Raw genomic sequence first — 72,089 nt, forward strand, 5'->3', positions numbered from 1 at the left:
GGACTTGAATAACCACAAGAGCATGGGGTGGGTAATAGTAAAAGGTAGTAAAATAATTAGGAAGTTTTTTTTTTTTTGAGACAGAATCTCGCTCTTGTCACCCAGGCTATAGTGCAATGGTGTGATCTTAGCTCACTGCAACCTCCGCATCCCAGGTTCAAGCGATTCTCCTGCCTCAGCTTCTCCAGTAGCTGGGATTAGAGGCACCCACCACCATGCCTAGCTACTTTTTTGTTGTTTCAATAGATGGGGTTTCACCATTTTGGCCAGGCTGGTCTCAAACTCCTGACCTCAAGTGATCCACCCGCGTCAGCCTCCCACAGTACTGGGATTACAGGCATGAGCCACTGCGCCTGGCCAGGGACTTTTAAATATTTGTATGTTTCTTTTTATAAAATTTAAAGTTTATGTAATTTAAATTTTAGTGATGATCGTGTGCATACCATTGGCCACTTCTCTGATAATCCTATATAAATTAAATGTCCTCTTTTAATTTCTCTTCATTCCTTCTATCCTGATATATTTTCTCCATTAATATTTAATACATTATATACATATATATATATATTTTTCCATACTAGATTTTAAGCTAAGTGAGGCTAGGTATTTTACTTATTTTGTTTATCTCTGTACTGTCAATGCTTAGAACATGACTTGCACATTATTTATTGAAGGAATGAATGAGTTGATTAATATTTTGTTCAAAATAGTTATTAGCCTGTAATAGAAAAAGCAAACAATTGGGAATCAGAAAAATACTCCATGCAATTGCTGCATGCAACAGTTACATGCAATAGGTCATCTAATTCTCACAACTTCCCTATGAGGGAGGGATTGTTATTACCATTTTATAGATGAGGAAACTGGGCACAGGCCTGCCCAATGACACATGATAAAGAACACAGCCAAGATTCATAGTCTCACATTTTTTCTTTAAACTTATTTTTTTTTAATTAGGGAAAGTTTCAAAAATGGACTAAGGTAGACAGAATAGAAAAATGGAACACAAATATCCATAATCCACCTTCAGTAATGATCAGTTCATTGTCAATTTTTTTTCGTCTATGCTCCCTTCCCTAACTAGATTATTTTGAAGGAAATTCAAATTATCATTTATCTGTAAAAGATAAGATAAGGGCACACTCTTATTGGAAATTTGGTACTGTCCATTTTTGGCTTAGTGTTTGTTGGTCCCTTACTAATAGTTCTGAGACAAAGTTTTTTCATCTGCAAAATTGATATATTAGGTTTGTTCAAGTATTAAATTAGATGATATATCCAAAACACTTTGTTATACTACAAAGCACTATTAAAGTTCAGGTTTTCAACATATATGTCATTACCTAAATTGTGCTATTTACACAATTAAAGACTCTACATCAAAGCCTAGTTTGGTTGAGTACCTACAAGCACGACCTGCTTTTTCCCAGCATCGTGGTTTCCCAAATGATATCATGCCTTATAAATATGCCAGAGTTCTTGCAGAGAGTCAGCAGTCACACATAACATACAAGGCCTTGCAAGACCATAAAGTATTAAAAGTAAACAAATAAAGTATCCCTTTTATATTGTAGTAAAGAGGAACTTGAACATCATATGTATTTATAACAATCTAGAGGAATTTGCTTCTCAAATACGAGTATCTTAGCATTCCTAGATATATGTAGCAATGTACAAGAGTGACAGATGAGACAAAATGAGGTGACCTTACTGGAGCCTCAGTTATATTCTGCCATAAATATAAAACATTCTTTTAAATAATAATAATAAATAACGATAATAATATCAGCTTATACTTAGATAGTTCTTTATACGTGTCAGGTACTATCCTAGATGTTTAACATATATTCACTCATTTAATCCTCACAACAACTCTATGAGGTAGGCACAATTGTTATGTTCCTCTGAAAGATGGGAAAACAGAGATACAGAGAGGTTGAGATATTTGCCAATGTTACACAACTAGCAGTGGAGGAGCCATAATTTAAACTCAAGTGTCTAGCTTCAGTCTGTGCTTCTACCACTCATGCTGTCTCTCCTATCAGAAGAGAAAGAAATCATTACAGTAATGTTTTCCAAATATCTAGCTATTCAAGTTTTCCCTTTATAATTCTTATTTGTGAAAAAATATCCATGAAATCAATAGTTTGGTCAACTGGTCATATTTTCTCCTAAGACACACCTGAACATAAATCCATATTTACTAAAACAAGAAATGTATTTATCAGCATTCTTTTCTAGTTTATCCTATCTACCATGATCTTGGACACATTGGATTATGTAGACAGAAGCAAAATTGAGATAAATAATTAAGATATCAAATTTGAACTTATGGCAAGTATGTGTAGAGGTAGGCTTTGTGACACTCTGGAAACACTCCTTGGTTGTTAGAGACATGTGAGTGAAAAGTTTGAAATAAACTACTTAGGCAATAAGGCTTAGAGAACAAAAACCAAAATCTAGGAATATATTTGTTTGTGCAGTGGCGCGATCTCAGCTCACTGCAACCTCCATCTCAGTTTCAAGTGATTCTCCTGCCTCAGCCTCCCAAGTAGCTGGGACTATAGGCATGCATCACCATGCCCAACTGACTTTTTTTGTATTTTTAGTAGAGATGGCGTTTCACCATGTTGCCCAGGCTGGTCTCGAACTCCTGACTTCCAGTGATACACCTGCCTCGGCCTCCCAAAGTGCTGGGATTACAGGTGTGAGCCACCACACCCAGCCATATGCTTGTAAACAGTGAGTATTAGTCATGGGTTTTCCTAGCAGTTCTTAGTATTTCCTGACACTAGGTATATGACCCGAATCAGATACAATCCTTGTTCTCAAGTACGTCACAGCCCACTGGGCAGGACAGGCCTGTAATATTCTAAAGCAGTGTCATATGTGGGTTGAGAGAAGTTTTTATAAGATGATAAGTTTATAGACTAAGAGAGTTCAGGCTTTGCCTCAGAGAATCAGAGAACGCTTATTTATGACTTTTGGAAAAGACCGGGAAGAGAAAGAATTCCAAAGCTTGCAGAAGAAAGGAAGGAAAAATCCTAGTAGTACCAGATTATTTTCCACCCTAGAAAATAATTATTAGCCAATTGCATACATGAGAAAAAAAATGAAGCTCAGGGGACTACTAGTATGTGCAGAATCTATGTTCATTCTTAGATGATAAGAATTAGAGTTGGAGCCAGAACTGTGTTTATACTAGAATTCAAAAAGGTCTGGGCATGTCTTTTAGAGCAAGCTTCTAGTTTCCTGACATTGATGCAGTATAATATGATGTTCAGGAAGCAACACATTTGGAATACAAATTAATAGAAAGTAGAGAAGCTATAATTCAGGGCCGTGGGGTCTGAAGACCAGATTGATTTGTGATCTGTCCTTTGCCAACTGTCCAATGTAGAGTAGTTAATATAATTTCTTGATGCCTTTGTTTTTTCATCTGTAAAATCGCAGCATATCTCTTCTGGGGGTGGTCATCAGAATTAAATTAGATCATGTAAATGTAGAACACACTCTGGAAACAAGAAACTTCACAGGAAATAACTTGTCATGTGGGAAGAAAAAGTTCACAATGTTGATGTGCAAGGGCTTGGTCTGAAGACAGTCAGCCAGTGTTTGAGGGAGAAATTATCCTTTAGCTCAGGCTCCTTGGATTCAGGACTAAATCTCAGGATGAGGGAGTATAAATGGAGAGCAAAAGGAAACCAAAAGAGCACAGACAAGACTGGGCACGATGGCTCATGCCTGTAATCCCAGCACCGTGGAAGGCTGAGGTGGGTGGATCACTTGAGATCAGGAGTTCGAGACCAGCATGGCCAACACGGTGAAACCCCCATCTCTCCTAATAATACAAAAATTAGCCCAGTATGGTAATGCACACTTGTAATCCCAGCTACTCGGGAGGCTTGAACCCCGGGAGGTGGAGGTTGCAGTGAGCCGAGCTTGCGCCACTGTACCACTGTACTCCAGCCCGGGCGACAGAGTGAGACTCCATCTTGGGGGGAAGAAAAAACAACCCAGCAGCAGAGACATTTACGATACAAGATGACATGGCAGTGGCCCCAGTAGCTACAGAAGATTGAAGCCCTCCTGACGGACGCTTGGCACCCTCATGCCAGACATTCAGTGTAGACTTTGATGCCTGTGGTACTGTACACATTTTGATATGTGGGAGACTTCCTCAGTAGATGTTGTCTGTTGGCTACTGCGTTGGGTGTCAAGGGCAACAGGAGTCATCACCTTAGTGAACTAGAACAGAAGAGAACAGCCAAAAGCATATTCAGAAGAACACACTCCTAATTTTTGGGAGGTTCAGTTTTCCACCGGGCATGCTGGGGCAGAACAGGAAAAATCTGCAAGCCTGATTGTCATTGTGATTATTATTTTTTTCCCCTTGGGCTAGTTTGTTCTGGGAAACACAGTTTTCACTTAAGTAATAGTAGGAGGGAAGGAACTAAGAAAATTCCTCCTAATAATAGAAATGAACAAGGAAGTGGCAAATAATATTCAGCACGGGCAAATGCAGTGGTCAGCATCCAGTTATGAATGATAGAAAGTATGATTTCAAGGTAAAGGAGTAAAGGATATCAATTTAAATTCAAAGATAGAAATTTTCTTATAGTTTTTCAATGTATTAATTTAGTACAAGACAACTGAAATGTTGGCTACTGTTAGGAAAGTTATTAGACTCATGAAAGAAAGCATAGTTTCTTTCACTCAGAAAACTATGGCGTGTTTTTGGGCATCACACTCAAGGAAGACAATAAAGCTAAAAATAAGTGAATGAAGGTCAGAAGTAGAAGGGTAATAAAAGCTAGGGAATGGGGCCGGGTGTGGTGGCTCATGCCTGTAATCCCAGGACTTTGGGAGGCTGAGGCAGATGAATCACGAGGTCAGGAGTTTGAGACCAGGCTGGCCAGCATGTTGAAACCCCGTCTCTACTAAAAATACAAAAAAAAAAAAAAAAAAGGGAATGGAAATCTTCCATTTAAGGCAGATTTGAAAGACTAGGATTTTGATGTGGAAAAGGCCCAGAAGGAGATATGATCAAAGTTTGTTGCACAATGAAGAGTGTGGACATGGAGCACATGAAGTTGGTCATCAAATTCCTAAACTTTAGCACTATTCGGTGATCAGAAAAGCTTCTTTCTTAAATTTATTTTTATTTTTTGAGATGGAGCTTTGCTCTTGTCACCCAGGCTGGAGTGTAATGGCACGATGAGCCTCCTGGGTTCAAGCGATTCTCCTGCCTCAGCCTCCTGAGTAGCTGGGATTACAGGAACCCACAACCGCACCTGGCTAATGTTTGTATTTTTAGTAGAGACAGGGTTTCATCATGTTGGCCAGGCTGTTCTCGAACTCCTGACCTCCAGTGATCTGCCTGCCAAGGCCTCCAGTAAAGCTTCAAAAAGATTATTACTGAATAAGTGAAAGGAAGATCTACTTCAAAACACAGGCAATATACATATAGACTTCATCCTGAAAGAATGAATAGATTTGTGGGGGGCGGCAGGGGGTATGGTGGCTCACACCTTTAATTCTAGCACTTTGGGAGGCCAAGGTGGGAGGATTGCTTGAAGGCAGGAGTTCAAGACCAACTTAGTCAACATAGTGAGATCCTATAATGAATAGATTGAAAATTTAAATAGAAAATTTAAAATTCAAAAAAGTACAATAATTAATTTATAATATATTTCAGTAAACATGTAAACATGTGATGTATTTTCCAAAGCTTTTTGTATTAATGCATGGAAAACAATTAATATGGTCTTTCCTAGTTCATAGACACAATTGGGGTATTCAGTTAAAGAACCAAAATGGTTTGACATTTTACTGTCTTATAAGTTAGTGTCTGAGTTAAGAATATGAGCCCTGATTTCTGACTTCCATTTTAGGCCAGCTTTAAGGAACAATGCCTATAATTAATGGAAATATTGTTCACATTTTGAATTACAATTGTTAATAATACAACAATAGACTTGGCCTTTCAGGTAAAATCTTATGTAAAGGAAAACGCTCTAAAGCAAGTCATAAGCATCTTAGTCTGAGAGCAACTTGCCGAATAATTCTTGACGTGGTATTTTCATCTATGAATAAACAGAGGGTTTCACATAGCATTATTACAAACTTTACATAATGGTAACAAAAAACTGAGCCTAATTAGTCTCTTCCAGTAAAAGTATTTGAGAAATTTTCCATTGCCCAATACCTTCCCATGATGGAAAATACACTGCATGGAAGGTATGTGTAAATATTTGATTCGTGTTTTACTGATTTCAGTGTCACAACCTAGCAATCATTAACACTTCGAAAAACATATACCTGGTTAGTTGTTTCCAAAGTACATTCTCTCTCTGAAGGCTTTTTAGACTCCTAGAATTAGAGAGGTCCCTAGCGAGAACCCAGTCTAATCTTTTAATGTCATAGGCAGTGAAACCAAGACCAAGAATATCTGGGCAACTTTCACACAGTCCTCCAACCTTAGCTGGGTCCTAGGACGGAGATCTTCAGGCTTTCAACTCAGTTCTTTTTTTAACATACAGTGGAGAATTACTGTTTACCCTTTGTTCTGAAGGAAGGTATATATAAACACAGTAACAAATGTCATAGTTGTAGAAACCGAAGTGAAAAAAATCTAGAAAATTATAGGCACAGCATGTTTCCAACACTAATATATATGGTCACTTTATAAAATGAAAGGATAGCCGGGCGCGGTGGCTTACGCCTGCAATTCCAGCACTTTGGGAGGCCGAGGTGGGTGGATCACCTGAGGTCGGGAATTCGAGACCAGCCTGACTAACATGGAGAAACCCCGTCTCTACTAAAAATACAAAATTAGCCGGGCGTGGGGACACATGCCTGTAATCACAGCTACTTGGGAGGCTGAGGCAGGAGAATCGCTTGAACCCCAGAGGTGGAGGTTGCAGCGAGCTGAGATCATGCCATTGCACTCCAGCCAGGGTAACAAGAGGGAAATTCTGTCTCAATAAATAAATAAATAAATAAATAAATAAATAAAAAATAAATGAAATGATAATCACTGGAGAAAGAATTGTGAAAATAATAGCTTGACCTTGTGCTACTATGACATTAAATAAAGGTTGCCAACCTAGTGCCTTGTAGATGGTAAATATGTGAAAGTATTAGTTAAATCTGATTTGAATTTATTTTAATTAATTAATTAATTTATTTATTTGAAATGCAGTCGCGCTTTGTCGCCCAGGCTGGAGTGCAGTGGTGCAGTCTTAGCTCACTGCAACCTGTGTCTCCTGGCTTCAAGCGATTCTCCTGCCTCAGCCTCCTCAGTAACTGGGATTACAGGTACCCACTACCATGCGTGGCTAATTTTTTGTATTTTTAGGAGAGATGGGGTTTCACCACATTGGCCAGGCTGGTCTTGGACTCCTGACTTCAAGTAATCTGCCTGCCTCAGCCTTCCAAAGTTCTGGGATTACAGGCATAAACCACCATGCCCGGCCTGATTTGACTTTAAAAACCTAAATTCCAGATAGAAAAATACCTGGATTATTGGATTGCCAGACTATATTTTAATTTAATTTATTATTTTTTGAGACAGGCTCTGGTTTTTTTGCCCAGGCTGGAGTGCAGTGCTGCAATCTCAGTTCACTGCAGCCTCCACCTCCTGGGTTCAAGTGATTCTTGTGCCTCAGCCTCCCGAGTAGCTGGGACTACAGGCATGTGCCACCACGACTGGCTAAGTTTTGTATTTGTATCAGAGATGGCGTTTTACCATGTTGGCCAGGCTGGTCTCGAACTCCTGACCTCAAGTGATCCACCCACCTCGGACTCCCAAAGTGGTGGGATTACGGGTGTAAGCCACCATGCCCGGTCCAGACTATATTTTTAGAAAGCAGAAATATATATACAAGATGACAAAATAACTTAGCATGAAAGAAAATCAGTCAAACCAATATTTGGTGTAGTGTGGACTAAGCAACCACTTGTTAGGCATTTAAAATATCAATGGTCTCTAAATGATGAGGGTGAGAATGAGGGGAATGCTCCAGGTGAGCAGCATTCCTTAATGAGGTCAGGCATTTTGACTTTTGAATAAGGTTGTTTTCTCCATATTAAGGTGGAGAAGCAGTATGATGAAATGGGTAGAGGTTCAGGAACTCTCAATTGTTTTGTTGGAAACTTTTGCTCAGGGTAAAGCCTACAGAATTCCTTGAGTAACTCATTCAGAGAAGCCTGCAACCATGTGCTTGGAGCCTGATCTAGTGGCCAAGAATTTCTCCCCTTCTCTGCTTTCCTCTCTTCTCTGCTTTGATGAAGGTGATGCTACAAAATAGCTCCTAAGTCTCTTGTTCTTTGGCCAGTGCCAGAATTTTCAGTCTGTTAGGAACAGAGGCTGTGTCTGGTGACAGACCCGTAGCCCAAGCTCTAAGGAGCTGCTGCAGAATGAGGGGGCTCTATTGAGTATGAGGGGCAGTGTGGTATATTCCAGGGAGCACAACTTACAGGTTTACTCTCTTCTGTGCCATGAACTAATAACTGTCAACCTGAAGAAAAAACTGAGGCAAATAAGAAGATCGTTTGTGTGGTGGCTCATGGCTGTAATCCCAGTACTTTGGGAGGCTGAGGGGCGCTTGAGCCTAGGAGTTTGAGACCAGTGTGGGCAACATAGGGAGACCCTCATCTCTACCAAAAATACATATATATATATATATATATATATATATATATTTCTGCCAAGTTTGAGGTCAGCAACCTGGGAGTATAGACTCAAGTTGCCTTGAAGATATGCTGCAATTAGCAGAAGTTACAAGTGTGTTTTAATTTTTTAACTTTTACTTTTTTTTTTAGATAGTCTCGCACTGTCCCCAGGTCTGGAGTACAGTGGCATGATCTTGGCTTACTGCAACCTCTACCTCCCGGATTCAAGAGATTCTCCTGCCTCAGCCTCCCGAGTAGCTGGGATTACAGACGCCTGCCATCACACCTGGCTAATTTTTTTGTATTTTTAGTAGAGACGGGGTTTCACTATGTTGGCCAGGCTGGTCCTGAACTCCTGATCTCGTGATCCACCTACCTTAGCCTCCCAAAGTGCTGGGATTACAGGCACGAGCTACCGTGCCTGGCCCTTGTTTTTAATAATCTAAAGTTAATTTTTTTCTTTTTGAGACAGGGTCTAGCTGTGTTGCCCAGTGTGGTCTTGAACTCCTGGGCTCAAGTGATCCTCCTGCCTCAGCCTCCCAAAGTGCTGGGATTATAATCCTGAGCCACTGTGCCTCTGGGCCACAGATGAGTTTTTATTTACTTTCATTTTTATTTTGAGATGGAGTTTCACTCTTGTTGCCCAGGCTGGAGTGCAATGACGTGATCTTGGCTCACTGCAACCTCTGCCTCCCGGGTTCAAGTGATTCTCCTGACTCAGCCTCCCAAGTAGCTGGGATTACAGGCACATGCCACTGTGCCCTGCTAATTTTGTATTTATAGTAGAGACAGGGTTTCATCATGTTGGTCAGGCTGGTCTCGATCTCCTGACCCCAGGTGATCCACCTGCCTTGGCCTCCCAAAGTGCTGGGATTACAGGAGTGAGCCACCTCGCCCCACTCACAAATGAGTTTTTAAATGAAAAAAGAAGAGGTGATTTCTAAGTTGTTTTACAAGAATTTACATTAAAATAGCTTAAGCTATTGATTGGCCATACATTGTTCTTTATATCACAAATCCCAGGTACCTGAAGATAATGGGTGAGGCAGTTTGGTCAGAAACAAAATCCCTTTCAGAAATTGCCCTTGGGCATGGGTGCTGGTGTGGGAGGATAGGGAGAGTGAAGCCCCATATTCCTGTCTTTCTGAACAGGATAAATTTTGAATGTCTCACATAGCTCAGAATGCGCTGAGCTATTTTTTTTCCTTGTAACTGAGATCCAGTTGGTGCTGTTGGTGGGATGTTGTGGCTAACTTCCTTACAGAAAATGTAAAAACTTGGCCAGGCATGGTGGCTCACGCCTGTAATCCCAGCACTTTGGGAGGCCAAGGTGGGTGGATCACCTGAGGTCACGAGTTCAAGACCAGCCTGGCCAACGTGGTGAAACGCTGTCTCTACCAAAAAATATAAAAATTAGCCGGGCGTGGTGGCGGGTGCCTGTAATCCCAGCTACTTGGGAGGCTGAGGCAGGAGAATCACTTGAACCCAGGACGTGGAGGTTGCAGCCAGCAGAGATCGCCATTACACTCCAGCCTGGGTGACAGAGCAAGACTCCATCTCAAAAAAAAAAAAAAAAAGAAAGAAAAGAAAAAGAAAAAAGAAAAGAAAAAGAAAAAAAGAAAATGTAGGGCCTGGCGTGGTGGCTCACGCCTGTAATCCCAGCACTTCGGGAGGCTGAGGCAGATGGATCACGAGGTCAAGAGTTCAAGACCAGCTCAGCTAAGATGGTGAAACCCCATCTCTACTGAAAATACAAAAATTAGCTGGGCGTGGTGGCGGGTGCCTGTAATCTCAGCTACTCGGGAAGCTGAGGCAGACAACTGCTTGAACCCGGGAGGCGGAGGTTGCAGTGAGCTGAGATCGCGCCACTGCACTCCAGCCCTTGCGACAGAACGAGACTCTGTCTCAAAAAAAAAAAAAAAAAAGAAATGTAAAAACTTCTAGTATAGAGCTGGCCTCAAGCCTCTTATCTGTCAATAACTAAATTACCAGTTCCCTTAAGCTAAAATTAGTCTACTGGGAATCAAAAAAGAACTGGGGTTTAATATTGGTGTCCATAGAAATGTGGTAAGAATTTATTTTTTCTCCAGTACCTATCCAAGGAAATTAAAAATGTTTCAATTTGTCTTTATACTTCCCTTATGCAAAATGCTAATAGCCTTACTGTGGTCCCATAACGGTGATAGGAAAAAACACACATTATTTTGAGTATTTAATTTACATTAGATGGTAAATGAAAAAAAAAGACACTGAAAATATTAAAATCTGAACATATTTGAGAAGTAGCATCAGGAGAACACTAAAAGCTTTGGAGACAGGCTGAATGGAGAGGCAGCAAGGGGCAGTACTGAATGCTCTGTATCAGTTTTCTTACATGTAAATTGAGGATAATAACATTACCTAGTGTATTGAATTGTTTTGAGGATTAATTATAATAACGGCCGGGCGAGGTGGCTCACGCCTGTAATCCCAGCACTTTGGGAGGCCGAGGCAGGCAGATCACAAGGTCAGGAGATTGAGACCATCCTGGCTAACATGGTGAAAACCTGTCTCTACTAAACAAAACACAAAAAATTAGCTGGGCATGGTGGTGGGCACCTGTAGTCCCAGCTACTCAGGAAGCTGAGGCAGGAGAATGGCGTGAACCCGGGAGGCGGAGCTTGCAGTGAGCCGAGATCGCACCACTGCACTCCAGCCTGGGCGACAGAGCGAGACTCTGTCTCAAAAAAAAAAAAAAAAAATTATAATGACATATGTTTGTTCAAAGTAAAAGAACAGAGAACAATATACCATGCAAACAAACAAAAAAGCGCAGGGTGGTTCTATTAAAATCAGAGTTGACATTATGATAAAAAATATTACCAGGGATAATGAAGAACATTACATTACAATAAAGGGGTCAATTGAAGAAGACCTAGCAATCCTAAATGTATATGCACTAAATGTATATGCACTAAATCCTAAATGTATATGCACTAAAAACAGAGCTTGAAGTAAAACACTTATAGAACTGAAAGGAGAAATATATAAATCTACAGTTGTAGTTGTATATATCAACTCTTTTTTTTTTTTGGTAACTAATAGAACACATAGAAAATTAGAAAGGACATAGAAGACAACCAACATGATCTATTTATTTATAGAGAACTCCATGTAACAGCAGCAGAGTACATATTCTTTTCAAGTGCAAATGGAATGTGCAAATGGAACATTCACCAAGATAGACCATATTCCAGGCCATACAAATCTCCTTAAACTTAACCGAATTGAGATAAAATAATACAATGTATGTTCTCTGGCCAAAAGAAAATAGAAATAGAAATTAATTACAGAAAGATATATTAAAAATCTCCAAATATTAAAAAACTAAACACTATGCTTTTAATAAAATATGAGTCAAAGAAGATACCATAGTTAAAAATTATAAAATGTTTTGAATGAAACCAAATGAAAACAAAACCTATGAGGATTTGTGAGTGTGACCCAAACAGCACTTGGTTGGAAAGTTATAACATTAAATGCATATATTCAAAAAGAAGAAAGATCTCACATTAAGGATCCAAGCTTCAATCTTAACATACTAGAAAAAAAAAGTGCAAATTAAGGCTAAAGTAGGCATAAAGAAGAAAGTAATAAAAATAAGAGATGAAATCAATAAGATAGCAGAAAAAAAAGAAAAAAATGGAATGCAACACTACTTCTTTGCAAAGATCAATACAACTGATAAACTTGTAGCCAGACTGACAGAAAAGAGAGAGACAGAGAGAAAGATAACATACGAATATTAGGAATAAAATCAGGGACATCATTACATTTCCTACAAATACTTAAAAAAAAGAAATATTATGAATTTTTTTCAATATATTTGAAAACAGATGAACTTTGCAAATTCCTTTGAAGTCACAAACTACCAGAGTTTACTCAAGAAGAGATAGAAAATCTGAATAGCCTAATAAAATCCATAAAAGTCACAGTGAAAAATTTTTCTGCAAAGAAACCCCAGGTTGCTGGGTGTGGTGGCTCATGCCTGTAATCCCAGCAACTCCAGAGGCTGAGGTGGGAGTATTGCTTCAGCCCAGGAGCTCGAGGTTGCAGTGAGCTACGATTGCGTCACTGTACTCCAGTCTAGGTGACAGAGGACGATCCTGTCTCTAAAATAAAGAATAATAAACAAACAAATGAAAAACCAACAAAGAAAACTCCAGGCCCAGACAGTTTGGTGAAACCTACCAAACATTTGATTTAAAGAAAAAATGCTAATTCTCCACAAACTCTTGCACTCTTCCAGAAAATAAAAAAGGAGAGATCATGTCCCAACTCACTTTATGGGACCAGCATTACTCTAATGAAGACCTTAAAAAAAAAAAAGACAAGAAAACAAAATTCTAATATTTCTCATAAACAAAGATGCAAAAATTCTTAACAGAGTATTTTTTTTCCTTCTAATCAATGGAATCCGAAGTATTACAGAATTAAATTCAGTGATATATAAAAAGTAATAGATCATGTCCAAGTGAGTTTATTCTAGGAATTTACATTTAGTTTAAAAATTTTAAATCCATCAAAATAATACACCACATCAACAGATGAAAAATTGACCATCTCAATTGGTGCATAAGATATATGTATGCATTTTTTTCATGTTACTTTTTGCTTTTTTTTTTTTTTTTTTTTTTTTTGAGACGGAGTCTTTCTCTGTTCCCTAGGCTGGAGTGCAGTGGCGCGATCTCGGCTCACTGCAACCTCCGCCTCCCGGGTTCACGCCATTCTCCCGCCTCAGCCTCCCAAGTAGCTGGGACTACAGGCACCCGCCAACACGCCCGGCTAATTTTTTGTATTTTTAGTAGAGACGAGGTTTCACTGTGTTAGCCAGGATGGTCTCGATCTCCTGACCTCGTGATCCGCCCGCCTCGGCCTCCCAAAGTGCTGGGATTACAGGCTTGAGCCACCGCGCCCGGCCCGCTTTTTTTTTTTAAATTAACTTTTATTTTACATTCAGGGGTACACGTGCAGGTTTGTTACATAGGTAAACTTGTGTCATGGCGGTTTGTTGTACAGATTATTTCATCACCCAGTTATTAAGCCTTGTACCCATTAGTTATTTTTCCCGATCCTCTCCCTCCTCCTACCCTCCACCCTCTAACAGGCCCCAGTTTGTGTTTTGCCCCTCTATGTTTCCATGTGTTCTCATCATTTAGCTCCCACTTACAAGTGAGAGCTACAACTGTATTTGGTTTTCTGTTCCTGCGTTAGTTTGCTAAGGATAATAGCCTCTAGCTCCACCCATGTCCCTGCAAAGGACATGATCTCATTCTTTTATATGGCTGCATAGTGTTCCATGGTGTATATGTACCACATTTTCTCTACCCAGTCTATCTTTGATGGGCATTTAGGTTGATATAATGTCTTCTTTGCTATTGTGAATAGTGCTGCAATGAATATACACATGTATGTGTCTTTATAATAGAATGATTTATATTCCTTTGAGTGTATGTCCAGTAATGGGATTGCTGGGTCCAATGGTATTTCTGTTTTTAGATCTTTGAGGAATCATCACACTGTCTTCCACAATGGTTGAACTAATTTACACTCCCACCAACAGCGTATGCTTTTTTCATTTAGCTGTTTTTTAATTTTAAATTTATTTTAATCAATGAAAACATTTAAAATAGTATTACTAGACATAAAAAGGCGGTGCCCTGTCCCTTTTAATTTTTGCTTTCTTGAAAATCATTACAGCCGGGCACAGTTACTCACACCTGTAATCCTAGTACTTTGGGAGGCCAAGGCCGGGGGGATTGTCTGAGCTCAGGAGTTCAAGACCAGCCTGGGCAACGTGGCAAAACCTCATCTCTACTAAAAATACAAAAAATTAGCCAGGTGTGATGGCATGCGCCTGCAGTCCCAGCTACTCGGGTGGCTGAGGCACGAGAATCACTTGAACCCAGAAGGTGGAGGTTGCAGTGAGCGAAGACTGCCCCGCTACACTCCAGTCTGGGCCACAGAGCAAGACTCAGTCTAAAAAAAGACAAAAAAACCATTACAATCGTTTTCAATTTTTAGCTGTTTTGTTGTTGTTTTTGCTTTTGCTTTTTTATTTACCTTTATGTTCATAGATAACATGTTTACTAACGTTTTTTAAAAAATTATTTTTCTTTTCTTTTTTTGTTTTGCAGTGGAGTTTAGTTTTGCTCTTGTTGCCCAGGCTTGAGTGCAGTGGCGCAGTCTTGGCTCACTGCAACCTCTGCCTCCGGATTCAAGGGATTCTCTCCTGACTCAGCCTCCTGAGTAGCTGGGATTACGGGGCCTGCCACCACACCCAGCTTATTTTAAAATTTTATCTATTTATTTATTATTTATTTTTGAGATGGAGTCTCACTCCGTTGCCCAGGCTAGGGTGCAGTGGTGCAATCTCTGCTCACTGCAACATTTGCCTCCCAGGTTCAAGCGATTCTTCTGCCTCAGCCTCCTGAGTAGCTGGGATTACAGGTGCTCACCACCATGCCTGGCTAATTTTTTTTTATTTTTTATTTTTTAGTAGAGATGGGGTTTCACCACCTTGGCCAGGCTGGTCTAGAACTCCTGACCTCATGTGATCCACCCGCCTCAGCCTCCCCAAGTGCTGGGGTTACAGGCGTGAGCCACCATGCACTGCCATTTTTTAATTTTAGACATTATTAATTGGTTTTCTACTAAGGAAGATGAGGATTTTGTTCTTTTCCTCAAACTCTCTCTCTCACACACACATTCAGATACATGCTTCTCCATGTCTCACACGTTCCCTAAAAAGGGTATGTTTTCATGTGATAAATAATTGTGTTTATGTTATTATGTGACAGCTCATTATTTTCAGCTAAGCCACATAGTGGCTTACATTACTTGTTCAACTAGTTGTATATTCTATTTAGTATTGTTCAGTGTTAGTGTTTTGCTTCTGTTGTTTCTTAGGATCCAACCACTAATTTATCCTCAAATTGTACCTATGACTGAAAAATCTTTTCTGAATAGCCTCACACATCAGATATTCATTTTTGTTTTCTTTCTCTGGGGGGGATACCCTTTCTTTTATCTTCTTGATCCAGTTTGGACTGGTTGTTTTCTAGGAATTTTGAACAATTGCCATTTTGAATTTCTATTCACCATTATCCCAGATTATTTCTTTCTTTTCTCTCTCTCTTTTTTTTTTTTTTTTTTCTGACGGAGTCTTGCTCTGTTGCCAGGCTGGAGTGCAGTGGTGTGATCTCGGCTCACTGCAACCTCCGCCTCTAGGTTCAAGTGATTCTCCTGCCTCAGCCTCCCAAGTAAGTGGGACTACAGGCGCCCACCACCATGCTAGGCTAATTTTTGTATTTTTAGTAGAGACAGGGTTTCACCATGTTGGCCAGGATGGTCTTGATCTCTTGACCTTTTAATCCGCCCTCCTCGGCCTCCCAAACTGCAGGAGCCACCGTGCGCAGCCTCTCTTTTTCTTTTCTTTTATGCTTTTCCTCCTTTGCTTTTATGTTGGCTCTCTCTTTCTCTGCTGTCCTGGTGGGTTTATTTATTTAAAATTTCATAACTGTCATTTTATAGGTACAGTCGTCTCTCTGTGTCTGCAGGGCATTGGTTCCAGGACCTAACTGCAGTCCTGCCTCTGGCAGATACCAAAATCCCTAGAACTCAAGTTCCTTTTTTTTTTTTTTTTTTTGGAGACGGAGTCTCGCTCTGTCTCCCAGGCTGGAGTGCAGTGGCGCAATCTCGGCTCACTGCAAGCTCCGCCTCCCGGGTTCATGCCATTCTCCCGCCTCAGCCTCTCCGAGTAGCTGGGACTACAGGCGCCCGCCACCACGCCTGGCTAATTTTTTTGTATTTTTAGTAGAGATGGGGTTTCACCGTGGTCTCGATCTCCTGAACTCGTGATCCGCCCGCCTCGGCCTCCCAAAGTGCTGGGATTACAAGCGTGAGCCACCGTGCCCGGCCTCAAGTTCCTTATATAAAATGGCATAGTATTTGCATATAACCCAGTTACGTCCTTCCAATATACTTTAACTCATCTCTAGATTACTTATAATATCAAATACAGTGTAAAATGCTGTACAAATAGTTGTTCTACTGTACTTAAAAATTTGTATTTTTTATTGTTATATTGTTATTCTTTTTTTCTATTTTCTCTTGTTAAACACACTTTTAACCTCTGAGTTATTTATTTATTTTTTTCTGAGTATTTTTCGTCCATGGTTGGTTGAATCTGCAAATGTGAAATCCATGACACAGAAGGCAGACTGTATTTGGGGTAGAAGTCGAGATAAAAATGTGAATTTTAACAAAAATGAAAAAAAAGAAGAAAAAAGAAACAAAACAAAAAGAATAAGAAAAAACAAACAACAAAAACAACAACAAAAAAATAAAAATATGTGGATTTAATATGCCATGTAACTGGACCAAATTTGTTAACTTTTCTTGTTTTTTTAATGATCGAGGGTGTATAATACTTAGGGGTTGGGCCTGCCTGTCTTCTCTCCCTCCCTCCCTTTCCAGAGAGATGGAGGGGCAGAGTAGGATCCCTGAGACACCCTCCATGATAGCTTGTTAATTTTTCATAGATTTCGTTTGAAATGCCCTAGAAAGTTGTCCCTATGACTCATGCTTAAAATACTTAATCTTTCATATGACGTTTGGTAAATAAGGATGAGCTCATGGGAGATTTAGGTATAAGGTAAATTTTGCTTTTCAAATCAATCTGAATAGCTGATTCTCTGATATAAAAGTATAAGATGTCCAGTTGTCCTCTTTGTACACGGTGAGCCTTTTTTGTTTTATATTTTCCTTGTATCACAAAAATTTACTTAGGACATTGTAAAATAACGTAGTGAGATAGTAATGTTCTATGTTAGCATGGTGTCTTTTATCCAGAAGGTTTGCCAAGTACTTTGTAACTTGAAGGAGAGATTGTTTTGTTCTTAATTTAAAAGCACCTCATTCTGAGATGAAATATTATTATTTTATGAGGCACAGCTGTACCAAATAATATTTTAATGAAAGAAGCATTCTTTTATGGAACTATGAGAATCAGATGAGTATTGCTGGCAAATATAATTCACTATGCTCTTTGAGTTTCTTGTAGGATGGCATCTAAATTTTGTCGGACAACTTATTGGATTTCCTACTTTGAGTTATGGAGAAGTGCCATCATTTAATTATCAATAACATGTTTCATAGCATTCCATACCTGAAATTAGCATCTACAAACTAACTCAAATAGGGAGTTTCATGAAGACTGCCCAAAAGTTAGAGGCACAAATAAATGAAAGATTTTGACATAAAAGTTATTGTAATATTTATTATATTTATAGTTTCCAAAGTAATAGGAATTCCAAGATTGTGCCAAGAATATTCTGAAAAATGAATAGGATGCTAACAGGTATTTTCACTCCTCATAGTCATTCATATAGATTAACAGGGAAATAGATTTAAGAACACTGTAAAGATTGTATTTACCTGGACAGTAAATCTTGGTAGACATAACTTTTCATCTTTAGTAAGATATTCAAAATAGTTATTTCATATACATATTACAAACTTTTACAAATCCCAAGTTAATCCCAGTAACACAGAGCCAAGTAAGGTAGCAACACCAGATATTCTATTTTGTAGACTACTATTTCATTTCTAAATATAGCAACACTGCTTATTTGGCAGTCAGACTTCGGGCAACCCAACCTAACCATGCAGCTGAGACTCTAAACATAAATTAGAAAGGCCCCTGAGTGGTCACAATCGATGTCAAAAAAGCCAGAACTTTATTGAGGTAGAGACATGCCAGCCCTCACATTTAGCAGATATTCCATTCCACAACTGTTTATAAAAACGGAAAGGCTGCTATCATTAAGCACATTAACAGCAGAGTCTGCCTTAGTTTAGCAAGATTTCCAAAAACGAACAAACAAACTTGTTTTGCTGTTAACTGCTATCCAATGCGAAAGTGATTCTTGTTGAACTTAACTTTTTTATTTTTTATTTTTTTGAGACGGAGTTTCACTCCTTTCGCCCAGGCTGGAGTGCAATGGCACGATCTCGGCTCACTGCAACCTCCGCCTCCTGGATTCAAGTGATTCTCCTGCCTCAGCCTCCCGAATAGCTGGGATTACACGCTCCCGCTGCCATGCCTGGCTAATTTTGTATTTTTAGTAGAGACAGGATTTCTCTAAGTTGGGCAGGCTGGTCTCGAACTCCCAACCTCAGGTGATCCACCTTCCTCAGCCTCCCAAAGTGCTGGGATTACAGGCATGAGCCACTGCTCCCGGCCGTACTTAACTTTTTTCAACTATACTGAATTTTTCTTGGGTCAAATAAGACCGCCAACTCACATCAACTTAACAGCCAGCATGAATTGAAAAGCTCAAGGTCATGTTAGAAATCTTTCAAAACTCATAGGTTAGGAAATAGAATGATAATGCCTTACATAATTGATGGCAAATTTATTCACTCAACAAACGTTGTATTGGGTGCATACTATGTGCTCGGTGCTGTTCTACTGAAGAGGTTACATTTTAAACAAAATCCTTGACCTCGTGAAACTTATATTCTAGCAGAAGGAGGCAGAAAATAAGCATAATAAATTAATAAATGATATCGGGTGTGAAGTTCTTAAGTATTATGGCAGGGTAGAGGGAGATAGATTAAGCTCTGGGGGTGGGAATGTGCTTGGTATGTTTGAGAAACTGTGAGAAGGCCCATTTCCTGGGCAGAGTGATGGGGAGGCAATCCAGTCAGTGAGGTGAGAGGGCATGCCGTCGTGTACACCGTTTGTTTGTTTGTTTTTGAGACAGAGTCTCTGTCACCTAGGCTGAAGTGCAGTGGCCGATCTCTGCTCACTGCAAACTCTGTCTCCCAGGTTCAAATGATTCTCCTGCCTCAGCCTCCTGAGTAGTTGGGACTACAGGAATGTGCTACCACGGCCCGGCTAATTTTTGTATTTTTAGTAGAGATGAGGTTTCACCATATTGGCTGGGCTGGTCTCGAACTCCTGACCTCGAGTGATCTGCCTGCCTTGGCCTTCCAAAGTGCTGGGATTACGGGCGTGAGCCACCACACCTGGCTGATCATGTACACTTTGTAGGCCATTGTCAAGATGCTTTTACTTGGAGTGTGATGATGGAGAGGTCATGGGGCTGTGGGGGTTGAGATGTCTGAGATACTTCGGAAGGATCACTATGGCTGTGTTATGAATGGAGAAGAGATGATAAGGAATCTAGGGTGGAAAGAAGAACACAGTTGGCAGGCAACTGTAGTAATTCAGATGAGGTTTATAAAGCTTCCAAACATATTAAGTATTTTATTATAAACATAAGTCTCTACATCTATGCTGATATTGAAAGTAATGACCACACATTCTTAATTCTTATACAAGGCATGAGATTCTTTTTTTTTTTTACTTTATTTATTTATTTTTTGAGACAGGGTCTTGTTCTGTCACCCAGGCTGGAGTGCAGTGGCAAGATCTCTGCTCACTGCAACCTCCAACCTTCCAGGTTCAAGCGATTCTTGTGTCTCAGCCTCCCAAGTAGCTGGGACTACAAGCACCCGCCACCACACTGGCTATTTTTTTGTATTTTTAGTAGAGATGGGGTTTCGCCATGTTGGCCAGGCTGGTTGCGAGCTCCTGACTTCAAGTGATCCGCCTGCCTCGGCCTCCCAAAAGTGCTGAGATGACAGGCGTGAGCCACCGTGCCTGACCAGCATGAGATTATTTTTATTTTTTATTATTTTTTTGAGACGGAGTCTCCCTCTATCACCCTGGATGGAGTGCAATGACGCGATCTCTGCTCACTGCAACCTCTGCCTCCCAGGTTCAAGTGATTCTCCTGCCTCAGCCTCCTGAGTAGCTGGGAATACAGGCACCCGCCACCACACCCAGCTAATTTTTGCATTTTTAGTAGAGATGGAATTTCACCAAGTTGTTCAGGCTGTTCTCGAACTGACCTCAGGTGATCCGCCCACCTTGGCCTTCCAAAGTGCTGGGATTCAGGCAAAAGCCACCATGCCAGGCTATGAGATTCTTATACAAGTGTGTCTGCCCCACAAATGGCACTTTTCCATGGAAGCTACCCATGCCCAGACCTTGCATCAGCTCAACTGTTTTGGACAAAGTGACCTTGTCCTTTCCCTCCTTCCAGCCTTTCATTGGTTGGCTAGAGAGGGAACTGGACTCCAGCACAGTCAGCCATGGCATGCTAGTTCTTCAGGAGTGGGCCTGGGAATAAAGGTTCCATCTAAATATTTTTGTGCTGATTCAACCAGATTCTTCTCAGGGATTTATCTAAGAAGAATGAAAAGAAAACTGGTTGATAACAGTAAGAGAAGGGGTCAGACAGGAGCAGATATGTTAACGGTAGAATGTTAGAGTAAGAAAAATTCATAAAGTCCTGCTTCTCAGGTCCCTAGGGAAGCTTAAAAATCTGAATGGCCTTCTAGTTTCTGGCTGTATGAGGCCGATTCTAAGTGATTCCTGCTTTCCCTGAGTTCCACGTATGTGTTAACTTATTTTGCTATCCTTCCTCATGTTACACTACTTTGAATAAACTGAATACATCTCTATTCCTTACATATAAAGAGCCCCACAGAAATTACAACCACTTGTGTAACAGTCTTCTTGCATTAGTAATCATCTATCAATGATTTTAGTCTATCACACATTGGGAAAGATTTTCACTGTCTACATCATTAATGTGTAGTGGAGAACACAGAATTTGAAGCTAGCCTGCTTGAGTTCAAATGCCAGCTCCATCCCTTACCAGTTTTGTTATCTTGGGCAAAGAATTTAACTCGTCTTTCTGTTTCCATATCTACTTTTTTTTAAAAAAAGAGATAACATACTACTTAGAGTTGTTGAGAAGATTAAATGAGTGAATACTGAAAGCTCTCAGACAGTGCCTGGTGCATAATAAAGACTCGAGAGGCATCATCATCCAGTAACGAAACAAGCCATTATTTCTAGATGATTAACAAATTCTCTGGGTGACTACTATTATGAGTTGGTTAACTGCTATTAGTTAGGACAGTGGTATTTTTTGTTTAATCACTTAGATTCCTTCAAAATAATTAGATAATTCCCATACCCTATTGGCATGTTTCATAAAGGTCTCATGAGACTTTTTTTTTTTTTTTTTGGTGACAGCTGACCATTTAGTAGAAACGAGCCTTTACACAGCTTTGTGTAACAACTAGAAATGGCTATGTTTTCTTTCTCCCTACCCCCAAGCCTATTCCTTTAGGCATGAAGGTAACCGTCCTCAGCCGCCTCCCATTTCTCCTCATTCCACCTGGAAACCCTGACTGAAGAACGAAGAAGTCCTACAAAGAGGTCTCAAGTACCAATCAGCAGCCATTTGATGATGGCAGGTAGGTCTGATGCTAAAAAGAGTTTGTGTCCAGCAGAGCCCAATTCCACAGGAATCCAAGCTCCAAGGCTGGTAGGCAGCAGGTGCTGGGGACAAGCTCACTGCTGACAGTCGGTCTGGAGGATCTCATGGTGATGCAGACCCTGGACTGCATTGTCATAGATGGTGTTCACACTGGTGCAAAGGTGAGAGGTGACAATATGCTAGCAGCCCTCACTTGCTCTCGGCGCCTCCTTGGCCTTGGCGTCTGCTCTGGCCACGCTGGAGGAGCCCTTCAGCCTGCCGCTGCACTGTGGGAGCCCCTTTCTGGGCTGGTCAAGGCCGGAGCCCGCTCTCTCTGCTTGCAGGGAGGTGTGCAGGGAGAGGCGCGGGCAGGAACCGGGGCTGTGTGCTTGCGGGCCAGCGCCAGTTCCGAGTGGGCGTGGGCTCAGCAGGCCCCGCACTCGGAGCGGCCTGCCAGTGCCACTGGCCCCGGGCGATGAGGGGCTTAGCATCTGGGCCAGCAGCTGCAGAGGGGGCGCTGGGTCCCCCAGCACTACCGGCCCGCCCACGCCGCGCTCGAATTCTCACCAGGCCTCAGCCACCTCCACGCCGGGCAGGGCTCAGGACCTGCAGCCTGCTATGCCCGAGCCCCCACGTGGTGGGCTCTTGCGCGGCCAGAGCCTCCCTGACGGGTGCTACTCCCTGCTCTGCAGCGCCCAGTCCCATCGACCGCCCAAGGGTCGAGGAGTGCAGGTGCACGGTGAGGGACTGGTGGGCAGCTCCACCCGTGGCCGTGGCGTGGGATCCACTAGGTGAAGCCAGCTGGGCTCCTGAGTTGGGTGGGGACTTGGAGGACTTTTATGTCTAGCTGGAGGATTGCATATGCACCAATCAGCACTCTGTATCTAGCTAATCTGGTGGGGACTTGGAGAACTTTTATGTCTAGCTAAAGGATTGTAAATGCACCAATCAGCACTCTGTGTCTAGCTCAAGGTTTGTAAACACACCAATCAGCACCCTGTGTCTAGCTCAAGGTTTGTAAACACACCAATCAGTGCCCTGTGTCTAGCTCAAGGTTTGTAAACACACCAATCAGTGCTCTATGTCTAGCTAATCTAGTGGGGACTTGGAGAACTTTTACGTCTAGCTGGAGGATTGTAAATGCACCAATCAGCACTCTGTGTCTGGCTCAGGGATTGTAAATGCACCAATCAGCACCCTGTCAAAATGGACCAATCAGGTTTCTGTAAAATGGACCAATCAGCTCTCTGTAAAATGGACCTATCAGCAGGATGTGGGTGGGGCCAGATAAGGGAATAAAAGCAGGCTGCCCAAGCCAGCAGCAGCAACCTGCTCAGGTCCCGTTCTGTGCTGTGGAAGTTTTGTTCTTTTTCTTTTTGCCATAAATCTTGCTGCTGTTCACTCTTTGAGTCTGTGTGGTCTTTATGAGCTGTAACACTCAGTGTGAAGGTTTGCAGCTTCACTCCTGAAGCCAGCGAGACCACAAATGAACCCACTGGGAGGGACGAACAACTCCAGATGCGCTGTCTTTAAGAGCTGTAACACTCACCGCGAAGGTCTGCAGCTTCACTCCTTAAGTCAGTGAGACCACAAACCCACCAGAAGGAAGAAACTCCAGACGCGTCTGAACATCTGAAGGCACAAACTCCGGACACATCATCTTTAAGAACTGTTAACACTCACTGAGAGGGTCCGCGACTTCATTCTTGAAGTCAGCGAGACCAAGAACCCATTATTCCGGACACAAAGGGGCTGCTGCTGTAGCTCTGTCACCCAACAAGCCACCAGCCCTCCTGCCGCACAAGACAGCAGCAGCTGCAGCAGCAGCTTCAGCACAGCCCAGAAATGAGTGTGCTTCCGGGGGAGTGGCTTGCCGGGGCAGGATTCGGACTTAGATTTCGGGGCCTAATTTGTTTCCTTCCTAAGTTTCATCTTCTCCTGCTTGGCTGCTTTGAGGGCATCATACTCCTTTCTCCGGCACTCTTTCTCTTCTGCCTTCTCCCACTTCCACAGTTTCCTCTCCTGAGCTTCCTTAGCTCGCTGCTTTGCCTCATGCTTCTCCTCTGCCTGTAGTTCTACTCCCAGCCCCGCTGCCTCTCCCCCTCGTGGTCTGCGAGCACGGCCTTCATGTGCTGTGATGCCTTGTTTGCATGCTGTTTCCCTGGCTTCTCACCCAACCAGTCACCTGCCACCTTGGCCAGGCCGGGATCCAGAGGTTAACCTTCAGGTCCAACCACTTCAGGTTCTTCAGCTGAGCAAAGCTGACAAGGTGACCAGCCTGTTATTGAGGAGAGCCAGGTGCTGGAGGTTGACCAAACAGCCCAAGTCCGCTGGCAGGTGCTGCGGCTTGTTCTATGGTCCAGCTTTGCCAGGTGTGTGAGGCCACAGAAATCTGACGGGAGAATAGTCATTATTTATTTTTTTGAGACGGGGTTTCACTCTTGTTGCCCAGGGTGGAGTGCAATGCGCAATCTCGGCTCACCGCAACCTCCGCCTCCCAGATTCGAGCAAGTCTCCTGCCTCAGCCTCCCGAGTAGCTGGAATTACAGGCACGTGCCACCATGCCTGGCTAATTTGTTTAGTATTTTAGTAGAGACTGGGTTTCTCCATGTTAGTCAGGCTGGTCTTGAACTTCTGACCTCAGGTGATCCGTCCGCCTCAGCCTTCCAAAGTGCTGGGATTACAGGTGTGAGCCACTGCGCCCGGCAGAATAATCATTTATTACAAGACAGATCCACTGTGGTGGTCTTTGGAAGGGCAGCCAGCTCCTTGACTGGGTCTTCATTCAGGTCGCTGAGGCTCAGGTCCTGTTAGTGGCTATCCAGCTGGTGGCGCAGGTTTCTGCCTCGCTACCTGCCTTGGTCATGGTGATGGTCAGCTGAAGGACCTGGCTCCAGGGTTCCGACGGGCAGGGGAAAGGAGCTGAAAGGCTGCTGGTCAGTTCAGCGGGCCCCCACCCAACCCACCACGCCTGAGCCCTCCGTCGCCGCTGGTGCCTACACCTTGTTAATTGCAGAGAAACATATCTAGGGAAAGGAGAAACAGGCAGTCATAGCTGCAGAGTGCCTGCTCTATACAGGAAGGAAATTGGTACTGGAGAAGGTGATACTATTGTAGAAAAACCAGGTTCTCGACACACGATCAGGAAAGTTTAGGCACACAGACACATTGTAGGGTTTAGTCGGTGAAGAGAAAAAAGGAAAGAGGAATTCTCAGCAAAGTGAGAAAGAGTCCTGATAGCAGGTTTCCCGCCTCACAGATGGAATGCCAAGTCACCACACAGGAACTGAGGAGGCCAGGCTCCTCCACCTACACATGGCCTGAACTTCATGAGGCTCCACCCCGTCCTCCCAGGACATAGGTGGGCATTATGCAGGGAGAAACAGTCGGGAAAGGGCGGGCTTCATCCGGGACCAGCAGTCTGGTTTTAGGCTTGAAGGCAGCCAGGGTTTCCCCAGGGACCCTTGGCTGTCTGCTGTCCCTATCAATACTGACATCCAAAAAAACTCAGAACTTACAAGTAGAATCGGAGCTCCATGAGGACTTAGAAGACTGTTTTAGTGGTGGAAGAACCTATGTTTGTCTTTTTAAAACAGATACCAGCACCTGGAATATAGTAGACAATAAATATTTTTTGAATGAATGTTGAATAAATGAAAAATAAGCACAATGAACAAAAAGGCAGAGATTTCAAAGCTAGAAGAGATGTATAAATGAAGGGCTATAGAAACATAAAAGAATGGATAATAAATTCTGACCACATTGGAAAATGTGTATATAGAGAGAAGATTCGATATTTGAGTTGGACCTTAAAGAAGAGTAGAGCTTTGACAAATGGTGCAGTGGGGTGGGACTTAGAAATTTTCTACCAGAGGGAATTCCAAAGAATTAGAGATGTGAACATGCCTATTTAGTCTGGGAAAGAAAATAGATTGGGGGAATTAGAATTGAGAAGAGGTGGAGGACAAGAGTGGTTGGAAGGCAGTGGCAGGAGATGTGCCTGGAAAGACTGTTTGGAACAAGAATGTAAAATGACCTCTTGTGCCATACTTCAGACTTTATCCTACAGGCATGAAATTTTAAAGAAGTTTTTTTTTTTTTTTTTTTTTTTTTTAAGACAGAATCACACTCTGTCGCCCAGGCTGGAGTGCAGTGGCACAATCTGGGATCACTGCAACCTCCACCTCCCAGTAGCTGGGATTATGGGCTCACACCACCACGCCCAGCTAATTTTTGTATTTTTTGTAGAGACAGAGTTTCACCATGTAGGTCAGGCTGGTCTCAGACTCTTGACCTCAAGTGATCCACCCACCCTGGCCTCCCAAAGTGCTGGGATTACAGGCGTGAGCCACTGCGCCTGGCCCAAAAATAGTTTCTTTTGAATTATATACATATATACTCATACTGTGTAAGCAATGCCAAATAGTCTTTAGTACAATGTAGACCTAATGAACTGTGAGATTTCAAAAAGTAATTTTCATGGCAGTGTGGACAGAAACTAGAGTAGGGAGAGAGACTAGATTTGGTGGGGATGAGTGGGTTATTGTACTTTTTTTTTTTTTTTTTCAAGACAGTCTCACTCTGTCACCCAGGCTGGAGTGCAGTGGTGTGATCTCGACTCACTGCAACCTCTGCCTCCGGAGTTCAAGGGATTCTCCTGCCTCAGCCTCCTGAGTAGCTGGGATTACAGGTGCCCACCACCACACCTGGCTCATTTTTGTATTTTTAGTAGAGACGGGGTTTCACTATGTTGGCTAGGCTGGTCTCGAACTCCTGACCTCAAATCTGCCTGCCTCGGCCTCCTAAAGTGCTGGGATTACAGGCATGAACCAACACGCCCAGCCTGTACTAAATTCTTATGAGAGGAAAAATGCTTTTAGGATTTCTGGAATTTCAACAAATACATTTTGACTCCAGCAATCATTATAGAATCCTGCTATGGCTTGTACAATTAACAGGGCTTTGAGTTCCTTTTCTTCACTAGAGTCAGTTCAAGAAACATTTATTAAGGCCAGCACCGTGGCCCATCCTGGGCGAGAGAGTGAGACTGTCTGAAAAAAACAAAACAAAACAAAACAAAACCAGGAAGAAAGAAATATTTATTAGGATCCTGGTATGCATTGTGTACTGTGGGGAGTGCAAAGCAATAGAGAGCAAGAAGCTCCAGTCTGCAGGGAGACATGTATCAGGCTCAGTCACGAAGAATGAGATAGCAAATGTTCAGATCTCCGACAATTTGGCGAAAAAAAAAATGGTATTTTGGTGCAGTTCCTTTCCTTCCCTTTCCCTTTCCTCTCTTTCTCTCTCCCTCCTTCCTTCCTTCTTTCTTTCTCCTTTCTTTCTTTCTCCTTCTTTCCTCCCTGCCTTCCCCTCCCCTCCTCTTCCCTTCCCCTTCCTTCCCCTCCCCTCCTCTTCCCTTCCCCTTCCTTCCCCTCCCCTCCCCTCCCCTCCCTTCCCCTCCCCTCCCCTCCCCTCCCTTCCCCTCCCCTCCCCTCCCCTCCCCTCCCTTCCCCTCCCCTCCCCTCCCCTCCCTTCCCCTCCCCTCCCCTCTCCTTCCCTCTCCTTCCCTTCCCCTCCCTTCCCTTTTCTTTCTTTCTTCTTTTATGACAGAGCCTTGCTCTGTTGCCCAGTCTGGAGTGCAGTGGTGCGATCTTGGCTCACTGCAACCTCCATCTCCTGGGTTCAAGCGATTCTCCTGCCTCAGCCTCCTGAGTAGCTGGGATTACAGGTGCATACCACCATGCCCAGCTATTTTTTTTGTATTTTTGGTAGAGATGGGGTTTCACCATTTAGCTCAGGCTGGTCTCAAACTCCTGAACTAAAGCAATCCACCTGCCTTGGCCTCCCAAAGTGTTGGGATTACAGGTGTGAGCCACTCTGCCCAGCCTCTAAGAATATCTTTTTATTCTTCAAAATTCTGTGGAATTCTTGGGTGTCCAAACCCAATGAATGTGTTCTGAATCTGGGACAATTCACTCTCTGCCTTTGTGTTAATTCTGAGCCTTGCTGTCTGGGGAATGGTGGCAATTGCCTTCTTGTTTTCAAGGACAGGCAGGGTTCTATGAAGGCAATGTAGGAGGGTAAACATGTAGCAAAGCTGGGGGTGGAGGGTTCCTGGTCACCACAGCCACAGTACTTGCAAATGAAGTGAACCCATTCATTTATTTTGAAAACAGTTGGTTTTGAGGTAATGTGTTGTTAATAACCAATGCTATATGATTGTTTTAGAAAAGAAACATTTTGGCCAGGCGCGGTGGCTCATGCCTATAATCCCAGCACTTTAAGAGGTGAGGCGGGTGGATCACCTGAGGTCAGGAGATTGAAACCAGGCTGGCCAGCATGGTGAAAACCCGTCTCTATAAAAATACAAAAATTAGCTGGGCATGGTGGTGGTGCCTGTAATCTCCACTACTCAGGAGGCTGAGGCACGAGAATTACTTGAACCAGGAGGTGGAGGTTGCAGTGAGCCGAGATCATGCCACTGCACTCCAGCCTGGGCAACAGAGGAAGACTCCATCTCAAGATACAAAAACAAAAAAGTTATTAAAAATTGCCACAGGTTTAATCAATGTACTTAACGAAAAATTATCCATTTAATCAATGTACTTAATGGGACTACTGAGGAAAAAATAAAGTTTGGGGCTGGGCGCGGTGGCTCACGCCTGTAATCCCAGCACTTTGGGAGGCCAAGGCGGGCAGATCACCTGAGGTCAGGAGTTCAAGAACAGCCTAACCAACATGGCGAAACCCCATCTCTACTAAAAATGCAAAGTTAGCTGGTCATGGTGGCACATGCCTGTAATCCCACCTACTCAGGAGGCTGAGGCGGGAGAATTGCTTGAACCCAGGAGGTGGAGGTTGCAGTGAGCCGAGATTGCACTCTAGGCTGGGCAACAAGAGCAAAACTCTGTCTTAAAAAAAAAAAAGTTTGGAATAAGATTGGATTTGTGGATAAGAAAGGCTGAAATAAGAGTCTGAGAACTGTGAAGAGATGAAGGTTAGAGCCAAGGATCTGAAATAGTTGGGGGTTCTTGCTGATCACAGTGAAGGCTTTTGCTGGCTACAGCTTTTAAAGTGAGTTGCCCAAATCTGTAGACGATCCTACTACAGGAGTATGGCGTGAGTATCTATATATCTGCTTTGGCCCGCCTAGATTGAAGGCCTGTAGGAACACTCTGAGTGTGTTCAATCTAGGCAGGCCGAAACAGATATATAGATACTCACTCCATACTCATTTCCTCACCACCACTGGCTGGAGCTTCACCTGGCCAAAAACCTTTCTTGATTTTAACAGAAAGCAGAGCCATGAGGGAGATATGCATGAATATATGTGTGCGTATGGGATTGAGTAGGAAGCTGTAGAACAGGTGGAAGGGAGGGGCAAGCAGAAAACTGGGTCCTTTGTTAACAGCTTCAGGATCCTCTAAGCATATTATTTCCTAGGGACCATCCTATTCCTTTATCTATCCATCCATCTATCCATTATTTATCCCTCATCCACTCACCAATCCATCCAATGGATATACCAGCAATTGTTTTGAGTCCCTACTATGTGCTAAGCATTGTCTTAGGCTTGGAGCTACAGTAGTGAATACAATAAAGTCCCTGCTCTCATAAAGTTTACAGTTTAGTAGAGAGACAGAAGTACATAGTGTTTCATTTGCTAATAAAAGCTCTGAAGAAAAATAAAGTGATATAAGGAAAAAAGACACTGAAGATGGTGGTAGGGTTACTTTACATGAGGTGGTCAGCAATGTTCTTCCAGGGAATGTGACATTTGAACTTAAAGTAAGGTGTGAACTTTGTGGGTTTTGGAGGAAAATGCACCAGTCAAGGATTTAAAAAAACACAAAAAAGAGCAGTATGGCTGGAGCAGAGTGAGCCAGAGGACAGAGATTAGTGACGAAGTCAGGAAGTAGGAATAGTGATTTTTCTTTTTTTTTTTAATTAGGATCATGACTCAAATAAATACTTTTTTATACTATAATCACATACATATTCTTAAAACTGAAAGAAAAGATTCATGAAACATTTACTATTTTTATTTGCTATGCATTCTAATATTTTTTATTCAATTCAATATTAAATATTCAAATCAATTTGATTTTATTTTTAAGAAGATACTGAGTGTGACCCACTAAATAAATTTCATGACCCATAAATGAGCCGTGATTCATGGTTTGGAAAATTCTGATAAGGCTTTGTTGACCTGGTAAGATTTGGATTTTATTGAAAATAAAATAAGGAATTATTAGATATTTTTAAGCAGAGAAGTCACATGATCTGACATATTTTAAAAGAATTATTTCATCTGTTGTATGGCTAACAGACCTTGTGGGTGAGTGGGTGAGGGGCAAAGGTGGAAGCTGGGAGATGCATCCGTTCAGTTCTTTCTGTAACTTTACTTATCACCATTAGTATTCATCAAACATCTTTTATCACATGTGTTAAAGATACGAAAATAACAACCAACTTTTATATAGAAGCTTTATAGTTTGTCTTAAAATGGATTAACACACGCAAAACTTGACAGAATTAGTGCTCAGTAAACTTCAATTTTCTGTATCCTTAAGCTTTAATGGAATCTTCTCTTTGGCTGAACAAGGTTGATCTGAAAAGAGTTCAGTTTCTCTGTAAATCTCATTTTGTTGTCCAATCTTGGTTGGCCTCAGGCTGTGTTCCTTTGATGCCACACTTATCTTCTTGTATCTGCACCTGCGCAGCCAATGTCCTCTGATTCAGATGGCATCTCCCTGGTGGGTCAGGGCTTTCTGTCCTTGATAAAATGGCTCGAGGCACATGATAATTTTGTTATTGCTGCTGATAGCAGAGAAACCCTTAATTGTGTACCTCTTGCTCCTGAATACATGTAGCTAATGAATGCGAAAACTGCTTTTTTAGGGAGAAAAGTGTCTTTGGCAAAGAAGAGATAACAGGGAGAAGCTCTTATGGAAGGAACTCCTTTAACCCAGAGGGTGATTGATATTTTCTGTTTCTTTCTCGTGATGTACCTTTCCTCTTTCTTCACTGTGCTTTGTTTTCCTGAGAGGCTGACTTCTATAAACTGTCCCAAAAGCTCCCTTCCCCTCTGGTTTCAGGTGGGGCTTGGCCAATGGGAGGCATCTGTGGAGATCTGATCATGAGAAGGGAATGGGTTTTGGGTATTTACTGCTCCAGCTTCCTTTTTGTTGGGTTGCCACTCATTAGTTTTGTCTCTCTGCTAAAGGTCACAACTTTCTTTCTTTTTTTTTTTTTTTTTCTGAATTTTTAGTAGAGATGGGGTTTCACCATGTTGGCCAGGCTGTTCTCGAACTCCTGACCTCAGGTGATCTGACGGCTTTGGCCTCACAAAGTGCTGAGATTACAGACGTGAGCCACCGCATCTGGCCCAAAGGTCACAGCTTCTTTTTTTTCTTTTTTTGAGATGGAGTCTTGCTCTGTTGCTTAGTCTAGAGTGCAGTGGCATGATCTCGGCTCACTGCAACCTCCATCTCCCGGTTCAAGCAATTCTCCTGCCTCAGCCTCCAGAGTAGCTAGGATCACAGGCGCCCACCATCATGCCTGGCTAATTTTTTGTATTTTTAGTAGGGACGGGGTTTCACCATGTTGGCCAGGCTGGGCTCGGACTTCTGACCTCAGGTGATCTGCCCACCTCGGCCTCCCAAAATGCTGGGATTACAGACGTGAGCCACTGCGCCCGGCCAGGTCACAACTTCTGAGGGGGCAGCCCTCTGTGACAACTACAGCTTTTCTCGGTGGATTCTAATAACTCTCTCTGACCTTTCAGACTAAGGCATGGTAATCACTCCTAGTTGTTCTTTGTCCCAGGGAGCTGCACCGACCTTTCTCTCAACACTGCCTACTCCTTTGTAAAAAAATGTTTTATTGAACTCTCCTCATTTGTTCCATTTGGTACCTGCTAGTCCCATGACTGGATACACAGAGGTTCCTCCACAGGGAGAGCTGAATGGGAAAGTATATGACTTTTTTACTCAAAATACTTAAAGCTGTTTAAATATCAGAGACAATTTTATCTTAAAGTAGCAGAAAAGGGGATTCTCAAATTAGTCTATCTGTTCGTCTATGGCCATCAACACATGAATACTCATGGTCTATATGCACTTATTCTAAGCAGAACTGGTAGAATTATTTTGAAGAGATAGTGTTTTATATTAAGCCTTAAATGTCTGTGTGTATATCTACAACTAGGCAGAAGTTCCTTATAAAATTATTTCAACTGGCAAAAGTAGTAGTTGGATGTGATTGAATAAGAGACTTCTAGTTATGAGACACATTGAATACTAGTTCACTGTGAATCACAGATATTCACTGAGAAAGATTACTGGTTACAGGCAGTATGCAATCATATTTAGAGCACAGATTTTGGAGTGAGACTTCCTGGGTTCAAATCCTGCCTCTGCTATTTATTAGTTGGGAGACTTTAGGCAACTTGGTATCTCTGTGCTTCAGTGTCCCTGTCTTAAAAGAAGAAAAATAGAAGTAATTAACATAGTATAGCTATAAGAAATAAATGAATTAATTCATCTAAAGCCCTTAAGATATTGTCTGTTGCTAAGTATTTAATTACTCTATTTGTATTATCCTGAAAGTAGACAGGAAGTTTCTGGGACAGAGGCTGATTATTATCATTATTTAAAGCAATAATTTTATTTGTTATTTACCACTCCCCCAACTTTTCCCCTTCTGTGATGATAAAAGAGCCAGATGGACAGGCTTGTACGTGGGGGTGTTTGGGTTTTACCATAGGAGAGAAGCCCTAGAAATACGAATCTTGAAGCTTATAAAGGAAAGAGATGTCCCTTCATTATTGGAGAAAGGGAGAGATACTTTTGCTCCTTACAATAAAGAAGTTCTGTTTGGGAATAGAAGGGTAAAGGGCATAGATTTTTATCTTTTAAAATGTAAGTACCCCTCTCCAAGGGAAGATAAGACAAATGTCTTTAGGTTTACAACTCCTGGAATGTCATTATGGCTTTGGGTCTCATCTTTTCCTAGAAGTGTAAACACATACCTCTGGGGAGGTAAATCTTTTACTATCTATTCAGTAATCTTTTGGGTTTAAGGCTGTTCTTTAACCTAAGTCCGAGTAAAATTTTTCTAGAAAACTCTGTGAAGTAAAATTTATTTCTTTTTCTTTTTCTTTTTTTTTTTTTTGAGACGGAGTTTCACTCTGTCACCCAGGCTCCAGTGCAGTGGTGCGATCTTGGCTCACTGAAAGCTCCGCCTCCCAGGTTCACACTGTTCTCCTGCCTCAGCCTCCCGAGTAGCTGGGACTACAGGCGCCCACCACCACGCCCGGCTAATTTTTTTGTATTTTTAGTAGAGTCAGGGTTTCACTATGTTAGCCAGGATGGTCTCGATCTCCTGATCTGGTGATCCACCCTCCTCTGCCTCCTATAGTGCTGGGATTACAGGCGTGAGCCACCACACACAGCCTAGAAAAATTTATTTCTGACACCTGACACATAGCACCCCTATATAAATGTTAGTTATCAGGACCTTGTGAATGAACAGAAGGCATGGAAATCAGAAATTGCAGGTAACTTTTGAGGTTTATTTCTATCTAGGAGTTGGTTGATAAACTTACTGGCTTTCTCTGTGCTACATTAATGCTGTTTCTTTTCTTTCGTTCTTTTTTTTTTTTGAGATAGAGTCTTGCTCTGTCACCCAGGCTGGAGTGCAGTGGCATGATCTTCACTCACTGCAACCTCTGCCTCCTGGGTTCCAGCGATTCTCCTGCCTCAGCCTCCTGAGTAGCTGGGACCATAGGTGCCAACCACCATGCCCAGCTAATTTCTGCATTTTTTTTTTCAGTAGAGTCGGGTTTATACCATGTTGGGCTGGCTGGTCTTAAAGTCCTGACCTCAAGTGATTCACCTGCCTCAGCCCCCCAAAGTGTTGGGATTACAGGAGTGAGCCACTGCACCTGGCCAATGCTGTTTCTTAATGAAATTCAAAACTTCTGAAAGTTTGTTGCAGAATCCAAGATAATTTACAGTCATAATAATCATGAATGTAAGATGTTACATTTAGTTAGTTAAAGTTAATCACTTAAATGATCTAATTTAAAACTTTTGGCAATTTCATAAGAAAGATACTTAATATCTGTATTTTACAGAATGGAAAAATAAAGCTCATGCAGATTAAGTAATTTGCCAAGGTCATACAACTAGTAAGTGGTAAAGCTAGAATTCCACTTCATGTTTATATGACTTCAAAACTCATGCTCTTAACTGCTGCAGTTGGAAGCAGAATTTGTTTCTTCAATGGGAAACTCGTAGAAGTTCTCCATTCTCTCTGCTGATAGATGTCAACATCTGGGGATCAGAGGTACTGTGAAATACAATGCTCTTTCTCTCCTGCCTGGCCCCAACCAACACTCAGGTTTTGGCTTTGTGTACTGAACCCAGTCAGGTACATTGGCCAAGGCTTGGCTTTGAACGGCCTGAATTTGAAGTCAGAAAACCTGTCTTTACTTTCTAGTTCTACTACTTAATAATTTGGTGACTCAAGGCAAGGTGGTTATTGTCTCTCAACTTCTGATTATGAATCTGTAAAATGGGAATGAAAATGCTGGGGTTGCCTTACTCACAGGGCTCACAGGGTTATTTGTGAAGATCAAATGGGATAATGTATATCAAAGCACTTCATAGACTACAAAGTTTTTAGAAGGTATTATTTCTAGTGAGTAAGGTATTATTTACTCACTAGTAGACATATTTTGCCAGGCACTGAGTTAGTTGAAGGCAATAACAAAATGAATAATACATGATCATTCAGGTTGCTTTTTAAACGGCTCTTAATTATAAATCATATGTGGTAGACAATGTTAAGGCACCCACTGAATATCCATATCTTTAACCTAATCATACATTTGTTCAGGATGGCAATGTGCCTGACCTCAGGCAGTGGATCATAATTTGTTCACGTTGACATGGCTCCCCTGTTGTCTGATTTTCTAACTCCTTTGCAGTTAAAATTCTATATGTATTTGTTGGACTCTTGGCAGGGAACACAATTTCACTCTGATGATAAATTTAAACGACTTTAGGCTGGATGCAGTGGTTCATGCCTGTAATCCCAACACTTTCGGAGGCCGTGGCAGGCAAATCACTTGAGGTCAGGAGTTTGAGACCAGCCTAGCCACATGGTAAAATCCCATCTCTACTAAAAATACAACAATTGACCAGGTGTGGTGGTGCGTGCCTGTAATCCCAGCCACTCAGGAGTCTGAGGCAGAAGAATTGCTTGAACCAATGAGATGGAGGTTGCAGTGAGCCAAGATTGTACCACTTCACTCCAGCTTGAGAGACAGAGCGAGACTCCATCTAAAATAAAATAAAATAAGATTTTAATGATGAATCCACTTATGGAGATGTGGCAGGGTTAAAGATATCAATGAAGTACCCAGAGACCAGCTGTTCCCACCCCAAAGCCTGACAAAGCAAGAGATGGAAGGTTACCAGAGCCCGGAGAGGCTGGAGCTTTGGAGAAGGGTGTCTAGAAGAAGCTGTAGTGATGGAGGACATGACCAGTCCCAGAATTCTGCTGAAATGGGACAATGGGAAGGAACAAGGAATAAATTCCCTGATTTCACTCAACACACACCCTCCAATCTTTTTTCACGTCTCTTGTTTGACCTGACCAGAAGCCATAAGGCTTGTGGCTAGCCATAAGCCATCTGACATCGTTCTGATCAATAAGATGTAGGGAGAAGTCTGTTGTAGGCATTTCTGGGAAATTTTGGCTTTCCTGTTGAAAGATGTCAGGTACGGATGAACAGTTCCCTTTATTCCTCCTTTCCTTCTGTCCATGAATGAGGATGTGATGACCTGAACAGCAACTATATTGCAATCATGAGGTAATAGGCGTGAAGGCAAAGGACAACATGCCAAGTGTGTTGGAGCAGAATGAGAGGAGGAGCGGCGCTCCACGCCAGCCCGCGCCCCGCATGGCTGCCGCCGGGGCCAGACCTGTGGAGCTGGGCTTCGCCGAGTCCGGCGTGGCGACTGCGCAGCGAGCAGTTCCCCAGCAAGGTGGGCGGGCGGCCGGCGTGGCTGAGCGCGGCCGGGCTGCCGAGGCCCCGGGCCCTGGCCTGCGAGCTGTGCGGCCGCCCGCTCTCCTTCCTGCTGCAGGTATACGCGCCGCTGCCCGGCCGCACGGACGCCTTCCACCGCTGCATCTTCCTCTTCTGCTGCCGCGAGCAGCCGTGCTGTGCCGGCCTGCGAGTTTTTAGGAATCAACCAACCAGGAAAAACGATTTTTACTCATATGAGCCACCTTCTGAGAATCCTCCCCCAGAAACAGGAGAATCAGTGTGTCTCCAGCTGAAGTCTGGTGCTCATCTCTGCAGGGTTTGTGGCTGTTTAGGCCCCAAAACGTGCTCCAGATGCCACAAAGCATATTACTGCAGCAAGAAGCATCAGACCCTAGACTGGAGACTGGGACATAAGCAGGCTTGTGCACAACCAGATCATCTGGACCATATAATTCCAGACCACAACTTCCTTTTTCCAGAATTTGAAATTGTAATAGAAACAGAAGATGAGATTATGCCTGAGGTTGTGGAAAAGGAAGATTACTCAGAGATTATAGGGAGCACGGGTGAAGCACTTGAGGAAGAACTGGATTCTATGGCAAAACATGAATCCAGGGAAGATAAAATTTTTCAGAAGTTTAAAACTCAGCCCTTGAACCAGAACAGATTCTTAGATATGGCAGAGGTATTGCCCCCATCTGGATTTCTGGTGAAAATATTCCTCAAGAAAAGGATATTCCAGATTGCCCCTGTGGTGTCAAGAGACTATTGGAATTCCAGGTCGTGCCTCAGCTCCCAAACTACCTGAAGGCTGACAGACTGGGCAAGAGCATTGACTGGGGCATCCTGGCTGTCTTCATCTGTGCTGAGAGCTGCAGCTTGGGTACTGGCTATACAGAAGAATTTGTGTGGAAGCAGGGTGTAACAGATACACCATAAAGGCATCTTAAAGCCTTGAAAAATGTTAATAATCTTTTATACCTTGCAATTCCATTTCTGGGATTTTATCCTAAGGAAATACTTATACCAAAAATAGAGGTGCAGAGATGTTGAGGGATTGCTTACACAGTGTCTACTTATTAGTGAAACAAAAGTGTCCAGTGACAGGGAATTAAATAAATTTTGGTACATCCACAGTGGAAGGCTACACAGTCTTAATTATAACACCTATGTTGACAACAGACATACCATTATAGGTGGTATTCATGGTATGATCCTATTCTTGTAAAAATATTTGTATGTGTGCACAGCAATCTGCAAAGATGTACACGTAGTGCACTGGTTACCAGCGAATGGTGTGACTAACTAAAATGGTCTTTCTACTTATATGTACATTTCTTTTTATAATAAAAATGGGTTATGTGCCTAAAAAAAAAAAAAGAATGATAGGAGGAACGTAGGTCTCTAGCAGCCTTGTTGAGCAGCTGAGTCAGCTCCTGTAATCCCTGTCTTCAGACTTCTTTTTTTTTTGAAACGGAGTCTTGCTCTGTCGATGGAGTTCAGTGGCACAATCTCAGCTCTCTGCAACCACTACCTCTACCTACTGGGTTCAAGCAATTCTCCTGCCTCAGCCGCCTGAGTAGCTGGAATTACAGGCACCCGCCACCACACTCGGCTAATTTTTGTGTTTTTAGTAGAGATGGGGTTTCACCGTGTTGGCCAGGCTCGTCTCGAACTCCTGACCTCAAGTGATTTGCCTGCCTCAGCCTCCCAAAGTGCTGGGAGTTCTGGCCCAGATTTCTTGATTTTTAAGAAATGTTTGAGTCTATATGCTTTCGGCTGGTCCAATTCAATATAGCATAGTTCTTTCATGGATGTTGTTTATATTTGGTCTGAGGAGATACAATAAAATCTCTTATTAAAAAATAGCCAAAATAGCGAGAGGAAAGGATTTTCTCAATGAAAGAAGTAAAAATATGGCATCTGGGTTCATATAGTCCCAATATATAAAAAAGTGAGACTTAAATCCAAATACCTTATTGTTAACTAATTTTGTCACACTTTTCCCACTTGTAATACCTGCTTGTTAATTGTCTTCAGTTAGACTGCAGACTTTGTGCTAATGGGACCATGCTTTCCTCTGACTGCTTAACTGCTGAAGCCTCATGTAATGTCTAGCAAAGAGTTGGTTTCGAGGTCAAGAATTTGCTGTAATTTTTTATTTTTAAGAGATGGGGTCTTGCTATGCTGCCCAGGCTGGCCTCAAACTCCTGGGTAGCTCAGGAATACCTCAGCCTCCTGAGTAGCTGGGACTATAGGTGTGCACCACTATGCCCAGCTGCTATCATTTTCTTAATGAACAATTTTCTCCATCATAGTTTCTTAGAGAAAATTTCATCTTATGAGAGCTGAACCATCAGGGATCCTGATTTCTCTACAAGCCATGAATCTTTGAGGACATTTCTTTGGATGTGAATGAAGAAATGGGAGCAGCTAATTTGCAAGCTAGTTCTGGGTCACAAGATTGTCTATCTAGAAGTTGTTGTGAAGGCTGTGCTGGAATGTCCTCCTCATTTAAAAGAATTATGCCTGGTTGGGTGTGGTGGCTCATGCCTGTTATCCCAACATGTTGGGAGGCCAAGGCGGGTGGATCACTTGAGGTCAGGAGTTCAAGACCACCCTGGCCAACATGGTGAAACCCCATCTCTGCTAAAAATACAAAATTGCTGGGCGTGGTGGTGCACGCCTTTAGTCCCAGCTACTCGGGAGGCTGAGGCAGGAGAGTTGCTTGAACCCAGGAGGCGGAGGTTGCAGTGAGCCAAGATCGCGCCATTGCACTCAAGCCTGGGTGACAGAGCGAGACCCCATCTCAAAAATAAATAAATAAATAATAAATAATTATGCCTGTATTCATTCATTTGTCCAGTTCTGAAAATAAATACCTTATATTCCAGCCACAAAACTAAAAGTAGCTTTACTTAAATAAGGAGGAGGATGCAAACTGGAACACAAGCAGCATTTTATTTAGGGAAGAAGGTAGGTTGGGGAACCTGCTTTATTGTGCAAACGTTTTATTTTTATGAGGTGTTATTAATAGTAGTGTTTGGTTAGAAGAAAATAAACACCTACAGCAACTGGAATGTTGCTCTCAGCATGAGGGAAATTACAAATATAGCTGTTTTATTTTTTAATGACAATTTACTTTTGTGATAAAACAGCATGATTTAATTATATAATGAATAAAAATAATTATGCTAGTATTTATTGTGTTATTTTTTTGAATATTGGGATATATAGATAATTAGGTGTCTGTTAATAGATTCTTTTTTTTTAATCAAGAACTTGAAGAAAATGGGTTTCTAGTGTTGGCTACAGTTTTATGTAAACTGATTATCTTAGATTGATTCTTAGATATGAGCAGAGTTTTGAGGGAGCCAGAGTATATTTAACATTTTGGTAATTTGATTATGATAACAGTTCTCTGGTCACAAGAAGACAGCGTCCCTGTTCATAATCTTATTTTAACTAAACTACCCACAAGGAGAAAACAGATTTATAATAATTTAGTCACCAAAAAACCTCTGAATTGCTGGGAAAAGGCTTAGAGAGTATAAACTGAAGAGAACTGATTTGACTGGCAAACTACTGTAAACTATTTTTATGCTGTTTGTTTGTTTTCCAAACATTTCAAATTAGCACATTAAAAAATTGAGAATCTGTACTGAGACACTTTATATTGTGAGGGCAGATCAGGAATAGCCTATTTTTCCCCCTATAATCTGCCTCTGTTTATATTTTTAGTTTTCCAGCACCTGAGTAAGGAAAAATACAAGTTTGCAGTATAACAATGACCATGATGTTTATTATCTCGGGGGGAAAAAGTAACTATGAAAAAAAGGGCGGCCGGGCATGGTGGCTCATGCCTGTAATCCCAGCACTTTGGGAGGATCACCTGAGGTCAAGAGTTCGAGACAGAGCGAGACTCTGTCTCAAAAAAAAAAAAAAAAAAAAACAAAGAGTTCGAGACCAGCCTGGCCAACATGGTGTAACCCCATCTCTACTAAAAATACAAAATTAGCCAGTTGTGGTGGCACATGGCTGTAATCCCAGCTACTTAGGAGGCTGAGGCAGGAGAATTGCTGAACCTGGGAGGTGGTGGTTGCAGTGAGCCGAGATTGTGCCATTGCATGCCTGGGCGACAAGAATGGAAACTCTGTCTCAGAAAAAAAAAAAAAAGGAAAAAGAAAAAAGGGAAAGGTCTGTAAATTTCCGGGTGTCAGTCATTAGTTAATTATTTATTTGATTGTCCTGAATCCCCATATGAATATAAAAGGACATTAGTTGTGTTCAAGATATCAAGGATGAAAAGACAGGACACATTGATTTTATGAGCTGTTTTATGCTACAGTCATTCAGAATGTCAAGATAATAGTTTGTTCTTGACATACACTTAATAAAGGAAAATTTAAAATCAATACCTGGGCCAAGTGTGGTGGCTCACACCTGTAATCCCAGCGCTTTGGGAGGCCAAGGCGGGTTGATTACTTGAGGCTAAGAGTTCAAGACCAGCCTGGCCAACATGGCAAAATCCCGTCTCTACTGAAATACAAAAATTAGCCAGGCATATTGGCACCACGCCTGTAGTCCTAGTTACTCAGGAGGCTGAAACATGAGAATTGCTTGAACCTGGGAGGTAGAGGTTGCAGTGAGCTGGGATTGTGCTATTGCACTCTAGCCTGGGCAACAGAGTGAGACTCTGTCTCAAAAATAAATAAATAAATAAATAAATAAATAAATAAAACTAAATAACTTTATGCAGCCTACAGTTACCTGGGTTACACTCAGGCACAAGGAAAAATGGCAAACACTTCGTTTGTGTGTGTATATGAAGTTGGTAGAGGGCGGGAAGTGGTTGAGGATTGCATAGTTCTAATATCAATTTTATAGCATCTCTTTAGACTATAATTGCGTTTATGGAGTTTAGCAACTCCCAGTTGGATCAGCTTAAATTTAATTTATATTAGAATTGCAGAATTCCAAAGGGAGAAGCAAATCTCTAAGGATCATAAAACTTGGATGCTAGGAAGTTAATATCTTTTACGAAATACAATGTAAAACAACCACTCTTCATAATTTGGAAAAATGTGTGCTATCGCAGTCAATGACCTGAAGGCACTGCCACCTTTTCAAGTATTTTCTTATCATGTCAAGTTGCTGAGAATTGTGGTCCTTTCCCTTGCATTAAAAAAAAGCTTTAAAATTCCATTTTTAATATTGAGTAATTTTAGATTCACCTGCAGTTGTAAGGAATAATACAGAGACAGATCTTGTGTACCCTTTACCCAGTTTCCTCCAATGGTAATGCCTTGCAAAACTATAACTGAGTATATATATATATAATATAACTATTTATATAATACAACTGAGATATTGGCATTAATACAGTCAAGATACAGTATATTTCTTTTTATTGTTTTTATTTTTGTACAGGTGGGATCTCACTATGTTGCCCAGGCTTGTCTTGAATTTCTGGACTGAAGCAATCCTCCCACCCCAGCCTCCCAAAGTGCTGGGTTTACAGGCATCAGCCACCCACCAAGATCTAGTATATTTCTATCACCACCAGGATCTCTTATGTTGCCTTTTATGTCGATACCTACTTCCCTTCTCCCTTTCCCCCCCAACTTCAACAACCGATTTATTCTCCATTTCTATAGTTTTTTCATTTCAAGAATGTTATATGAATGGAATCAGTATATAACCTTTTGGGATTAGCTTTTTTCCCCACTAAGTAGTATTATCTGGAGATTCATTTAAGTTGTGGCATGTATGAATGTCCATTCTTTTTTTTATTTCAGAATAGTATTCCATGGCATGAACGTACCAAAGTTTGTTTAATCCATTCACCCAGTGAAAGGTAGCTGGATTGTTTCCAGATTTTAGCTGTAATGAATTAAAGCTGCTATAAGCATTCATGTACAGGTTTTTGCATTAACATTGGTCTTTATGTCTTTGGGATAAGTGCCTAGGGATACAGCTGCTGGTTATACAGTAGTTGCATGTTTAGCTTTTTTTTTTTTTTTTTTTTTTTTTTGAGACGGAGTCTCGCTCTGTCGCCCGGGCTGGAGTGCAGTGGCGCAATCTCGGCTCACTGCAAGCTCCGCCTCCCGGGTTCACGCCATTCTCCTGCCTCAGCCTCCGAGTAGCTGGGACTACAGGCGCCCGCCACCGCGCCCGGCTAATTTTTGTATTTTTTAGTAGAGACGGAGTTTCACCGTGGTCTCGATCTCCTGACCTCGTGATCCGCCCGCCTCGGCCTCCCAAAGTGCTGGGATTACAAGCGTGAGCCACCGCGCCCGGCTTGCATGTTTAGCTTTTTAAGAAACTGTCAAACTGCTTCTGCAGAGACTGTACCACTTAACATTCTCAATAGCCATCTGTGAGTGATACGGTTTCTCCATATTCTTGCTGGCATTTAGTGTCACGATTTTTCATTGTAGCCATTCTGATAGGTATGTAGTGATATCTCATTGTGCTTTAATCTGTAATTCCCTGATTGGTAATCATGTTGAATATCTTTTCATGTGCTTATAGCCATCAGTAGAATGTCTTATGTCTTTTATCCATTCTGGAATCGGATTGTTTATTTTTTCTACTGGTGAATTTTTTTTTCTTTTTCTTTTTTATGGCGACAGGGTCTAACTCTTTTGCCCAGGCTGGAGTGCAGTGGCACATCATAGCTCACTGCAGCCTTGAACTCCTGCACTCAAGAGATCCTCCCACCTCAGCCTCCTAAATAACTAGGACCACAGGCACGCACTACCATGCCTGGCTAATTTTTAAATTTTTGTAGAGATGGGTTTCACTATATTGCCTAGGGTGGTCTTCAACTCATGGCTTCAAGAAATCCTCATTCTAAAGTTCTGGAATTACAAGTGTGAGCCACTGTGCCTGGCCTTTACTGGTGAATTTTGAGAGCTCTTTTTATATTCTAGATATTAGTCCTTTCTTGGATATGTATTCTGCAAGTACTGGTTTATAGATTTCATTGTTTTGTATGTGTCTGTGTGTGTCTGGTTTTGGTGTCAGGACAATACTAGCATTATAAAATAAACTGGGAAGGGTTCCATACTCTGATTTTCTGGAAGATATTGTGTAGAATCAGTGTAAATTCTTCTTGAAATATTTGGTAGAATTCTCCAGTGAAAATATCTAGGGCTGGAGATTTCTTTTTATGAGAGTCTTAAAATTATGAATTCAATTTCCTTAATAGTTATAGGGAGACTCAAATGATCCTTTTCATATTGGATGAGATTTGGTAGTTTATTTATTTTATTTTATTTTTGAGGAATTTATTCATTTTATCTAGATTTCAAATTTATATGTATACAGTTGTTTGTAGGGCTCCCTATTATAGTTTTGATGTCTGTAGTGATAGCCCCTATTTCTGATATTGGTAATACGTGCCTTCTTTCTTATTTTCTTTGTCAGTATTGCTAGAATTTTACTCAGTTTTTCTTTCTTTCTTTCTTTTTGCTTTTGAGACAGAGTTTTGCTCTGTTGCCCAGGCTGCAGTATAGTGGCATGATCTTGGCTCACTGCAACCTCCGTCTCCCAGGTTCAACTGATTCTCCTGCCTTGGCTTCCTGAGTAGCTGGGATTACAGGCATGCGCCACCATGCCCGGCTAATTTTTTTGTGTTTTTAGTTAGAGATGGGGTTTCACCATGTTGGCCAGGATGGTCTCGAACTCCTAACATCAAATGATCTGCCTGACTCGGCCTCCCAAAGTGCTGGGATTATAGGCATGAGCCATCATGCCTGGTCAGTTCTATCAGCTTTTTTCTTCAAGTATTTTGTCACTTTGTTGTTTGATATATGCACATTTGAGATTATTTCTTCTTGGTGGATTACTTTTTTGTTATTACATAATTTATTTTTATTTTATTTTTTACTTTTTATACAGGGTCTCGCTTTGTCACCCAGAATGGAGTACAGTGGTGCAATCTTGGTTGACTGCAACCTCTGCTTCTGGGGTTGAGGTGATCCTCCCACCTCACCTCAGCCTCCTGTGTAGCTAGGACTACATGCTCAGCTGTTTTTTTTTTTTTTTTGGTAGAGACAGAGTTTTGCCATCTGCATAGGCGTGTCTCGAACTCCTGGACTCATGAAATCTGCCTGCCTCCTGCAGTGCTGGGATTTTACAGGCGTGAGCCACTTCGCCCAGATTATTATTATTTTTTTGAGACAGGGTGTCACTCTGTCACCCAGGCTGGAGTGCAGTGACACAATCACAGGTCACTGCTGCTTGACCTCCTGGCTGGAGCAATGCCCTCACCTCAGCCTACTGAGTAGCTGGGACTACAGATGGGCACCACTGCTCCTGGCTCATTTTTTATGTTTTGTAGAGACAGGATCTCATTGTGTTGCTCAAGCTGGTCTTCAACTCCTAAAATCAAGCAATCCTCCCAGCTTGACCTCCCAAAGCGTTGGGATTACAGGAGTGAGCCACTGTACCCGACTGAAGCCTACTTTAAATGATATTAGTTTAGCCACTCTTCTTTTGATTAATGCTAGCATGCTATTTTTTCTATCATTTTACTTTCAAACTATTTATTCTTATAAATAGGATATAGTTGGTTTATGTTTTCTTAATCCACTATGCCAATCTCTGTCTTTTAATTAGGGTATTTAAACCAATTACATTTAATATAACTATTGATACATTAGGAGTGAAGTCTGCCGTTTTGTTTTCTGATTTTCTGTTTGTACTTTCTGTTTTTTGTTTCTCTATTTTTCTTTTCCCTGTCTTCCTGGGGGTTACTTGAACAATTTTTAGAATTTTATTTTGATTATCTATAGTATTTATTTCTTATTTTTATTTCTAAGTTTTACTTTTCTGTATATGTAGTATTTTTGTGTGTATCTCTTTGTATAGACATTTGAGGGAAAGGTAATATGTTATATATACATAACTTATCTCAGTCTACTAATGTCATCATGCAAATTGTTTACTCCTATAGGTAAATGGGTATCTTTTTTTTTAACAGAATTTAGTTTTTAGATAATTTATAGGTTCATAGCAAAATTGAGCAGAAAGCACAGAGTTTTCATATAACCCATTCTTATATATACTGCATATATACAGCCTACCCACTATCAACATTGAACATTAGAATGGTATATTTTGTTACATCTCTTACTGTTTTAAGATTTTTTGGGGGGCCGGGCACAGTGGCTTACACCTATAATCCCAGCACTTTGGGAGGTCGAGGTGGGCAGATAACCTGAGGTCAGGAGTTCGAGACCAGCCTGGCCAACATGGTGAAACCCTGTCTCTACTAAAAATACAAAAATTAGCCAGGTGTGGTGGCACATGCCTATAGTCCCAACTACTAGGGAGGTTGAGGTGGGAGGATCGCTTGAACCCGGGAGGTGGAGGGTGCAGTGAGCTGAGATTGCACCACTGAAATCCAGCCTGGGCGACAGACAGAGCAAGATCCTGTCTCAAAAACAAAAAACACAAAAACTTTTTTGGTCTTTAATTTGCAGAAGTTTGACTATTATATGTATCTTCCTGTGGGTTTCTTTGGGTTTGTACCATTTAGGATTCACTCAGCTTCTTGAATTTGTATATCTTTTTTGTCAAAGTTGGGAAGTTTTCAGCTACTATTTATTTATTCAACTACTTTTTCATTCATGCCCTCTTTTTTCTTTCCCTCCAGAACTGTGAGGACAAGAATGTTAGAACTTTTGTTATAGTCTGACAGGTCCCTAAGGACTTGTTCATTTTCTTCCCTATTTTCTCTCTATTGTTCATATTGAATAATTTCTTTCTTTCTTTTTTTTTTTTTGAGACAGAGTCTCACTCTGTTGCCAGGCTGGGGTGGCGTGGCACAATCTTGGCTCATTGCAACCTCTGCCTCCTGGGTTTAAGTGATTCTCCTGCCTCAGCCTCCTGAGTAGCTGGGACTACAGGCACGTGCCACCACACCCAGGTAATTTTTGTATTTTTAGTAGAGACGGGGTTTCACCATATTGGCCAGGATGGCCTCAATTTGACCTGGTGATCCGCCTGCCTCGGCCTCCCAAAATGCTGGGATTACAGGCATGAGTCACTGCGCCCGGCCCCGACTGAATAATTTTTTTTTTCAGACAGAATCTTGCTCTGTCGCCCAGGCTGGAGTGCAGTGGCATGATGATCTTGGCTCACTGAAATCTCTACCTCCCAGGTTCAAGTGATTCTTGTGCCTCAGCCTCCCGAGTAGCTGGGATTACAGGTGTGTGCCATCATGCCTGGTTAATTTTTGTATTCTTAGTAGAGGTGGGTTTTTGCCATGTTGGCCAGGCTGGTCTCGAACTCCTGACTTCAAGTGATCCACCCGCTTCAGCCTCCCAAAATGCTGGGATTACAGGCATGAGCCACTGTGCCTGGCCAGATTGAATAATTTCTATTGTTTTATCTTCCAGTTTACTTATTCTTTCCTTTGTTCCCTTTATTCTGTTGTTTTCTTTTTAATCATATTTTTTACCTGACTCACCAAGCCACATTCTGCTGTTGAGTTCATCCACTGAGCTTTTTGTTTCAAATACTGTATTTTTTAATTCTAAAATTTTAATTTGATTTTTCTTCATTTTCTTTATCTTCTATTTCTTTACCAAGACTTTTGATTTCTTTGCTGAGATTAAAAAAAATTCGTTCAAGCATGTTCACAGTTGCTCACTGAAACATTTTTATGACAACTGCTTTACAATCTGTGTTAGGTAGTTTCATTATCTATGACATCTTTTTTTTACATTCCTTTTGAGATCTCCCTGGTTCTTGGTATGATGAGTGATTTTCAATGGAAATCTGGACATGTGGAATATTGTGTTTTGAGACTCTGGATTTTATTTTAACTTATGTTTTAATTGGCTTTTGCTGGTAACACTGCAGCAAAGGAAGGGGATACCACCTTTTTACTGCCAGGTAGTCTGTGAATTCTGGCTCCTAACTAGGCCTCTAATGATACCTCCCACACTGGAAGGAGTATTAGTACCTATCAGAGGCCCAGCTGAGCTGGAGAGTGCTGAACTTACAGGTGTTAGAGTAGCCAATTAAAGCAACAAGCCAAAATGCAAGTAACAGTCAAGCCTTTAATCACTTCCTGTGTTAGTATACGCAAGACGTTAAGGAGAAAGTGCTGCCTCCTCTGGCTGTTTTGCCCCATGGAATGGCTCATCAGTTGAGGGCCAGGTGGATCAGCACAGAGGTCGTGTCTCACTGCCAAACAAAAGGCTACTGTAGTTTTATGGGCCCAGGGGGCCGGGGGGATGCAGAAGGGAAAGGTCTAGGAGTGAAAAAGTACCAAGTACTTTTTCTTTTCTTTTTTTTTTTTTTGAGACGGAGTCTCGCTCTGTCGCCCAGGCTGGAGTTGCAGTGATCTCGGTTCACTGCAAGCTCCGCCTCCCGGGTTCACGCCATTCTCCTGCCTCAGCCTCTCCGAGTAGCCGGGACTACAGGCGCCCGCCACCACGCCTGGCTAATTTTTTTTTGTATTTTTAGTAGAGACGGGGTTTCACCGTGGTCTCCATCTCCTGACTTCGTGATCCGCCCGCCTCGGCCTCCCAAAGTGCTGGGATTATAAGCGTGAGCCACCGCGCCTGGCCTTACATAGTTTTATTTTAAAGCAATCTTGGTGTACTCGGTTTATATGATACCAGTTTATATGTGTCAAGCCATATTATAGTTAGGGTCCAGATAGGAGACAGAAATCACATCTGCTATTTAAACAGACAGAATCAGAAGAATTAGTAATAAAATGTAAGTTATTAACCAGGTAACTGAAAGGGTAAAAAGTGAATTCTAGTCATCAAGGAGGTAGCAACTATAGGAAGCAGCTATCACCCTTAGGACTGAGAGAATAAAGAGAAGATAAGACAATTAGTAAAACTTAGAAACTTAGAGGAAGGGCCCTGAAAAGCTGAAACTCAAATTTTAGAGTTGAGGGCACTGGTGCTGGTGTGTTGTGGGGCGGGGGTGTGGGTGTGATGAGCCTGGTTTTGTGAATGTTAGAAAAATTGCACACAAGATTCAGCTGCAGCCATGGAAAGGAACTGCTGCAGCTGGGGGGAAGAAGTATTAATAGGATGGTTCTCGTAGGAATGGGAAACAGACAAGAAGAAGTACGCCTCTTCTTCCTCCAGCCTGTAGTCTCCCTTCAGTGCCTTCAAGGGTCAGCTGGCAAAGCAGAACTGTGGTTTGTAGGGTGCCAGGTGCAGCATCACAAAACAGGTTAAAGAAGAGGGATTTTCATGTTGTTTCACATCTGTTTTTGATAAGGACTGTGTGTTTTATTTCTTTTCTGTAAGTTTAACTTCCGTTGAAGTGTGTATGTGTGTGTGTACATATATATGTATGTACATACACTTTTAAAGTGTATATATATATTTCTTTTAAATATCTACTTAGGCCAGGTGTGGTGGCTCATGCCTGCAATCCCAGCACCTTGGGAGGCCGAGGTGGGCAGATCACTTGAGGTCAGGAATTCAAGACGAGCTTGGCCAACACGGTGAAACTCCGTCTCTACTAAAAATACAAAAATTAGCCAGGCATGGTGGTGGGTGCCTGTAATCCCAGCTATCTGGGAGGCTGGGGCAGGAGAATTGCTGAGGTGGAGGTTGTAGTGAGCCAAGACTGCGTCATTGCACTCCAGACCGGGCAACAAGAATGAAACTCTGTCTCAAAAACAACAACAAAAAACTAAGTATTTTATAAATTATATGTACAAAATACATAAACCACTCTATTTATGAGCAGATTCAGTTTATTTTAACCCATATTCAGCTACTCTAAGAATTTTAAATTTCATTTATTAGTGGCAGCCTGAAGGGAGAAAGGAGTGCAAAGAAAGATTGAGTTACTTGAGGGAGGATGCGATACAGGATATCAAAGATATATCTATATATTCATTATTTCTCAGTTTGGACCTCAATGCCATCTGATGTTTCCTTGGACCATTAACTGCTCACTTCTATAGGGAATGCTTAACTTAAACATGTATGCCCATGTTGGCAGAAGATTCTTTGTCTTAGGAGCATTTGAGACAGTAGCAATGAATCATGCTGACTCTAAGTAATTTTTTTTCAGAGATGAGCCATGGAGCCAATCCTTAGCTGAATATTCTGAAAAAAAAAAAAAAGCATCTCCCTTGGAAATGGAAGGGAAAGATGAAATCTGAGATAAAGACGAAATAATCTAGGTTTATGAGTTTTCTTCTCAATGGTCAGGAAAACAGGGAATAAGGACCTTTTGCTTCATTTTGGATGTTTTATTTTATTTAATCTATTAGATCAAATGAATGGCCTCCTCCCAATGCATGCATTCTCCATGTATTTGATGGTATTAGATGAAAGAATAATAAATGCCCAGGTGAATCTAAATAAAGAGAGTTCACATAACACTACTTACTGAACATCTATGGGAGTACGGAATGAAAATGTGCAAAGTAAAATGCATCAAAAATTTAGAACTTCACGAAGTAGCAAAGCATAATGATTGGAGAAGCTCTTTTGACTTTTGGGCAGTGGAAGTCACTCTAGCTATCTCAAGAAATGGGGGTTGATATGGTTAGGCTTTCTGTCCCCACCCAAACCTCACCTTGAATCATAGTCCTCATAATCCCCATAATTCCCACGAGTCAAGGGAGAGACCAGGTAGAAATAATTGGATCATGAGGGTGCTTTCGCCCATGCCGTTCTCATGCTAGTGAGTTCTTATAAGATTTGATGGTTTTATCAGGGGCTCTTTCCCCTTCCCTTGGCACTTCTCCTTCCTGCTGCCTTGTGAAGAAGGTGCTGCGCTTCCCCTTTGCCTTCCACTATAATTGTAAGTTTCCTAAGGCCTCTCCAGCCCTGCTGAACTGTGTGAGTCAATTAAACATTTTCCCTTTATAAATTACCCAGTCTTGGGCAGTTATTTTTATTTTTTATTGTTTGAAATGGAGTCTCCCTCTGTTTCCCAGGCTGGAGTACAATGTTGCAATCTCAGCTCACTGCAACCTCCGCCTCAAGGGTTCAAGAGATTCTCCTACCTCAGCCTTCTGAGTAGCTGGGATTACAGGTGCATACTAGCATGCCTGGCTAATTTTTGTGTTTTTATTAGAGACAGGGTTTCTCCATGTTGCTCAGGCTGATCTCAAACTCCTGACCTCATAGGTGATCCACCTGCCTCAGCCTCCCAAAGTGTTGGAATTACAGGCATGTCCCACTGTGCCCTGTGGGCAGTTCTTTATAGCAGTGTGAAAATGAACTAATAGAGGGGGATATTTTATTATATTCTTTATTTTTAAAATCTCCATTTTTAAATTTTTAAAGTTTTCATTTTTAATTTATTTTTTTTAAAAGGGGGTCTGGCTCTGTCACCCAAGCTGGAGTGTAGTGGCATGACCTTGGCTCACTGCAACCTCTGCCTCCCAGGCTCAAGCAATCCTTCCACCTCAGCCTCCTGAGTAGCTGGGACTACAGGCCCACACCACCACATAAGGCTAATTTTTGTATATTTTGTAGAAATGGGATTTGGCCATGTTGCCCAGGCTGGTCTTGAATTCCTGAGCTCAAGTGAATTGCCTCTGAAAATGTTGGGATTACAGGCACGCGCCATCACGCCCAGAATATTTTCTATTTTTTTAAAAGCTTTATTAAGGTATAATTGATATATAAAAAGCTGCACATATTTAATGTGTACAATTTTATTGGTTTGTGCATATGCAAACACTGGTAATAGCATTACCATAATCAAGGAAATAGACATAACCAACACTTCCTAAAGTTTTATTGTGTCCCTTGGGGTTTTTTTCCAAAGAATACATATCTACTCTCTTAAGAATTTTGAAGACTACAATATTATATACGTTATGATGTATAGCACTTTTTCATCTAACATAACTGAAACTTTATACCGATTGAACGACAGGTTCTCAAGGAAATGGGGGGATATTTTACAGATATATGTGACAACAAAAAGATCAAGGATCTCATAGGATTTCTTGAAAGAATAAAGACTAACATTTTTTTTTTTTTGGCACCTCAGGTTCATCAGGCCCTGTGCCAGACAGTTTATACCCAGCAGCTCGTTTAGCTCTCCTGAAGCAAAATAAAACAGAACAAAATTAAGGCAGTATTATTAGCTTCATGTCTTGAGGCTAAGATGTTGTGACTTGATCATGGTTATGAAGCAGAACATGGGAGAGGAAGTACAGTGTTTGTGATTCCAGTGGCCACTCTTCTCGACTGGCCCCCTTATATTAATTACAAGCCTTTAATAACAGCCACCGATACTGAATATGTTGGTGAATATAATAATGAATCCTCTTGCCTCTGATATTCAAGATAGCCATGGTGATTTAGTTGAATATAAATGAATTATATATATATACACATGAAAGCTAGTATATATTCTAACAATAATTACTAACTTTAAAGGATAATCAGAACTCTATTCTGTTTGCACTTACTATCTTATCCTATTAAGGCAAAATCATTTCATATGATTAAATATGACATTAATGTAGAAATAATTTTATGGCATTTTACCTTTATATGAAGTAACTCAATTATTTGTAAAAAGAGGGATAATCATGTCACAACCTTTATGCAATACATATAGTGGGTGGAAAATGACATTTTAGTTTTAATTAGGATAATTTGAGATTCCTGATGAGAAGTTTGCCTAAGGTCACAGAACTACTCAGAGATTCCTGTGCTGTATTTCTAGCTCTATTTCTAGCCCAATGATCCAATTAGTTAAAACAGGGCTTATGCTATTCATAAAGCAATGTCATCAGTCACAAATCTAGTTAAGTAAGAGAGGAGTAAAAATTAGATATTAGGAGAAACAACCATTTATGTAATAAATGTCAGCCAATCTTTCTTTTTAAACTAATTTCATAATATTGTGTATCCATTTCTTAGAAGAAAAGTTTTATAAATTTAGGAAAAGAATATAACTATTCTTGATTTTCGGTTTGCTTGGTTGAAATGAAATTGCATTTAGAGTTCATTTTGTAAAGCTTCAATGGTGTCTCTAAAATTAGATGTCAAATAATAATAGATTATTATTAATTATACAGATCTCCATGATAATCCATAACTTCTGTAGTGTATGGTGTTGCTTTATATTTTATTAATATGAGTGTTCAACACTGGTAGTTTAATTCAGAAACTGTTTTTACTTTTTCAGGATTTGTATAATGGTTTATAGGGATTATGATACCCTCTGTATTGTTCTCACCTTATTGACTTATTTTAGCACATGATTTTATGATCAATTTCTTCTTTCTAACTTGCCCTCATTTCTTTTCTTTTCTCTTTCTTTCCTTCTCTCTTCCTTTCTTCCTTCTTTCCTTTCTTTCTTTTTCTTTCTCTTTCTTTCTCTTTCTTTCTTTCTTTTTCTTTCTTTCTTTTCCTTCTTTCTCTTTCTTTCTTTTCCTTCCTTTCTCTTTCTTTCTTTTGCTTTTTTCTTTCTTTCTTTCTTCCTCTTTCTCCTTCCTTCCTTCCTTCCTTCCTTCCTTCCTTCCTTCCTTCCTTCCTTCTTTCCTTCTTCTTTTCTTTTCTTTTCTTTTCTTTTCTTTTCTTTTCTTTTCTTTTCTTTTCTTTTCTTTTTTCTTTTCTTTTCTTTCTAGACGGAGTGTTGCTCTGTTGCCCAGGCTGGAGTGCAGTGGGGCGATCCCAGTTCACTGCAACCTCCGCCTCCTGGGTTCAAGTGATTCTTCTGCCTCAGCTGCCTGAATAGCTGGGATTACAGGCTTCTGCCACCATGTCCAGCTCATTTTTGTATTTTTAGAAAAGACAGGGTGTTGCCGTGCTGCCCAGGCTGGTCTCGAACTCCTGACCTCAAGTGATCTGCCCACCTCAGCTTCCCAAAGTGCTGGGATTACAGGTGTAAGCCACTTTGCCCGACCTGCCCTCATTTCAAGTCTCTAAAAACAATCCTGAAAATTCACTATTTTAAGTTTTTACCTTTAGTATAAGAAGAAATAAAAACTCATTTTATTTCATGATTTGGAATTTTCCCAAGCACCAGGAATTATGCTGTGAGCTAACATTTACCCAGACATTCTCCCAGTTACTTTTAGTTTTCGGTTTTGTTAGTTATCAAGTAAAGGGGATAGCAGGTAAGGAGAAAGTAGGCAAAGCCATCAGAGATAAATTACACAAGGACATAGCCTTGGCTTGTGTGTCATCTTCTTTCTAAACGCCATATCTCCTCTATTACTGAATATTAAGATCTGTCCTTGAAGACAGAGACTTGATCTGTAGTAATAAAAAACTCATTTTATTTCTACTTGTTTTGTTTGCTTACCCAGAAATATTTCTACAGAAGATATATTTTTTAAAGTTTTTAAATGCCAAATGTTCATTTAATACTTGCACATTTGATAGTGCTTAAGTATTTTAGCACAATTATTTTTTTCTTTTTTGAGACAGGGTCTCACTCTGTCACCCAGGCTGGAGTGCAGGGGGACCGTCATGACTCACTGCAGCCCCAACCAACCTCAACCTGGGCCCAAGAGATTCTTGTGCTTCAGCATCCTGAGTAGCTGGGACTACAGGTGCACACCACCACATCCAGCTAATATTTTTTATTTTTTGTAGGCTCAGAGTCTGACCATGTTGCCTTGGTTAGCTCAAACTCCTGGGCTCAAAGGATCCTCCCTTCTCGGCCTCCCAAAGTACTGGGATTACAGGTGTGAGCCACCATGCCTGGCCTTAGCACAATATTAAGCACTTCATAAGGCCTCAATAAAAATTAATTTTATTATTATTACCATTAATAGTGTGAGTAGTGCAATAGAACTATAGATCAAGTCTCTGTCTTCAAGAACAGATCTTAATATTCAGTAATAGAGGAGATATGGCGTTTAGAAAGAAGATGACACACAAGCCAAGGCTATGTCCTAGTGTAACTTATCTCTGATGGCTTTGCCTACTTTCTCCTTACCTGCTATCCCCTTTACTCGATAACTAACAAAACCGAAAACTGAAAGTAGCTGGGAGAATGTCTGCGTAAATGTTAGCTCACAGCATAATTCCTGGTGCTTGGGAAAATTCCAAATCACGAATATAGACTTTGACCAAGAGATCTTTGGGACAGTCAATATTATTCTTTAGAGAGCTGGCAAAATTTCTCGTCAATTTTAGGAAGAGGCCCTTGGCGTAATTCTGGAGTCCTGAGGCTACTTTGGAGGTGAGATGAACTATAGTTGTGTGTCTGAGAAATAATCCTGATAAATTTAGGCACAATTTACATTTCCTACTAACTAAGTAGGTGTCTCTAAATATCCCCAGGAAATAGTCTGGACTGACATTTCTGGCCTAGCTTTATGCCAAACCTCATTGCTTAGGAATTGGAAAAAAACGAGGAAGTGGTATGTTTGGAGCATGAGGCAGCAACCATTTACCAGCATGTGGGGTCATTAAGATTTCATTAGCTTTTTCTGTGCTACCCAAGTCCACCAAAATTTTTTCAACACCTATTAAGTGCCCAATACCATACCAAATACTTGGTTAAAACACATGTCATAGGTTCTTGTCCTTGAACAGCTTAACAATTTCAAAGGAGCGTGTTTTAAACTGTATTCATTGCACTTTATGGTTCCAAGAAAGAAGCCCCAGAGCCAATACTGGGGTTAGTGTAATTTTAGAATTGCACCTAGCACATAATAAATGCCCAAATTGTGTTAGCCTTGTGGGTTTATAGTTCAACTGAAAAACTTTTATTGGCTTTGTACAGTTGATATATATTTATATATTGATCTTCCAAATAAGATTTTATTTGAAAAAAGGTTCTGCTGCTAAATAAAGTTTGAAAAACTAATGATCTCAGGTATCTCATTTCAGAGTCTTACTAAAAATTAATATAAACATTCCATAAAGACTTTACTCAATTTTATAATATTATAGAGACCCACTTTTGATTAAATGACTGTCTACAAAAAGTCAAAAGATTTTGATAAATATGTACACTTTACTGAGTTTAGAATGGCCCAATTATAGATAATAGGAGAAAAGACTTATAGCCACCAACATTATGATACTTTATATGTGTCAGACCTGTACCCGTTTTTGTGAACATTATAAAGGTTAACATGTATTGAGTGCCAGGTATTATTCTAAATCATTTTAAATATTTTATGTAATTATATCTTCATAGCCATATTAAGAGACAGGTACTATTTTATAGATGAGGTAATACCTTATTATTTTATTTAATTTTTATTTTTTTTGAGATGGAGTCTTGCTCTGTTGCCCAGGCTGAAGTGCAGTAGCACTATCTCGGCTCACTGCAACCTCCGCCTCCTGGGTTCAAGCAGTTCTCCCTGCCTCAGCCTCCCAGACAGCTGGGATTACAGGCACCCACCACCATGCCTGGCTAATTTTTGTATTTTTAGTAGAGATGGGGTTTCGCCATGTTGGCCAGGCTGGTCTTGAACTCCTGACCTCAAGTGATCTGCCCATCTCAGCTTCCCAAAGTGCTGGGATTACAGGTGTGAGCCACTGCACCCGGCTGAGGTAATAACTAAAGACTAGAAATATTATTTAACATGACCCAAATCATGTAGCAAAAAAGTCTCAGAGTTTGTATAAAAACACAAGGCCATCTGAGCTATTAAGTATTATTATCCCAATTTTATAAATGCAGAAACTGAGATCCAAAATATCAGAATTTTTGTCTTGGATTATACAGCTATTAACTGTCAGAGATGGAATTTAAAATAAGGTCATCTGACCCCAGATCTGGTATTTAAGAATTACCATAATGGTTAGAAATAGTTAAAACTTAGCAAAATATAAAGTGGTTGTTTCTGACAATTGTGTAAAGTGAATACTTGATCAAGAAGTTTAGATACATGTAAAACTATCTTAAAAAGCCTGAATAGACTGACTAGATTACATTTTGTGGTTATTAATGTATCTAAAGAAAGATTACATTAATCTAAAGAAACATTTAACATCTTTGGTTAGATATATCCCTAAGTGTTTCATATATTTATGACATTACGAAAAATATTTTTGGCTGGGCGCAGTGGCTCACACCTGTAATCTCAGTGCTTTGGGAGACTAAGGCAGGAATATCATTTAAGGACAGAAATTTGAGATTAGCCTGGGTAACAGAGCATGATCCTGTCTCTACAAAATACTTTAAAAATTAGCTGGGCATGGTGGTGTACACCTATAGTCCTAGTTACTTGGGAGGCTGAGGTGGGAGGATCACTTGAGCCCAGAAGTTCAAGGCTGCAATGAGCTAAAATTGCAGTACTGCACTCCAGCCTGGGCAAAAGAGTGAGACTCCAACTCAAAGAAAAACGAAGATATTTAAAAATACTTAATACTGATTATTTACTGCTAGTATATAGAAATACTTTTTTTTTGTATATTAATCATTGCAATGGACTGGATGTTTATGTCACCCCCATAAAAGTTAGTTGAAATTCTAACTCCTAAGGTTATGACATTAGAAGATGGGGCCTTTGGTGATCCCCTCATTAATGGTATTAGTGTACTTATAAAAGGGACCCCAGAGAGCTTGTTTGACTCTTTTGCTATATGAAGTTCCAGGGAGAAGATGTCCATCTACAAGGAAGTGGTCCCTCACCAGACACTGAATCTGCTGGTGTCCTGATCTTCAATTTACCAGCCTCCAGAACTGTGAGTAATAAACTGTTGTGTATAACCACCTGCTTGATAGTATTTTATTATAGAAACCTGAACAGACTAAGATTTCTATAATAAATAGACATCTTGCTAAGCTTACATATTAGTTCTAGATTTTTTTTGGTAGATTCCATCTATTAATATTATCTATTTCTTTTTGAGTAAACTTTGGTAATTTGTATTTTTTGAGGAAATTTAAGTTAACGCATTTGTATCGAAGTTGTCCATGATTGTATTTTAAGTTGTACATAATGTATCTATTGCTATATAATAAATTATCACAAACTTAGTGGCTTAAAACACACATTTATTATCTCAGTTTCTGAGCATCTTCTAGGAGTCTGGGCATGGCTTAGCTAGGTCCTTCGCTTAGGGTCTCACAGGCTGCAATTAAAGTGTCATCTAGGACTGGATTCTCATCAGGGAAATATATTCCTCCAGGCTCTATTGGGTTGTTGGCAGAATTCATTTCCTTGTGGTTGTAGGACTCATGGCAGCTTGCTTCTTAAAAGCTAGCAATGGAGAGAGAAAGAGAGAGAGAGAGATGCTAGCAAGTCTCTCATGTAACCTGATATGTGTAAACACGTGTACCTCATTGCCTTTACCACATTCCATTGTTTAGGAGCAAGTTACAGGTCATGCTCACACCTAAGGATGAAGGATTATACAAAGTCATGAACACCAGGATGTGGGAATCACGGGAATACCTTAAAGTCTGTTTACCCCAGTAATATTCTCCTATTAACCTTTTGGTATTTGTAGAATAGTAAAGGTTATTGTAGAATCTGTAGTGATGTCACCTCTGTCCTTCTAGATATTGCTAATTTGTCTTCTCTGTTTTTCCTGATCTGGCTAGAGTTTTATCAATTGTATTGATCTTCCCCCGAAACTAGATTTTGGTGTCATTGATTTTTCCCACTATTTTCTGTTTTCTACTTAATCAATTTATGTTTTGATCTTTATTATTTTCTTTTTCTGCTTGCATTGGATTTCATTTGGTCTTTTATTTCTCAAGGTCCAAGCTAAAGTCATTGTTTTGAGTCCATTATTTTTTCTAAATTTAGGCATTTAATACTAAATTCTATTTTTATGTCATCCTACAGATTTAGATATGTAGTGTGCATCTTGACCTTTCCTCCTCAAAAGTAGTCTGTGCCACTAACCTTACTTAATATTACGTCCTCCTGACCTTAACCCAACCCTCCCAAGTACTTCATGGCTGCAAGCCCATAAATGCAAACTTTGACTTACAATAATAACCTAGGATCATTTTTCAAAGACTTCCTAGACTTTAACATCCATATTTATCACCTATATTAGATTAGTTCTCCAGAGAGGCAGAACCAATGGAATGTTGTTCTATCTATCTATCTATCTATCTATCTATCTATCTATCTATCTATCTATCTAATCATCTATCTCTATATAAATTTATTTTAAGGAATTGACTCCTGTGATTGTGGGGCTTGGCAAGTATAAAATCTACAGGATAGGTTGGCAGCCTGGGGAGCCAGGAAATAGTTGATGTTGCAGCTTGATTCTGAAGGCAATTTGGAAATAAAATTTCTTATTTTTGAGGGGACCTCAGTTTTTTTCTAAGACCTTCAGTTGACCGGATGAGCCCCAACCACATTATGGAGGGTCATCTGCTTTATCAAAAGTCTACTTATTTAAATGTTTATCTCATCTTAAACAAAAAAACCTTCATAGCTACATTTAGGTTGGTGTTTGCCCAAATATCTGGGTACTATGGCTTAGTCAAGTTGACACATGAGATTTATCATCACATCACCCATCTAATTTCCACATTGCTCAATTATTAACTTCTCATTTCCAATGACCTACCTGCTCCAATTATATATCTGTTCCAAAATTACATTCTGAGCCTGAAAATCACCAGGCAGGATCTACTCCAAAGTCACTAATTCAAATAGTCCACTTCCTGACCAAAGTCCCTTATTATTTCAGCTTATGTGTTCAAGTACTTTTATGGTAAAAGTTTTTAGAAGAGATAAGAATCTTCAGGCCCTTAATTCTTACTCGTTCCTCTATCAGTCAGGGCTCTTCCTTATCTATCTTGGATGTCATGGTCAAGTTCTTAAATTACTCTCTTGTAAAAATATTAAACATTATTTTTCTATCTTTCCATCATAACTTCTTGGTGAAAGCAACATGGGGTGAACCCACGTATTTTCTCCAAGCTTGCTTCTGACTATCTCAACACCACTGGAGAAAAGACACAAGAGTGCAGAATTTACTATGAATTTATGTTCAACAGGCTCAATAGTTTTCAGTTGCCTGACAACTATGTATATTTCTTTCGTGAGCCAAATTTCTCACTTTAAATTGACTAAAAAAAATCCACTGTCATCAAACTTCCACATCCACCTTCACCTTGTCACTCTCATAGTATTTTTTCACCTCCTACGTCTTCAAGAAAACAAGAGCTCCTCTACAGCTAGCAGCTAGAGTTCTAGTTGCTGCTCACTCGTTCATTTTTTAGCAGTAGTAATGGCTGCTTACAGTTGCTCGTCACTGGGAGCTTTACTCTTCCTTGTCAGTTGCCTTAATCCCTTTTCACATGTTGGTAAGTACTACCTTCATTAAACTTTCTTTGATTAAACCTTTGGGTATGCCGTCTGTTTACTTATGTAACCCTGACCATTAGAAAATCTTAAATCAGCCTTTTGCCCTGTCGTCATAACTGCATGCTCCAGTTGCATACATTTTAACACAGACTTCTCTAGAGCTAAACTAGATATTAGGCCAAAGGTGAAAGACTTGGTACAATATTCACCTACATGCCCATGGCTGATATTATGGATCATGGCATGTATTCTTACTGATCCTTCCCACTTACAGCTAGGCAACTCATGAATACATTAGTTTAAATTTTGCTTTTTGCAAGTTGCATTCTTCCAAAGTAGTTTGCTTTTACATAACCTCAAAATTTTCTGCCCTTGTTACTCTTAGTTTGATTAATGGACATCTTGTGATGGTTATAACCTTATTATTTTTGTATTTATTGATTATTCACTTTTTGAATTAACCTGTACCTTAATTTTTTAACTAATTTTTTTTTTTGAGACAGATTTTTGTTCTGTTGCCCGGACTGGTGTGCAGTGGCATGCTCGTGGCTCACTGCAGCCTCAACTTCCTGGATTCAAGTAATCCTCCCACCTCAGCCTCCCAAGTAGCTGGGACCACAGGCATGTGCCACCATGCCCAGCTATTTTTTTTTTTTAATTTTTGGCAGAGATTAGGTCTCTCTATGTTACCCAGGCTTGTTTGAAATCCTGTGCTGAAACTAGCTTTGTAACTAAGTCTTAATAATTGGAGAACTCTGAGTTTATCCCTGTGCATAAGAAGGACATGGGTATAGAAAAATTTATTGAATTTGCTTATGACAGGTTGGTATAAAAGTCCAATTATATTATAATAATGGGCTTGTCAAATATTTATTAATGTTGAATTAGTGTTTTTTTTTAAACACAGAGTCTTGCTCTTGTCATCCAGGCTGGAGTGCAATGGCGCCATTTCAGCTCGCTGCAACCTCCTCCTCCTGAGTTCAAGTGATTCTCCTGCATCAGCCTCCCGAGTAGCTGGGATTACAGGTGCCCACCACCATGCCCAGCTAATTTTTGTATTTTTAGTAGAGACAGCGTTTCACCGTGTTGTCCAGGCTGATCTCGAACTCCTGACCTCAGGGGATCCACCCGCTTCAGTCTCTCAACGTGCTGGGATTACAGGCATGAGCCACCATGCCTGGCTGGAATTTATGTTTTATTGTACATAATATTTATTTTTTGGATGATTGGAGAACCATGATGCCAGTTTGATGGACTCTCCATATGAAATGCCCCAAAACAGAGTATCATTACCTTAAAGATTAGTAGAGATATGCATGCGTTTACATTGCAACATTGACAGAAACCACATTTAGAAGCTAGAGCACGAGTATGTTCATGTGCAGCCCTTGACTGTATTTAATCTTACATTAAGCCAGGAGGATGCCTACTGTCATCTAGCGAGATGGCCTGCTCATTAAATGTCCTGGAGGTGCACTCTATCCATGTTTTGGTAGGACCTCTGCTGTATTCCTACCTCTGTCCTTCCCACTTTCCTAGAATCCTGAAGAAGTTTACAGCTTCTAAGGAAATGTTCTTGCCCTTCTGTTAACAGTGCACCTGCCCAGTAGACCAGACGCCCAGGACTCCTGCCCCTGCCAAGCAGGTTTTCTCATTTGCCAAGCTTGAAGTTGAGGCTCTCTTTAGTGATATCAATACAAATGTTTCTGTCATTATTTACTTGTTTCATGGACTTGATTCAACTAACATCTATTTATTACCCTTTATATGCCAGGCCATCTTCACAATACTGAATATTAAAAGATAAAGAAAATGAGGGCTATTTTTGCAATAAATTTGAAGTCTATATCAAAATTGTGTAGAAATACATTAACAGAGAATTAAGTCTAGGTTAAGAACAAGAAAATCCTAAAAACTAACTTAGTATGTTAGGAGGCTGAAATGGGCAGATCACTTGAGGCCAGGAGCTCAAGACCAATCAGTCTGGGTAACATTGCCAGACTGTATCTCTACAAAAAATAAATAAATAAAAATAGCTGGGTGTGATGGCATACACCTGTAGTCCCAGCTACGCAGGAGGCTGAGGTGAGAGGATTCCTTGAGCTCAGGATTTAAGGCTGCAGTGAGCTATGATTGTGCCACTGTACTCCAGCCTGGGTGACAGAGAGAGATTCCATCACTAAAAAATAAAAAATGATGGCCGGGTGCAGTGGCTCACACCTGTAATCCCAGCACTTTGGGAGGCCGAGGCGGGTGGATCATCTGAGGTCAGGAGTTCGAGATCAGCCTGCCCAACATGGTGAAACCCCGTCTCTACTAAAATACAAGAAATTAGCCAGGCATGGTGGCAGGTGCCTGTAATCCCAGCTACTCAGGAGGCCGAGGCAGGAGAATCACTTGAACCTGGGAGGTGGAGGTTGCAGTGAGCCGAGATCGTGCCACTGCACTCCAGCCTGGGCGACAGGAGTGAAACTCCATCTCAAAAAGAAAAAAAAAATTAGTACTATCGTGTGTTGCTAAATGATGCGGATATATTGTGAGAAATGTGTCATTAAGTGATTTCATTGTATGAAAATCATAGAGTGTATTTACACAAACCTAGATGCTATAGCATACTACACACCTAAGCTATAAGGTATAGCCTGTTGCTCCGAGGCTACAAGCCTGTATAGCCCATTACTGTACTGAATACTGTAGGCAATGGTAACACAATGGTAAGTATCTGTGTATCCAAACATAGAAGAGGTACAGTAAAAATATGGCATAAAAGATTAAAAAAAAAATGAGGCCACGTGCGATAACTCATGTTTGTAATCCCATCACTTTGGGAGTCTGAGGCAGAAGGACCACTGGAGCCTAGGAGTTTGAGACCAGCCTAGGCAAGATAGGGAGACCCTGTCTCTATAAAAATTTTTTGAAAACTAGCCATGTGTCATGGCATGTACTTGTGATCTCATCTACTTGGGAGGCTGAAGTCTGAGGATCGCTTGAGCCCAGGAGGTTCAAGGCTGCAGTGAGCAGTGATCATGCCACTGCACTTTAGCCTGGGTAACAGGAGCAAAACCCCGTATCAAAAGAAAAAAATGTATATTTAAAAAAGCGGAGCTTGCAAAACTGCAAGTTTTTCTGGGTAAGTCAGTGAGTGAGTGGTGAGTGAATGTGAAAGTCTAAGATATTGCTATAGACTACTGTAGATTTTATACACATTGCACATTTAGGCTATACTAAATTTATTTAAAAAATAGTATTCTTCCTTCAATAATAAATTAACCTTAGCTTACTATGACTTTTTTACTTTATCAACTTTATAATTTTTTCAACTATTTTACTCTTTTGTAATAACACTTAGCTTAAAACACAAACACATTGTACAGCCAAACAAAAATATTTTCTTTCTTTATATCCTTATTCTAAAAGCGTTTTTTCTATTTGTACATGTATTTTTTACTTTTAAGGCATTTTTGTTAAAAACTAAGACATAAGTACACACATTACCCTAAGCCTACACAGGGTCAGAGTCATCAATATCATTGTCTTCCTCCTCCACATTTTTTCCCATTTCAAGATCTTCAGGGGCCATTACACACATAGAGCTGTCTGTCATCTCCTGTGATAACAATGCCTTCTTCTGGAATACCTCCTGAAGGACCTGCCTGAATCTGTTTTGCAGTTAACTTTTTTTTTTTTTTTTTTTAGTAAATAGGAGTATATTCTAAAATAATTTAAAATATAGTATAGTAAATATATAAATAAGTAACCGGTATTATCATCAAGTTTTATGTACTGTACATAATTGTACATACTATACTTTTATATGACTGGCAGTGCAGTAGGTTTGTTCACACCAGTATCCCTACAAACATGCGAGTAATGTGTTGCCTTGCAACATTATGACAGCTGTGATATCACTAGGCAATAAAATTTTTTCAGCTTCATTATAATCGTTTTTTTCTTTTTTTTCTTGAGACACAGTTTTACATTGTTGCCCAGGCTGGAGAGCAGTGGCACGATCTTGGCTCATTGCAACCTCTGCCTCCCAGGTTAAAGTGATTCTTGTGCCTCAGCTTCCCGAGTAGCTGGGATTACAGGTGTAATTACAGGTGTATTTACAGGCGTGCCACCACATCCAGCTGATTTTTGCATTTTTAGTAGAGATGGGGTTTCACCATGTTGGCCAGGTTGGTCTCAAAAACTTCTGACCTCAAGTGATCCAGCCTCCTTGGCTTCCCAAAGTGTTGGGATTACAGGTGTGAGCCACCACACCCGGCCCATAATCTTTTTTCTATTAACAAGTCTTCCCACATTTATTTTCCATTTATCATGCTCCTTTTTGTCAAAATCATAGCCCGCTTTTTTAAAATTGACAACCAAGATTCACTGGCAAGCATCCTTTGTCCTTGGACCATATAATCCCGGCTTTTGCCCTTATGTGTGTGTTTTTTTTTTTTTTTCTCTCAAGCCGACAAGTTTCCTGGAGCCAACTTTTGCAGCTCAAAATTGTTCACGTGATTTTATACTTTATGGCTTTGAGCTATGAACACTTGTACGATGTTGTTTTGCCACTTTTCATTTTATTTGGGGATTATTTCCTCCTGGAATACTCCTTTTGTATTAGCCAAAGGAGTGAAAGTTTGTATTGATTTCTTGGGTGGTGCATGGGGGGTTGTGAACATATTTAAGACACAGAGCTAGACAGATGGCAAGATGAAGCTGTCTTATGAGATAAGAGGATTGAGCTCTGAAATGCCCGGGGTCCAATCAGCCTCAGGTGTCATTCTCCCTTCATGCTTCCATAGGCCAAGAGTAGCTTGAGGGGGATGCAGAGCATGCTAATCTATAAGGTAAGACCAGCCAAAGGCTAATATCTAGGGGGTGCGGGAGGGCCTCCCAGCTCAGGCATTCTCTTCTTCAGATGGGGATTCTGGCCCCCAGAGGAGGTGCTCCTTGAGGGTCTAGCCCTCACCAGCCACTCAGATCACCTGCAGCAGCACCTGCCTGTCAATTAGCACTTTGAACAGGTGAGAACACCCCTTCCGCCATACACACGCTTGGTATTATCACTGAATCCTCCACCTACCCAGTCCCCATCCAGACATCTTGCCTCCCTCCTTACTTACCCTAATATTTGGCACCCACTTCACACTCACCCTCTTCCAACAAGCCTCAGCCCCCTGAGACTGCAGCTCCCCAGGTCCTGTCATTCCCACCCTTTGCAGAACCAGCCCCTTCACCCCAGCAGGAGACTCCAGCTGGAAGAGGAACCTTCTAAGCCCCCAAGGGAGGGGTAAATCTAAAGAGGAGCACCAATATTGGAAGCAGGAGGCCACAACTGATGCGGAGAAGGGTCCCCAAACTCCAGAGCAGCCTGACCATGGCTGGGGCTCTCAGGCAAATACCTGAGGCTGCCCATCCTCATCCAGAACACCTCCTCTGAGCCCTAAGGATGAGGGGAGCCTATGGGCAAAAGAAGCTATAGGCAGCAGCATCTTGAGGTCTAGAGAATAACTGGATTTGTTGAGTGAGATTCTGGATAGTCTGAGTGCTGGGGCAAAGAGTGCAGGCAGCCTGAGACCAGGCCAGAATTTAAACTGCTGTCACAGAGGGGACCTAGACAGCTGATTCATCCTGGTGGAAACCCTGCCTCCTCCCCAAGTTTTACCCTAATGGTCCATCCAACTTGCCAACCCCTCTGCCACCTAAAGGCCAGCAACTTGCCTGTCTCTCCACCCTGCCCAGCCCAACATACCAGAAAGAGCAAGATAGCAACCAGACAATGAGAAACTGCCAGAGCTTCAGCCCCTGTCCCTGCCTGCAGACCTGCCATCTCTGCAAAATGCCTCATCTGTGGATGCTACAAGCTTCTCAAGGAATCTCAAGTCCTAGCTGTCCTAGAGGCTGACCAAGAAGTCATCTCTCCATCTCAGTCCTCAACAGCTCCTGCAGACCCAAGTAGTGGAGAGGACCCCGAACACTCTCCTTTCACAGAGTCCCTAATCCTTTATCTCTCCCCTCCCTACAAGGCAGCCAAAGATTCTACAGCCCAGGAGAGCCCCAGTTCCAGGCTCTCCACAGCACCCACCCAGCCTAGCCCTCCAGAAAGCCCCCAAATTCCAGCCCCCACAAAGTCCAACTTTGATATTGTCCAGATAGTCCAGCCTCTTGATCCTTCTCCAGACCCTAGTTCTCCAGAGAAGCCCAGAGCCCAGCCTCGCAAAGTCCTGCTAGCAGAGCACGCTCACCTCCAGTCACTGGAAGAATTGGGAGGCCTGAATTCCATCACCCACCAGCAACCAGCAAGAGCCCCAGGCCAGGAGCCAGCCCAGAGTGGCTGATCTTAAGTGCTTTGACGGTTAAGGATCAAAGGTCGGGAGGAGACCCCTGTCCTTCAATAAAGCCACAAGAGCCAGAAGCTGGTTTTTCCTGGTGAATTTCTCTAAGGCCCTTTCTCTGGAGGGGAACACAACCTACCCACCTCTCACCCTCCAAGGGCAGCCTCTTTAACTGGATCCTAGAAAGGAGTTCCAGGAAGCCCCCAATACCCTAGGATCCTTACAACCTTACAATTCCTCTGCATTTGTGTCTTCCATCTTGGCAAATGCCTCCTCCAGCTCAAAACAAACAAACTTTATTATACTTCACTATTAATTTTATATAAGTACATAAAAAGTTAGCAGCCCTGCCCTCCCTTGTCCCCAGGAGCAGTCTTTGAAACACCTTCTTCCATGCTATTCTTAAGAACTGGGTGGATCTGATTGCCCAGAGAGGACTCTACCTTTCCCCAAGGTCACACAGCCATGAAGTGGGACAAATGGAGGAGAGGGGAACTAGATGGGCAGGCAGCCCCACACTTTCTTCTTGGAGTCCTGAGGGACCCAGGCCTCGACTGCATGGGAGAACTGAAAGAAAAGAGAGGGAGTTGTCAGGCCTGCAGTGCACACAGAGGGAAGATGGTTCCACAAGCGAGGAGGTGGATCCCCAGCCCTGACACCCTCAGCTGTAGGCACGGCTGACTGCCTGACAGGCGGACGCCCCCCAGCCCCTCCTGCAAGTCCTCCTGAGCTGTCAGAGGTGGTGGCAGCTGCTGTATACAGCAAGCCAGCAACCGGCAGTCCTGGGCAGGGGCAGTGGCTGCAGTGGTCCCCAGTGTTACCGGAAAGGGGTCCTGATCCAGACCCCAAGAGAGGGTTCTTGGATCTCGTGCAAAAAAGAATTCGAGGTAAATCCACTGAGTCAAGCGAAAGCAAGTTTATTAAGAAAGTAAAGGAATAAAGGATGGTTACGCCATAGACAGAGCAGCCTCTAGGGCTGGTGGTTATTTTTACGGTTATTTCTTGATTATATGCTAAACAAGGGGTGGATTATTCACGAGTTTTCCAGGAAAGGGGTGGGCAATTCCCCTGGAACTGAGGGTTCCTCCCCCTTTTAAACCATACAGAGTAACTTCCTGACATTTGTAAACCATCATGATGCTAGTGGGAGCGTCTTTTAGCATGCCAATGCATTATAATTGCATCATAACTAGCGTATCATGAGCAGTGAGGACCACCAGAGGCCACTTTCATCTCCATCTTGGTTTGGTGAGTTTTGACCAGCTTCTTTACTGCAACCTGTTTTCTTATTAATTATTATTATTATTATTATTATTATTGAGACAGAGTCTCGCTCTGTTGCCCAGGCTGGAGTGCAGTGGTGTGATCTTGGCTCACTGCAACCTCTGCCTCCTGGTTTCAAGTGATTCTCTTGCCTCAGCCTCCTGAGTAGCTGGGATTACAGTCGCCCACCACACCCAGCTTATTTTTGTATTTTTAGTGGAGACGGGTTTTGCCATGTTGGCCAGGCTGGTCTCAAAATCCTGACCTCAGGTGATCCGTCCACCCCGGCCTCCCAAAGTGTTGGGATTACAGGCGTCAGCCACCGCGCCCAGTTGCAACCTGTTTTACTAGCAAGGTCTTTGTGACCTGTATCTTTTGCAGACCTCCTATCTCATCCTGTGACTTAGAATACCTAACCTCGTGGGAATGCAGCCCAGTAGATCTCAGCTTCATTTTGAAGTGGCTACATTGTCCGGGGTATATACCCGGGATTTGTCGTCTGGCGCCAGGAAAATTTAGGACACAGACACACATGAGGAGTTTAGGAGCGAAGTTTAATAGGCAGAAGAAAAGAAAGTAAAACAGCTCTGCCTCTTGAGAGAGAGCAGACTTCTGAGAAGAAAGACCTGCCAGCAGTGGGTGGGCCAGATTTTTTTTTTTTTTTTTTTTTTGAGACAGAGTCTTGCTGTCGCCCAGGCTGGAGTGCAGTGGCGCGATCTCGGCTCACTGCAGGCTCCGCCCCCCGTGGATTCACGCCATTCTCCTGCCTCAGCCTCCCGAGTAGCTGGGACTACAGGCGCCCGCCACCTCGCCCGGCTAATTTTTTGTATTTTTAGTAGAGACGGGGTTTCACTGTGCTAGCCAGGATGGTCTCGATCTCCTGACCTCGTGATGGGTGGGCCAGATTTTATAGTCAGGTTTGAGGAGGCAGTGTTTGATTTACATAGGGCTCACAAATTGGTTCGATCAGGTATGATGTTTTCACAGTGCTTGTGGTAAGGCTGGTTGCCCCACCCTAATCTTATTGTGCAAATGGGCTTTCCAGTTAACCAGCGCCATCTTGTCTGCTCCTTACTGTACAGAAGAATGGAAGATGGGCTGGGCGTGGTGGCTCATGCCTGTAATCCTAGCACTTTGGGAGGCTGAGGCGGGCAGATCACTTGAGGTCAGGAGTTTGAGACCAGCCTGACCAACATGGTGAAACCCTGTCTCTACTAAAAATACAAAAAAATTAGCCTGGCTTTGTGGCACACACCTGTAATCTCACCTACAGGTGGGGGAGGAGAGGCTGAGGCAGGAGAATAGCTGGAACCCAGGAGGCAGAGGTTGCGGTGTGCCAAGATCACCCTATTGCACTCCAGCCTGGGCGACAGAGTGAGACGCCATCTTGGCTGGGCGCGGTGGCTCAGCCTGTAATCCTAGCACTTTGGGAGGCCTAGGTGGGCGGATCATGAAGTCAGGAGATCGAGACCATCCTGGCTAATGCAGTGAAACCCAGTCTCTACTAAACATACAGAAAAATCAGCCAGGCGTGGTGGCGGGCGCCTGTAGTCCCAGCTACTCAGGAGGCTGAGGTAGGAGAATGGCGTGAACCTGGGAGGCGGAGCTTGCAGTGAGCCGAGATTGCGCCACTGCACTCCAGCCTGGGTGACAGAGCAAGACTCCATATCAAAAAAAAAAAAAGAAGAAGATGGAGCCACCATCTTGAACATGATTGGCACAACTGCCAATCAATGTCTGCAGCTCCGTTTTACAGGCTGCTCTTCATTAGAAAGAAAAATAATTTGGGGCTGCTTTTCATTAAAAGGAAAACCTTACCGAGGACTTCCGTATCCTCATTATCTGCCTAAGTAATTTCTTCTTAACTCCTTTATCAATTTTACCCAGCCCCTATTCAAGATGGAGTCACTCTGCTTCAAAGGCCTCTGACACCAGCGTTCAGATGAGTTGCTACTCCTCCGGAGGCGATTTGAAGTTGAGGGTCTGTGGCGCATGGACACCCACCTATTCCTCGCTGCTGGGTAGGTAGGTTTCTGCCTCCACCAGTGCTTCTCCTGAAGCTTCGGCACCAGTAGTTCCAGTCCCACAGCCAGGAGTAGGGTGGCCAGGATGGATTAGTCCACATGATAGCAGTGATGCCCCCTGAGACAGGGTCCCATTAGAGCTGGAGCTGGTGGGCATGATAGTGCGGCTCTCATTTACAGAAGGGGCCCCTGCTGTGGAGGTTTGTCTCAAGGCTGGGCCTAAGCAGGCCTGCAGCAGAGGCATGCCCAGGGGCAGCCCCAGGCCAGTGTTCGCCATGGGCTGGGTGTCTGGTTGGCAGCACTGAGGAAGGGGCTTCTAGCACCGCACCCCTCCTACTTCATATCAGGACAGGAGTACCTGAGATGGGGCACCTGGCCTGGGCGTCTTTGACCTCTCGCAGATTTCTGTTCTATGCCCTCCTCTTTTATAATCTTATGGGATCACTGTTTTATATGTGGTCCTTTGTTGACCAAAATGTTGTTATACAGTACGTGACTATAATTACTTGGAATTTTGGGGTGGAGGATGAAACCAGCGTTGTTATTTTATAATTTTAAAAAATAAACTTTCATATCATTGATTCCTTAAAAGAAGACTTGTACTGGAGAGGAGACCATGTCGCTCTGTGCGTCTGCCCATGCCCATTGTCCTTCCATGTCCAAAGACCTCTTCTGTGAAAGACAGCTGAGTGTTTCTCTGCTCCTAGGGCCATTATGCTTTACATCATGTGACTTCTGCTTTTCTGGGTCAGCAATGACTCAGTTCCAGGATTAACCTTTGAGACAGAGATAGCTAAAAGCCTGGCTATCAGCCCATGAAGTGTAACTAAACTCTGCCCAGCAAGAATGGTCAATATTGGATGTTGACTAACCATAAAGAAGATCTCCCTTGGGAGTTTGGAGGGAAGCTTAAGTGAGCAGAAACTAGAGACACATTGAGGCTTCAGAAGTCACAAGACAGTAAAAGCTAACACAGACCTTGAGGTGGAGAGAAGGCAAGTGGAGAGAACAGTGTTGGAGGATACAGAGGTACAAGCAGAGACTGAAATCAACCCACTTACAAGTTGGGAATCCTCGTCAGAGAAAGCAACAGAAGTTTACTGCTGAATGAATCTTTGCGGATGTTGCTGTTGAGTGTAAGAGCTGCTATCAGTCCTCTACATTTTGTGTTCTGAATGAGCTACAGTTCCAGCTGCTGGCTGAGTAGTTGCTAAGACACAACCTCTTGGTTCTTTCTTCCCTTCCATATCTTTAGACTTACACCAACTAAGATAACGTGAAAATGTCATGTTTTTCTCAAACCCAAATAGGATTGACTGCTAAGGGCATTTATACATTGCAAATAAATTATTTAATAGCAAATTTATCTCCATTATCATATTTTTTAAAAATGAGATTTTAAATAATGTTAAATGAGTCTTACCTGTGTACATATTCTATTAGTGTTATTTGAGATCTGATAATACTTAGTAATTCTATTTGTCTATTTAGCAGAAGCAATCAATTTATTTCAGATTACCTTTAATCCAAAGAGAAGGTAAAAGTATGCATCTTTTCCAATGGAACTTGTTATAATTCAAATAATTGAAAGTGATTGGAGAGAGATAAGAAAGTTAAGGATGTTATCTGAACTAATTCAGTTCTAATTTCAGTAAAACAAATTCAATTCCTGTGTAACAATCTCCTCCCTGTTGATAAAAAAAAATCTGACAATGAAGTGGTGAATTTGGCAATAGGTCATGCATACTAGGAAAATAATAGTTGAACAAACTTTATGGAATCTGGCTGGCACAATGGCTCAAACCTGTAATCCCAGCACTTTGGGAGGCCAAGGCGGGTGGATCACCTGAGGTTAGGAGTTTGAGACCAGCCTGGCCAACATGGTGAAAACCCATCTCTACTAACAATACAAAAATTAGCCAGTAGTAGTGGTGCATGTCTTTAATCCTAGCTAGTTGGGAGGCTGAGGCACAAGAATCGCTTGACCGTGGAAGACGGAGGTTGCAGTGAGGCAGGATTGCGCCACTGCACTCCAGCCTGGGTGACAGAGCGAGACTCCTTCTCAAAAAAAAAAAAAAAAAAAAAAAGAAAGAAAGAAAGAAAGTGTCCAAATACTTCAGCTGTAGAATTATTCTTTATACAGTTTCTGAGACCATTAGAGTCTTTTCTCTTCATTTTCTATGTCTCCCTACTTAGTATTCACAAAAGGTGTGTTTTCTTTAGGCTTAGATTAGACCTAGAAAATTTTCTCTCACCATTTTTTTTTGTGGGGGTTGGGGGAGGAAGAGAAAAAGGAGATAAACTTCGAAGCATGTCCTTATTAATTCACTTAATGTCCAGAGCACAATGACTAAATTATTTTTAGTGTAAAAAATAATTTTAAATGACTGCATTTTATGATCTCTGTTTCTGTATGCACTACCTTTGAATTTCTGTATTGGAATAATAGTACTGATATGATCGTCTCCATTAGTAGATTCACGAACTATCATGGTTTGGTTTACTCACTGGCTTACATACTTAATATTGAAATACAACCATGTAGCAGTTTCACAGCACAGAGTGGCAACCAAGAGTTTTGTACACAGATAAGATTTAGGTGAAACTACATAGGACCATTGTTCAAAACAGAAGCCATGCTTTCCTTAAGGTTAAACACAGTTCCTTCAAATTTTTCTCTTTTGTTCTCTCCTGTTATCAGATTGTGCTAGATTTTGCAATGGGGTCAAGGGTAGATGCAGAAGAAGACAGGGGGATTGTTTTGCCAAAATAAGGCTGACATGTTCTAGACTGAGTGTAGTTTCCATTACTTGTTTAAGAATGAACACATAGAAACATAAGAAGATACAAAATGAATCAGGCTCAATATCCTTTCCTCTCTATCTGAAAATGTAAGGTAAGCTTCTTTTCTATTGTTAGTAAGAAAACATGAGAGTAGAAAATAGAAGGTTTCACATTTTTTGATTTGTTCTTATATTAATAGATCTATTATTTAGCATAGCTTTTTCACTTTCTGTGTGACTCAGCAATTTACTTACTCTTTCTGTGATTCAGTTTCCTCCTTTCCAAAGTGGAGAAAATAATGTTCAGTTTACTTACTCATAGGAGTGGCCATAAGGATTAAATGAATGAATA

At 41.5% G+C, this 72,089-nt stretch overlaps 1 protein-coding gene and 2 pseudogenes across 1 annotated transcript; 2 read left to right on the forward strand and 1 right to left on the reverse strand.

Moving 5' to 3' along the window:
* Window positions 1-22,031: 22,031 nt before the first annotated feature.
* On the reverse strand, window positions 22,032-35,810 carry LOC129462094 (leucine-rich repeat-containing protein 59-like; annotated as a pseudogene).
* A 220-nt stretch (window positions 35,811-36,030) lies between these two features.
* On the forward strand, window positions 36,031-37,253 carry LOC129462821 (programmed cell death protein 2-like). The gene is given in 3 exon segments (XM_055243218.1): window positions 36,031-36,074; window positions 36,076-36,764; window positions 36,767-37,253. Coding segments are annotated over 3 exon segments (1,023 nt in total). The 3' UTR covers window positions 37,057-37,253.
* A 26,869-nt stretch (window positions 37,254-64,122) lies between these two features.
* LOC129462826 (DENN domain-containing protein 1C-like) lies at window positions 64,123-65,692 on the forward strand (annotated as a pseudogene).
* Window positions 65,693-72,089: the final 6,397 nt, after the last annotated feature.

Source organism: Symphalangus syndactylus, chromosome 2, assembly GCF_028878055.3.
Source record: "Symphalangus syndactylus isolate Jambi chromosome 2, NHGRI_mSymSyn1-v2.1_pri, whole genome shotgun sequence".
NCBI classification, from domain to species: Eukaryota; Metazoa; Chordata; class Mammalia; order Primates; family Hylobatidae; genus Symphalangus; species Symphalangus syndactylus.